The sequence below is a fragment of the Lactuca serriola genome, chromosome 4, assembly GCF_051521515.1.
Source record: "Lactuca serriola cultivar US96UC23 chromosome 4, Lser_US96UC23_V15, whole genome shotgun sequence".
NCBI classification, from domain to species: Eukaryota; Viridiplantae; Streptophyta; class Magnoliopsida; order Asterales; family Asteraceae; genus Lactuca; species Lactuca serriola.
This window is the reverse complement of record NC_136411.1, coordinates 343,331,475-343,403,563: the sequence shown is the minus strand read 5'-3', so window position 1 is coordinate 343,403,563 and position 72,089 is coordinate 343,331,475. Positions and strand designations below refer to the sequence as shown.

Here is a 72,089-nt window from a genome sequence, read left to right as displayed (position 1 = left end):
GATATGTTACCTTGCCTACCCTGGCGATCACCCTGAATGGTCAAATATATCGAGACCCCAACTTACCTCGTTTCATATACCAGATTTCTCTTTTCCATGGGGAAACTTCTAGAAGCACAAAATCTCAGACCTAGAACTCAAGCTCGGATCGTTGTCTATCTGCTTAACTTTTCTGATGACTCTGAGTCGTTTGCAACCTCTATCTGACCTGCTGAATCTGCTCGGTTGCCTTCTGCACTATCTCAATGCCGCCCATAACTCTCTGCCCCATCTCTCCCCAACAGATGGGAGTACGACACCTCCTCCCATAAAGGAGCTCAAAGGGAGGCATATTGATGCTCGAGTGATGGCTGTTGTTATAGGAAAACTCAGCCAAGGGTAGGTATGTGTCTTAACTCACACTGAAATCCATAACGCATGCTCGAAGCGTGTCCTCGAGCGTCTGAAACGTCCGCTCACTCTGTCCATCTATCGGTGGATGGTACGCGGTACTGAAATGCATACGCGTGCCCAACTCCTCATGGAATTTCTTCCAAAATAGGGAAGTAAAACATACGTCTCGATCTGACACAATAGATACCGACACTCCATGCCGAGATACTACCTCTCTCACATAAATCTTGGCCAGCTTTTCTGCAGAAGAGCTCTCACTAATAGCAAGGAAGTAAGCACTCTGCGTCAACCGATCTACAATTACCCAGATCGCGTCAACTCCACGCGCTGTTCTCGGTAATCTGGTGATAAATTCAATCGAGATCTACCCCCACTTCCACTGGGGGGTCTCCAAAAGCTACAATGGACCATGTGGACGCTGGTGCTCAAACTTGACCATGCGGCAGGTCAAACACTTCTCTACTACCCACGCAACGTCCTGTAACACCTTTGTTTCCAGGATAGGCATTAATGATGATGTAATATTCAAGGTCAACCTTTGTAACTCATTTTGAAGAAATGAAAAGGAATTATGTGATTATTATGTGTTTTATGCTTAATTATTAGGAATTAATTAATTAAAAATAAAAATAAGCATCGAGAATAAATATTAAATAAAGCCGATATCTATTAAGAATGTTTGTAGTGGTCGCGACAAGGATTCCAGATATATAAAGAATATCGAAATCCGAGTTATAACGAAGAAGTATGACATGTCGAAGTTCGGCGACAAAACCGACACGACACCGAATGACATAAAAAGTGAGTTTTTGATAAACTACTTTTTAGCCTTACTAATCTAAATGAAAGTCGTAGTGTTCGTTAAACCGAGAGTATGCATAAAAAGAACGCTTAAATGTGACTTTGTATGAGGAAGTTATGATTTTTCTAAGTTTCAGCTTAGCAGTAGACAACTAAAAACTCGAATTTTAGATCGAGTGATTTTTAGCCGACACAACATGAACGAGAATCGAAGGTGTCGTCAATAATAGTAGTACGGTAAAAAGACAGACGAAAACGGATGTCGGATGAAGAAGTTATGAATTTTTAATGGATTTCCTGTCCCGGTCTGTTAAACATAATAATAGTAAAAATTAACTTCAAAATTTACTGTCCCGGTCTGTTGGAGAAACACTTTCGGTTGCAGTTGTAGAGCTTGGCTCCCCCTCGACATGTGAGCTTGGCTCCCCCTCGACTTGTGAGCTTGGCTCCCCCTCGACTGAAGCATCGTTGGATGGAGGTTCATCAGAAGTCGATCCTCCTTCACTCATTCTCCTGGCAGCTTCTTCGACAATTTGCTTCATGTGGTCTACCTTGTTGTCTGCTGCACCTGCTTCTGAGAGAGAAGCTTTCTCTGGTTCGTCAAAGAACTCCAGAAATTTCTCGTATAAATTAGCGATCGAGACTGTGACTTGGCCAGTTTGAGGAAAGATTTCCCCAGCGGTGTCTTCTTTGGCTAGTAGCTTTTTGACATAGCTATCGTCAAAGGTCATGTAATATGTCTCTTCAATTTTTCTCGAACGCTTGTTTAGGACTCTGTATGCTTTGGATGTGAGAGAGTAGCCCAGAAAGATTCCCTCGTCGGCTTTGACATCGAACTTGTTGCGGTGTTCTTTAGAGTTAAAGATTAAACACCGTGAGCCGAACACATGGAAAAATTTCACATTGGGCTTTCTGTTGTTTAGTATCTCATAAGGTGTGAGCGTGAATCGCTTGTTGAGATAGGACCTGTTCTGTGTAAGACAAGCAGCAGAAATAGCATCATCCCAAAAATAAAGAGGTAAGGAAGCGAAACTTAGCATAGTTCGGGCAGCTTCACACAAAGATCGGTTTCGTCTTTCGACTATTCCGTTCTGTTGAGGTGTGTAAGGAGCTGAGAAGTTGTGACTTATTCCCTTTTCTGCTAGAAATTCTTCAAATTCCCTGTTTTTGAATTCCAGACCATTGTCGCTCCTGATGTTGCGAACGACCTTCTTGACCTGTACTTCAATTTGCTTGATAAACATTTTCAGCTTATGAGTCGCTTCAGATTTGAGCTTTCGAAAGAACACCCATGTAAATCGTGAAAAGTCATCAACAATAACAAGAATATACTTGCTACCACCGATGCTTTCGATAGATGAAGGACCACACAAATCAATATGAAGTAATTCGAGTGGTTCAACAACTTTTGTGTTAATTACAGATGGATGACTTTTACGACTCTGCTTCCCCATTTCGCATGCAGCACACAAATGATCTCTATCGAACTTGAGCAATGGAAGACCTCGAACATGACCTCCGGTGACAAGTTTGTTAATATCTTTGAAGTTGAGATGAGAGAGTCTTCGGTGCCACAACCAGCTTTCGTCAGATTGAGCTTTTGACAATAGGCATATAGCTGGATTTCCTTTGAGGGGTTTAAGATTTAGAGGAAACATTTCACCCTTGCGCTCCGACTTGAGAATTACTTTCTTTGTCTTCTTCTCAATAATTTCAGAACCTTCATCGTCGAATGAGACTTTGAGACCTATACCTCCAACAAGCTGAGATACACTGATGAGGTTGTGTTGGAGTCCTTCCACATAAGCCACCTTCCTTATAGTGAAATCACCATTAGTTATCATTCCGTATCCCTTTATGGTGCCAGAAGAATTGTTTCCAAACTTGACATTGCCACCATTTAAAAGAGACCTGTATTCCCGGAGCTCCTATTTCCTCCCTGTCATGTGACGTGAGCAGCCACTATCGATGTACCATTCTTCGTCGAACTGCTCGTCACTTATAACCTGCAAAAATTAAGCAGATTTAGGAACCCAAAGTTTCTTGGGTCCATGTGAGCTTTTCATGGGAACAGGAACAGTAAGAGAGATGTCAACAAGATATGTTCGTTTTATAAGTGTTGTTGCATCTTTCTTTTTGATGGTAAAGACTTTTATTTTATTAGGATTAGGTGCGTTCAGTTTAGACTCTGGTTTGGATGCATCGACCTTCTGTTTGCCTTTTTGTTCAGCTGACGAATGAGATTTTTGGGAATGAACAGAATGAGCTTCAGAGCTAGATGGAGATGATTTGGAAGAATTAGAAGAATTAGATGAATGAGAAGGAGTGGACTTAGATTGAGATGACTTCTTGACTGGAGACTCTAGGTGACCCTTTTGCTTTTGATTATTGATGGGACTGACCTTAGATTTTTGATCTCTTTTAACTTCAGAACCGAACCTTTGCTTTCGGTTGAAGCAGTTCTCTGAACCGAACCTATGCTTTCGGTTGGAGTCATTCTCAGAGCCGAACCTTTGGTTTCGGTTGGTATTCTCTTCTGAACCGAAACTTGGCTTTCGGTTGTTATGGCTCTCATGCTTTTTGACAGGATTGTTCTCAAACTTCAGATTCTTGTCTTGATGTGAGAAATATGCATTCTGGGATTGCCAGAATTGTTTCCTTTCAGAGAGATTTTTCCTGTATCTCTGGTTCCTTTCTCGTTTCAGATTCCTCATCTGCTTCGGTTGATGATGAATATTGGCTTTCCTTTTCGGTTTCTCCTTAGCAGGTTCACTTTGAGCTGTGGGAGTTTCACTTTGAACTGAGGAAGTAGAGGGAACGTCTTCTTTTGCCGAACTTTCATTCTCCTGAGGAATGTCTTTCGTACCACTGTTGCTTGGCTCATCAAAATTGTCTGGCTTATTCAAGGGTTCAGGTATGTATCTACCTTTACTCATCCATGAAGTCCTTTCTGACAGGCCTACCGTTTCATCAGCATTATCGATTAGAGCTGTCCAGAAGAACTCATCACAGCCATCAGCATTGTCTTCGTTTACAATAGCCATGAGTTCAGCGGTTTGATGTTCGGTTACTCCAGTGACCTTGTACACTTGATTTGGAGTGGTCTGGACCTTTTGATATACAACCGCTTTCTCTAATAAGATCGAGGACTTTTGTTGGGACAATCGAGCGAACTCCACTGAATTTTCAGAAATTAGATTCTTGTGGTTTTCAGGTTCGTTTTTTACAAATTCTGAGCAGTCAACCGTGTCTTCTACAGAAATTTCACTCATATTGTCGTCCTCATTAAGCTCAGATGCATTTTCAACATCTATTTTGTTTTCTGAGCTCAAGTTGGCGTTTAAAGAGTCAAATTTTTGTATGGTTTCGGTTCTCAGTTTGAGTCTATCATTTTCATCCAAAAGGTTTTTGAGCATGTCCTTGTGGCCCTTGGATTTAATGAAAGATTCAATTTTGTCCAGTCCATACATATAGGTCGGATTGACGTCATCAGATGATATCACATTCTCACAATTATAAGCTTCGGCATCGATTTCATCCTCCTTAAACTCAAGGAAGGGTAAAATCATGCGATGGATCTTTTGGCCTATTTCACAATCCAAGTAAAGCTGAGTAATATTAGAATAAAGACGTTTAGCAATTAAACAAAAAACATTGCGCTGTTTTAACAACTTTAAATTGTCTCTTTGTAAATAAATGTTTTCGTCTTTTATTTTAACTAATTCAGACTCCTTCAACTCGATCCACATGCGCCGCTCCTCACTCTTCGACGACACCCTGCTTAATTGATCAGTTAGGTTAGAATTGGTGACTCGAGTTTGAGTTAAACTACTATCTAGATGAGAAATTCTTGTATTAACATTTTTTAGTTCTTTCTCATATGAGGATTGTGGTACGTTAAATAAAACAAAAACCGATTGTACCTTCTTGATCAGTTCATCGAGCTCATTGAACTGCTGGCTGAGTGGTTTGGCTGTAAAGCACATGTCCTGCTGCTCTTTCGGTTCCTCACTTCCTCCATCAGTGTTGTATCCCCTCATCTGAGATACATCGGACACCATGAAGCATCTTCCTCCACTGCTCTCCTCCTTTTCCACATAAGCCTTTCCATGAGTAGGCTTCCTCACTTCATCGTCTTCTGAGTCGGTAGACCAAACTTCCACACTACCGAACTCGTCATCAGCAACCGAACCCTACACAATAAGAGCATTCATGGAAGGGTTAGCGGTAGACTTCTTCTTTCTCATCTCATCGAGCCTTTTCTGCAGCACAGCTTCCTCATCCTTTTCATCATCCTTTTCAGCCATCTTTTTAAGGACACAATCTTTAGCATAGTGGTTTTTCCCACCATAGTAGTAACAGCTTACTCCAGAATCACCATCCACCTTCGGTTCGTTCTTGGGCTCTTCAACCTTCGGCTCATTGTTAACCTTTTCTGAACTATAACTCCCCTGCCAGTTTCGGTTTTTATTGCTGGGGAATCTCTTCTTTATGAACCTCTTGGGGTTAGACACCATCATAGCATAATCCTCAGACGTGAGGTCATACTCCTCCAAGTTAAGGTCTTCATCCTCCATCACAGCTTTACTTTTTGACAGGAGGGCCAGCGAACCAAGGCTTGAAACAACGTTCTTTTCCTGCAACACAATCTTTTCCTGGGACTTGAGAATACCCACCAGTTTCGCCAAAGAGTATGATTTGAACTGCTCATGGGCTTTAACTGTTGACACCACAGCTCTCCATTCTGACCTAAGACCATTCAAGAACGTCACCTTCTGCTCGATAAGCTTCCTTTCGATGTCATTCTTGATCATCCTTCTAAGAAGGTGATTAAAGCGATCGAACGTCTGGGTCACAGTTTCTTCGGCTCCTTGCCTGAATTATCCAAACTCAGATAAGAGCAAGGTTTGGATAGAATGTTCGAGATCCTCGTCTGTAGAGTACAGTTCGCGAAGTCTATCCCAAACTTCCTTTGCCGTCGTGCATGAGCTTACCAACCTGAAAGTATCAGACTGAAGGGCGAATCTGATCAATCTTAACGCCTTGATATTGCACTGGAATTTATCCTTTTCATCTTGCGCAATATCTTTAACATCCTTCAGCAGATCATTGTACTCCTTTTGAGTTTTGACGATCCTCGACGTTGCAGAGTGAGAAAACGGTCCATTAATGATTGCTTCCCATATGAGGTATCCATTATCCTCAGATCCTATAACGTAGTCTTCGAAGTGATGCGCCCAGACTTCATAATCATGGGTATATAGGATTGGAATCTTCGTCGTCGAACCGATGCTGTTGGAAATATTGATAGGATTTGATTGCGATTCGTCCATTATGATCGAAAAAACCTGTTAAAAGATCAGACTTGTAATAACTCAGATTAGGGCAAAACAATAAATATCAAGATACGTCAATAATGAGATGACGGCTCAATAAATATTAGTAATTGCGGAAAAACCCTAATTGAAACCTTTTCATAGAAAAGATGTGTATCGATTACACAGCCTCCTGATCTGATACCAATTGATGAGATTAAAACTTAATCTTGAAGATCGATTAGATCTTAAACAGGTGAATAAATATTTAAACAGTAAGAAAGAATGTAAAATAAAGAATAACTCAACGATGAATCAAACAGGTTGAATGATTATAAAATAACCCTCAGAAAAGCTCGATAAAGAACATCAACTGTAGAGGGTTGGTAGGTTTACAAGAACGATTGAAGAAATCTGTAATGCTATCGTAATCTTCTTAATCGTTAAATCATTAACCTAATATGCATGCAAGCATATACTTATATAGTAAACATAATGGGCTCTCGGTTGGACAGGCCCAAACCGGAATACAAATTAAATAAACAAATAGCCGAGCGCAAAGACGCAATCTTCAAACGGATCTTCAACCCAATAGACATATAGCTCATGGGTTAAGGCTCAAGGTTTTGGGCTTAGGGCTCATGCCTTATGGTTTTTTGGTTTATGAATTATAGATTGGTGCTTTAGGATCAAGGCTTATGGTTTATGGCTTAGGGCATAGTGTTTATAGGTCAAGGCTTAGGGCATATTGCTTATGGTTTATGGCTTATATGACTTATGAGTTATGATTCAAGGCTTAGGGTTTAAGGCATATGGCTTTTGGGTTAGGGATTATGTCTTATGACTCGGAGTTTGATTTGTTGGACTAACGGATAAGCACTTCTAGCTCATGACAACACCTGTACCATCACCTTTATATCTACATGCTCCTCCTTACTACACCCCACATTTACCTACCGATGTGTACCTCCACCCTCACTATTATATTTGTACACATACACCTAAACACCCATATCTATACGATTCCCACAAGCCCAAACCTCCAACTAGCAAGCTGATTTCTTGATAACTGGACTTTCTTTTCACAACTCAAGCCACTAGTAGCAAAATAAAAAGATTTATATTGTCATTAAAATTTTATAAATATTAATAAATAAATACGTTTTTAAATTATGATTACATTAAAAAAATATTAATTTTAAGATGATTATAAATAATAATGTTTATTATAATATAAAATAATATAATTAACAAAAAATATTTATTAAAAAATTAAATATTATTAATTCTAAATTTAAGATATCTAAAGTATTTGAATTTTCCACAAATCTAAAATATTTTAATGTCCCACGCCAAAAATTTCAAGTGACTTAGTTTTATTTACCTCACTTCATAGTTCACACGACCTTTCTCAAATCTCTCTAACCCTAATGATGTGTGCAAACTCACTTAGTTTTAAACCTACTTTTAATTATCAAATAACACACAAAAGGAAGTGAACCTATCAATTCTGGTATAGCTAAATAAGCAGGGTATCGAACACAGGGAATGACAAATTAAATTAAAAACTAATTTTATCTAAATTAATTAAGAAGTAGGGGTTTTCTCTAGTTTTATAAGACTAGAAACTTACTAACTATTACTAATTTAAGACTAGAAAATAACGACTTAACTAGATTCAATAATTGGAAAGGAACTTCTGTTTAGTTCAACTTGGTTAACTCTATGGTTGATTTTAAGGTAATGGTGCAATGGATTAATTCTTTCGTTGGTTACCGATTCAAGTGATTAGATTCGTGTCCACTACCCTAATCCTTAGCAAATAAACTAACTTAAACAGTAGCCAATTGTCTAATTTAATTATATTCACTAGATTAATTATTCGGGTTAAGTTAGACTTGCAATAGTTAACTAATTTATTCTTTTAATTAACTTCTTGTTTGATGGTCATCTTACAAGCTTGCACATGAATTTACTCAATTTTCTTATTAATTCTAGTTTCATATTCATTAATCCTAGACATATAGCATAATGATCACATAACATATGAGGTCAATAATCAATAGATGTTCATGCTAATCAATTATCTTCCTATTAACAGAAAATTAATTATTATTCACACACAATGTTCTTTAGCAAGCTAAAATAACAAAAATTCACCAACTTGGATTTAATCCTACCAATCAATCAAACCATATTGTCAACTTTGTATCCCCAAACAGAAGTCTAAAGGTTTTAGCTCATAATTAAAGTAAATAACATTAAACAAACAAAGTCAAGTTGCTTAATCATAATGATAAAACAAAAGAGTAAGTGGAATGATGAAATTTTGCCTCAATTACTCTCCGAAATTGAATTCTAGCTTCCTTCGTCGTCTTCTAGGGTTTTTCTAGCTTCTCAATTGTAGCAAAGTACTTCTGAATCGTCCCAGAACTCCTCTCAATCGATCTGTGGAATTATCTTTAAATATACGAATCGACTCGCCGAGTCAAGTGGTGACTCGTCGAGTCCCTCTCACATTCCCCGTATTGCGATAAATCTCTGGGATCCCAAGTCATTATCTCCTCGATTCTTCGATTCGACTCGCCGAGTAGTCGATCTGACTCGCCGAGTAGGTGCCATTTTTAGTGTTTCTCTTCTTTATTTCATTCTCGATCTTCTAACTGTTTCTCCCGCTTCCTTTCGCTTCCGAGCTTCATCTTTGGACTGAAAAACATAATTTAACACTTTTAAGTACCTTTTGTCCATAATATGCAATAACTTAGCTAATAAATGAATAAAAATGTATACTTAATATGAACTAATTATGCACATATCAAAATACCCCACACTTGTCTTTTGCTTGCCCCCAAGCAAAACTGAATTTTAAACATATTAGAATCATATATAACAACTCCAATTTAACCCAGCCATTATGCCAAGACCGCAACGCATGCATTTGTGTCTAAAATTTTTCCTAAAGACCTCCCATACTCCAAATACTCACAATCCTCATAAACACTTGCCCACTCATCCCGAACTATGCTCATTTTATGCAACCCTCCGAATCCATCCGTAGAAAATCTCTTACCCTCAAGGTGTTTTTAATTGAGCAACCCGAGCATACATAATGTAGAATTACAACTTTTTGATACCACTATGGAGCTCTTTTGAATTCATCTCTTCTTTGATATTTGCTTTGATCTCTTTGAATTCACCACCTTTATTGTTTGATTTTCGGGTATCTTCAACTTTTTTGGATTTCTTGGAATTTTGATCTTTTGATCATCACTTTAATTGCTCCAAAATTATTACAATTTATCTTGTAATTCTCTCTTTTCTTTTTTTTTTTAAACATGTACCTCTCTTTTTTCACTCAAATCCCTACATGCTTAAGCAGGGGCGCTCAATCTCAACCTTTATTGGCTAACGATAACAATCTTCCTGGATACATTTCAAGTTTAGGCTACTAAACATATTGCATCCCTCGGGCTGAGCAGGGTCGTGTTTTTGTCCCATGATTTCACTGGAATAAGGAAGCCACAAATGCACTAGAACGTATATAGGCTCAACTAAACATTTGGGTTATCATGCAATTATCAACACAACTCTAACATGGAGTCCTAATTACTTTTACCAAAATTTTCTAAATTAAATCCTAAGTAATACTTTTGGTATGCAAAATTTTAAAATTAGCCTAAATTAAGATTCTAAATTTTATATTTATGTAACCAACCCCTACCCCACACTTATTTGATGCAATGCCCTCATTGCATATTATGCATAATAAAAACATAAAAAGAAACTAAAGAGGGAATTGGAACAAACTCCCCTGGGATAGCAGTGGATAGGTTGATCATTTTCATTTTAGCTCCAACTTCAATTGATTTTAGACATGGTAACATCTCATTCATGCCTTGGGTGTCTCGTCTCGTGTGGGTCGCTCCAAATACGCGAAAAACAGTGTAAGATCTTCAAGAATCAATATGGAAAGGATAAATAGTCAAGTAGTACTCTAGTTAGCATCAAATCAGCAGCCCCTTCGACATGAAACCAAACGACTCGTCGAGTATATACCAGACTCGTCGAGTTACTTCGGGAAATGTTCGGATTTTTGAGAATTAAGGGCGACTCGTCGAGTCAGTTTAGTGCACTCGACAAGTTGGTCACTGAATGAAAATAATAGAATTCTGCATCTGATCCAGCTTCCAATAAACTCTCTATACTTTCTATTCACTTCTAGACTCCCTTGCCAACATCTCTAAGGACCGGACTCAATACTCTAACGCTCCTTTTTTCTTGACTCTCTTTCTCACTTTGATTCTATAACTCTAAACCCTTTTGAAGCTAGCACTCCTAATTCAATTCTGAAAAATTGTCAAAGCATCAAACATCAATTAAACATCAAAAGAAAGTTTTAAAAACATCAAACAAACCAAATAAAACAAACAAACACAAAATTAAAAATTGTTCAATAAAAATGCATAAAACATCAATCCTCCTCCTCATCATCATCAAGCCCTACTCCACTTCCTCCAGCCCCACTTCTTCTTGCACTTATCACTTCTTCCCATGATGGAATATCTGGAAAGTTACCACCATCGATGTGTGGAATGTTAAAGTGGTCAAAAAGTCGGATATGATATTGGTTGCTAAAATTCAAACCCCGCGCCATTTGATCATGTAGTTGCCTCATCTCCACATTGTACCAATCCATTGGTACTTCGTCATTCTCAACCAGAATCACCGGCGGCTCCTCCTCAATATCCCGCTCTCTCCTCGAACGAACCCTCCTCCCCGGTGCTTCGGGACCAACAACCGGATCATCATTCGGGATGGCATAATGGCCACCACCATAATCTTCAATAATCCTCGCTCTCCAGAAAAGAATTGGATTGAACGGAGGTGTAGGGATCATCGTCATGAAGTTCCACGCACCGCGGTTCATCAACCCGATTGAATTGGCTAACCGGGTGACAAACATCCCACCATTAATTCGGGAAGTTTTGCGATCCTTGACCGCACCCTCCAAGAGATATGAAGCTAGACACCAAGGAATGTTGCAAAAAACACCGGGTGTAATGATGCTCCATAAATAGAAGACGTCAAGGTTGGAAACCTTGTCATCATCCTTTTGTTGATTGATGGTGGATGAAATGAGGCGGTGTATGAGGCGGTGTGTTGGGGATCGAATGTTCCCTTCCTGTGCCGACTTTGGAATATAGACTTTGTTGCTAATTGTATTCCACCAGCCCGTACTCGTAACTCCTTCGGGAAACACCATATGGGTTTGTGCCAAAAAGGCCCGAAAGATGGGTGTTGAGACCAAGGGCTGATCATAAACCCCTAATCGACAGGCAAGATCCACCATAGAGCATTGATGAAACTCTCCCCCAAGACAAAAACTGAAGTTGGACGGGTGATAAGCATCCACTCCCCCGGTGAAAGATACCATGGAGAAAAACTCCAAACAAAGCTCCAAATAAACTGGCTCTTGAATACGGAAGACCCGGCTCCACCCGTCACAAACCATTATTTCGCCTTCATGGTGAAACTCCTTCAAAAGATAAGGAGCTAACTCCTCCTCATAGTGAACATTCTGCAGCCAATCCCAATCTATCCGGTTGGGCACATAGACCTCTTTCTTCTTGATATCAGCCAGCTTCTTCTTCCATTTCCGCAATGTCGAAGCGGACTCGATTTGTGGGAAGTTTAGCCATGGAAAATCCCCTTGGTTGCCACTGGAACTTTTCCCCCTTCTGAACATGATTTCTGGAAAACAAATACACAAAACCCAGAAAACACAGAATATAATTAAAAAACAAACATCTCACATATGTTTCCCAACTCGACTCGTCGAGTCCAGGTACGACTCGGCGAGTCGTGCGAACTGCACGAGTCAGTCGGCGGGTCGCTGAAAATTAGACCATGAAACCTGGAAATTTCGTCAAGGGTTTTGTCTAGGCACTTACTATTAAGGTATTAAGGCCAGAATAGCAGTCAAAACAACATAATTCATGAAAAATCAAAACCCTAGAAATTTTCTACTTTTCAAAAACAGGTTTTTCATGCAATTGCTACCATAGATGGCCTTATAATCACGTTCTTAACAGAAAACAAGAAGAAATTTGTTACCTTTTGAGATTGAACTTGAGAAATTTGAAGAAAACTTGAAGAACCAAAATGAATGCTTGAGAGAAAGTTTAGAGAGAGGCGCCCGGCGAGTGTGTATGTGAAAAACAGATTCTTAGGGTTAAAACCCTAGTTACCGGTTGTAAAAGTAATTTCGAAATTATTTTTTTTCTATAAATAATACCGACTCGTCGAGTCGTGGTCAGACTCGGCGAGTCTAGTCGCGAAGTCAAATTTTTTCTGAAATCCGTATGGACTCGTCGAGTCGTGGTCAGACTCGACGAGTCTCATGCAAAAAATTCATAATTTTCAAAATTTTGTTATTTATTTAAAATCATTTCACCCCACACTTAACCTATGCACACTCTCAAGCAAACATGTCCGATGATTTGGAAGACTAAAATTCTAAAAACAAAGGAAAAAAATTAAAAAAACTAAAAAGTAAAAGAAAGCAAACTCTATATAACAGGTTGCCTCCCGCCAAGCGCTTCTTTTTAAGGAGTCATTAGCTAGACTCCTTCCCATCTACGTTTCGTCATCTCCGAGCATCGGGAACGCATGCCTAACTTTTTGTGATTTGTACTTGGTCTTGTAAGCGTGAATCTTCTTCTTGTAAGCCCTTTTCAATGCATCTCTTTTCCTTTTCACAACTTCATCCTCAGCTGGTTGGGCTTCCCTTTTCCTCTTTTTCTTCTTTACCCCATTCTTTTTCACCTTCTCTTGCACCTCCTTCTTTTTAAATTTAATTACTTCACATTTCATGATGGTTCGTGCTTTAGGTTTAGTAGCGAATGGTTGATCAGCTTCCACCCTCCTTTCCTTTGTCTCTTCATCCTTTCCAGTGCTCAACCCATCTTCAAACGGAAGTGTATCAAGACATGCTACATCGGCGTATTGAACTTTCCTTCCCTTTCCTCCTTCTGCTGTTTGTTCTTCTAAAGAATCATGAATAATATCTAAATCCAAGGTATGTGAAGAACTAGTAACAAACAGATTTAAGTCGGCCAAGTCTTTGTCAAATTCGACTGGACTCGTCGAGTCCATTAAAGTGACTCGGCGAGTCTGATCGGGTTTCATCACTTCTTGGGTGTTTTCTGAGTTGGCTCCTTCCAGTAGCTTTTCTAACTCCTCCAAGTCCTTGTTAACATCAACATCTTCTTCAGAGTGTATCAAAAACTTGCTTGGATCATCTTTTAGCAAAAGTTCAAGCTCTCTTTGTAATATCTCATCATCCAATTGGATAATTGAGATTTCTTCATTCTTTTCCTCTTCTTGCTTGGCTTCTGGAATAGCTTTAAACATTATAGATTCATCACCTATCCTTAATGTCATTGTAGACTCACATATATCAATTAAAGCACACGCGGTGTTCAAGAATGATCTCCCCAAAATAATTGGAATTTCGGGGTCTTCTTTCATATCAACTACCACGAAGTCTACTGGGAAAATAAACTCGTCGACTTTTATTAGGAGATCCTCACAAACGCCTTGTGGATGAATTATCGTCTTGTCCGCCAAGTGGATCTTCATATTCACTGGCCTTGGTTCTGGTAAATTCAACTTCTTAAAGAATGACAAAGGCATCAAATTGATGCTTGCCCCCGAATCAGCTAATGCTTGGGTGAGAACTTCATTACCAAATTGGCACAGAATCACCATATTTCCTGGATCACCCTTCTTTTCAGGTAGCTCACTCATCAATATTTCCGCGATTTCCGCCAAATCTTTCCAAGCAGCAAAAAGGCCCTTAAGCAAGTTGAAGTACTTAGGTGTTTGTAGCATTGTTTCCACAAATGGCACATTAACTTGTAAAGCTTTAACATGTGTCATGAAGGTTCTGTATGCTTCTACTTTTTCTGTAGGCATGGCTTTGATTGGGTATGGCAGAGGAGGATTATAAGGCTTCAAAGAACTGACAGTTTTCTCATTTACGCATGGACTCGTCGAGTCCATTGGAGTGACTCGACGAGTCGGATTGGGTTTTGTTGGGTTTGATTCTTCTACCTTTTCTGCCTGCTTCTTGGAGATTCCCAGTGCTTCTGTAAATGTTTCTTCACTGCTGGAGGTTATTACACTTACATTCTCCATTCTTGGATTGGGTTCAGTGTTACTCGGAAGTTGACCCGGTCTTCTATCATTCACTTGATGCGCAAGCTGCCCCAGCTGTTTCTCAATGTTGAGAATTGATGCTTGCTGATTCCTAATCATGTTTCTGGTCTCGTGTATGGCAGCATCGTGATCATTGTGTCTTTTTTCGGACGCGGCTATGAATCTAGTGAATAACTCTTCTAAATCGGCTTTCTTTTCTACCGGTTTTTCCTTTTGGTATAGTCCCCTCTCCTTCTGCTTGTATTTCTCCTCCTTTTCCTTCTTATACTCCTCGTATGGTAGCCAATCCTTCTTAGGTTTCCGCCAATTTTCATCATATCGATCACCACTTGAATAAAAGACTTGAGCTTTCTTATTTCCATTCTCATCCAAATCACAATCCTTTGTGATATGGGGCCCTCCATAATTTTCGCATCCTACCCTAATAGCATGGATTGCTTGATCCATTTTTGTCATTCTTCGATCTAGACTATTAAACTTTGCTATCACCGCCGCCATGCTATCATTTGCCGCGTTTACTACCCCTCAACTTACATCGTTTCTCAGATTGTGGTATTCTCTAGAGTGCTTAGAGAATTCTTCAATTAATTCTTTAATTACCGGGGGCGCCTTCTTTGTGAGCGGGTCTTGAGAATCAAGTAATTGCCTTGTGGTGACATTGACTCCATCATAGGAAATGGAGACCTCTTGTTGGCTATTAAGGTCATGGTGTGGGCAATTTCTAAGTAGGCTCATGTACCTTTCCCAAGCTTCATAAAGAGATTCCCCGGGTTGTTGCTCGAAGTTGGCAATGGCTTTCTTTAGCTTGGCTATCTTGGAGGGCGGGCATAAATGGTCTATGAACTCTTCTGTCATCTTGGCCCATGTGGTGACCGGTCCGGGAGGAAGTGACTTTAACCAATCTTTTGCAGCTCCTTTAAATGTGACAGGAAGCATGCGAAGAAGCTGGGTCTCGCGTGGAACATTCGGGACGTTGAAGTAATCAGCCACATCATTCACTTCGTCCAAGTGCTTGTAAGCGTCTTCGTGATCCTTCCCGTAAAAAGGAATCTCCTTGAGTTGGGCGAGAATATGGCCTTTTAGTTCGAAAGTGGCGGTCGCGAGAATTGCGGGTTGCACAAGTCCCGGCCCAGTGTCATCACTCATCCTTTTTTTCCATTCCCCCATGGGGACTTCATCAATGTTAGCCATTGTGATAGCTAACTCTTCTTCGGAATCGGTTTCGTGCTCGTAAGTATGCTCTTCTTCTTCCTCGGTCTCGTACTCGATATCTTCTTGAATTGGTTCTTCAACTGTCAACGAGGCACTGGATGCTCCTAATTTGCTGCTCTTCTTCTTGCTGAAAACGGATTTTAAGTTTTTGAGTGGTGAGTTCTTTGAAGATGTGGTTCCTCCAACGGCTTTTCCTTTGGTTCTTCTTAGTGCGGATTCCGGGTCTTCCAAAGGAGGTACCAGAGGTGTATCAGATCCTCGGGTCATGAAACAACTGAAAAAAAAAACGAAAGAAACGAAACGCGTAAAAAGAACAAAAACAGAATAAAAAAAATAAAGCTGAAACAGCGATGTACTCGCCGAGTCGGCACGAATGCACTCGGCGTGTTCAAAGCAAAAACTGAAAAAAAAATTTCTAGTTATCCTAAAAACAGAATTTTATTCAAACTAATTTTACTTACTGAATTGCTTTGTAAATAACTTTGTGTAAGATAAATCCCACACAAAGGATCGATTAAACTAGAATTTAATAATAATTTTAGAACCGTTCCCCGGCAACGGCGCCAAAAACTTGATGTGTGCAAACTCACTTAGTTTTAAACCTAATTTTAATTATCAAATAACACACAAAAGGCAGTGAACCTATCAATTGTGGTATAGCTAAATAAGCAGGGTATCGAACACAGGGAACGACAAATTAAATTAAAAACTAATTTTATCTAAATTAATTAAGAAGTAGGGGTTTTCTCTAGTTTTACAAGACTAGAAACTTACTAACTATTACTAATTTAAGACTAGAAAATAACTACTTAACTAGATTTAATAATTGGAAAGGAACTTCTGTTTAGTTCAACTTGGTTAACTCTATGGTTGATTTCAAGGTAATGGTGCAATGGATTAATTCTTTCGTTGGTTATCGATTCAAGTGATTAGATTCGTGTCCACTACCCTAATCCTTAGCAAATAAACTAACTTAAACAGTGGCCAATTGTCTAATTTAATTATATTCACTAGATTAATTATTCGGGTTAAGTTAGACTTCCAATAGTTAACTAATTTACTCTTTTAATTAACTTCTTGTTTGATGGTCATCTTACAAGCTTGCACATGAATTTACTCAATTTTCTTATTAATTCTAGTTTCATATTCATTAATCCTAGACATATAGCATAGTGATCACATAGCATATGAGGTCAATAATCAATAGATGTTCATGCTAATCAATTATCTTCCTATTAACAGAAAATTAATTATTATTCACGCACAAGGTTCTTTAGCAAGCTAAAATAACAAAAATTCACCAACTTGGAATTAATCCTACCAATCAATCAAACCATATTGTCAACTTTGTATCCCCAAATAGAAGTCTAAAGGTTTTAGCTCATAATTAAAGTAAATAACAGCAAACAAACAAAGTCAAGTTGCTTAATCATAATGATAAAACAAAAGAATAAGTGGAATGATGAAATTTTGCCTCAATTACTCTCTAGAATTGAATTCTAGCTTCCTTCGTCGTTTTCTAGGGTTTTTCTGGCTTCTCAATCGTAGCAAAGTACTTCTGAATCGTCCCACAACTCCTCTCAATCGATCTGTGGAATTATCTTTAAATATACGAATCGACTCGTCGAGTCAAGTGGTGACTCGTCGAGTCCCTCTCACATTCCCCGTATTGCGATAACTCTCTGGGATCCCGAGTCATTATCTTCTCGATTCTTCGATTGGACTCGCCGAGTAGTCGATCTGACTCGCCGAGTAGGTGCCATTTTTATTGTTTCTCTTCTTTATTTCATTCTCGATCTTCTAACTGTTTCTCCCGCTTCCTTTCGCTTCCGTGCTTCATCTTTGGACTCAAAAACATAATTTAACACTTTTAAGTACCTTTTGTCCATAATATGCAATAATTTAGCTAATAAATGAATAAAAATGTATAGTTAATATGAACTAATTATGCACATATCACCTAATGTTCGCCAACCACCCACTATTATTCGTCTTCTGTTTCGGCCGCGACCACCACCACCAATAACATGTGACTCAACCCGAGCTCTCCATTTCTTCTGGTCATTTTTTGTCATCTCTCATCATCCATCTGAATCGCATTCTTAATTTCATGCCCCCCACTATCATCAGTGCTAGGTTGCATCGAACCTCCGACACCTTATGCTCTTCCAAATATACCCTGTTGGCGTTCCTTCTCATCTGACATCCTCTGATCCTCGGGAATCCTCCAACGTCAAACCTCGTCATCTACGAGGTTAGTTCTTGTCAATTCAAAAATAATTTGATAATGTGTCAATCCACAAATATACCCCGTTGGTGTTCCTTCTCATCCGACATCTTATAATCAGGTTAGTCTGCCCCTCTTTCCTCTCCTACCTAATTTGTGATTTCGTCTCTCCAGAACCTTGCCTCTCTTCTACCCATCTCTTTTCCCCTTCCAATCTCAGGTAACTGGTTCACCCTTACCTCTCATAAATTAAAGCACTCTCTCTCTCTCTCTCTCTCTCTATATATATATATATATATATATATATATATATATATATATATATATATATGATGTGAATGTGATATCTTTTTACTTGTTGAATTTCATGTTAAAAATGGTAAATATTTGTACACATGCCATTTACTTTCTGTGTAGGGTAACAAAGGCCTTGTCCTTGTTTTTCAGTTTTCGGCTCCTATCTCTCTAGTAACCTGATAATTCTACATGGAAAAGAAGGTGAGAAAAAAGGGATGGTGTGGTCAATGCATAAAGATTACATTCAGTGTCTTCCATTATTTCTTGAATAGATGCAGTCATTTGATAAGCTACTAGAATTGGATGGTAACTATTTAATATTGTTAGATTTAAAATCAGAAATCAAATAATTCGAGTCTCTAATGTAATGTTGTATCTTGAAATGCAGTTTCCAGATACCACAAATTTTATGCTCGCCAATACAGTTCAAAAAGGAAAGTTGAGATTACAACAAAGACTAAATGTAAAACTGAGAGTGTTGCTGTTGTTTTCATCAAACACTTCAAAATGATGTCAGATATATTGGCTTAATGGGATGAATAGTTGATGTTGTAGCACTTCTTGGAATAGCTCCAACCGTAAAGCTTAGTAGGTGATTTCAAATCCATCTTTTTCTATTTAGCATTTAAATGTGATAAATGCAACTAATAGCAATGTATTGTCATTTAGTTGTTTATACGAGCATACTACTTTCATTTGTATCTATTCTAGCATTTCACTTTCAGTTTTTTTTGTAAGTCATTGTCCTTTGAAAAATCACCAAATGCTAGCAATGTATTTTTGTCTTCTTACGACATTATACTTTGAAAAAATCTACTCACTTGCATCAGTTGGATTGTTTGTGTATGAGATTGCTACACTTGGGTAGCTTTCTCATAGTACATAACACCGATGTAATATATGAATGAAAGTATGACATTGCTATAACTGGGTTTTTTTATTTATTAATTATTATTATGTTTTAAGAGTATATCAATTTCATAATAAGAAATGATAGTGTAGGATGTTGGATTAAACAAATCAATAAAATTATGTTTTGTATTGAACACTACATGATATATTATTATTACTCGAGACATGAAAAGATTGGGAAAGTGAATTGATATCTACAAGTTTTGTTGCAACAGGTACCAAATCTAATACCGAATCAAAACATCGAACATCACATTCCTAAGAAGCAAAAGAAATGTTTTACAATGCTAGATGGAATGATTAAGCAGACAGCGAGCTAAATGAACAAGTGAAAACTATAGAAGATATGGTTCTTAATTTAGGTTATATTAATTCCATTTGTAAGGTGTATACATACTACTAAAAACCATATGTCTCCATTTGTAAGGTGTATACATATGGCTGGAGTACGAGCCATGATTCAGACCATGATGGATGAACAAAGGGAGGAAATGAGGCAAATATTACTGAAGAACCGGAATGAACCTTCAATTTTTGTTGAACAACATGAATTAAATTACGATCAATCCGAAGAAGGAAACAACAGTAGATCTGTTGGTCATAGTGAACCGCTTGTGGTTGGGAGAAATAACCACGAGGATAGAGTGGAGTGAAATGGGTGCAAGTATAAAGACTTTATGACTTGCAAGTCATCAACCTCCACTGGAAAAGAAGATCCCATTGGAGGATTGGATTGGATCTCATAAATGGAGTTGGCTTTCATTACATGTGGTTGCCAAGGCAAGTTACAAACCATATTTGCAGTGCGACAGTTCCTAGGTAGCGCTGCTCGATGGTGGAGCACTCTGGGGAAAACCCTAAGCCCTAATGAGCCACTACAACTAACTTAGGCAGAGTTCTTGATGCACTTCAAGTGCAAGTAATGCTCGGCCAAAAATGTGCTTGAGCTAGAAAACCAATTTCTAACGTTGAAGAAGGGAAGTATGACTGTTGATGAATATACAAATAGCTTCACAGACAAAATGGAGTTTGCGTTGCGTATTGTCCCAGATGAGCTGACAAAAATTGATAGATAGGAAAAGGGACTTCCATGGGTGTATGTGGTGCCAGTACGTTAGACACTTACTTTGGAGGCAGCTATCTCGGCCGCCAAGTCTGTTGAAGATGCGATAAAGGGGAGAGCTGCCAGCAAGGTTGAAGTTGGCGAAAAGAGAAAGTTCGAAGGAACTTCAGGTTCCAATAAAAAGAAAAATTCTCAAAGACTGGTTCGAGGAAATTCGGAAGAGGAGCCGAAGCCAAGTGTTGTGACAAGTGTAAGAAGAAACATGCTGGGAAATGCAGCGAGGAAGTCATTTGTTACAAATGTGGAAAGCCTGGGCATTATGCCAATGAATGCACCTTTGTTAATAAAAATTTTTTTGGCTACAATGAAGAGGGGCGCATTTTGAAGGATTGCCCAAATAAGAAGGATGCAACAATGCCTAATCTTCCACCAAACCTGAAGGCGAGAGCCTTTCAGATGAAACTTGGAGCTGTAAAAGATGAAGTCGATGTTGCTTCAGGTACCTTTCTCGTAAACGAATTGTCTGCCCAAATTTTGTTTGATTCTGGAGCGAATTACTCCTTTATTTCGCATGAATTTGGTAGAAAACTAGCTTTGTCTGTAGATAGACTAGTTAATGCTTTAATAGTCGAGGTTACTACTGGCAAGTTTATACCTGTTAGCCATTGTATGAAAAACATCTTCATTGACTTGAATGGGAATAAGTTCCACGAGGAATTATTACCTATCGAGTTAAATGGTTTTGACATTGTTCTAGGAATGGATTGGCTTAGTACCATTGATGCCGAAATATTGTGTAGGAAGAAGATAGTAAAAATAAAATCGCCAGGGAAAGAGTCGTTTATGGTGTATGGAGACGAACGCAGAGTAAACTCTGGAATCATTTCCCTAATGAAAGCCAGAAAGTGTTTGGCCAAGGGATGTACATCATATTTAGCTTTGGTGATCGATGCTTAGATGGAAAAGAAGGAGGTGCAGAATATTCTGGTGGTGTGTGACTATACGGAAGTCTTTCCCGAAGATCTTCCCGGATTGCGCCCTATTCAACAAGTAGAATTCTGTATCAACTTGTTACCAGGAACGACGCCAATAGCAAAAGCACCGTATTGATTAGCATCAACAGAGATGAAAGAGCTTATGACACAACTTCAGGAATTATTGGACAAAGGTTTTATTTGACCTAGTTCATCACCCTGGGGAGCTCCGGTGTTATTCGTAAAGAAGAAAGACGGGAGCATGAGAATGTACATCGATTATAGAGAGCTGAATAAGGAAACAATAAAGACCAAGTACCCATTGCCAAGGATTGATGACCTGTTCGATCTGTTTCAAGGTTCGAGCTATTTCTCGAAGATCGATCTGAGGTCAGGATATCATCAGATGAAGCTAAGAGAACAGGATATTGAGAAGACTACGTTCAGAACAAGATATGGACACTATGAGTTTTTGGTTATGTCATTTGGACTAACCAATGCTCCAGCAGCCGTCATCGATTTAATGAACAAGGTTTGTAAACCATTCGTAGATAAATATGTGATAGTGTTCATAGATGACATTCTTATTTACTCAAAAAGCCAGGAGGAGCATGGCAGACACTTGCGAGAAGTGTTATAGGTATTAAAGAAGGAGAAGCTATATGAAAAGTTCTCCAAATGTGAATTTTGGATTCAAGAAGTCCAATTTTTGGGTAATGTGGTTAACCAATAAGGGATAATGGTTGACCCAACAAATATTAAAGTGGTGATAAAGTGGGAACAACCAAAAATTCCTACGGAGATCCGAAGCTTTATAGGATTAGCTGGATATTACCAAAGGTTTATCCAAGGCTTTTCTTCGATCGCTACTCCATTAACAACTTTGACCCACAAAGGAGCTACTTATACTTGGAACAAGAAGCATAAGGAAGCTTTTGATAAGTTAAAGAAGGAATTGTGTGCAGCACCGATTCTATCCTTCCCTCAAGGAGTTGATGACTTCGTAGTTTATAGTGATGCATCTGGAGTCAGGTGCGAGTCGGTCCTTTGTATCATTAGCGTTTAGTCGTCACATTAGTATCCAAAGAGAGGCGTTGAGTCGACCTCTAAGGGTTTCCATAGCCGATGAGCATGTTGTGTTTGTGACTGATGTGATCCGGGGATGTGTGCTCGAGATTTTCGGAGTTGAGTTCCCGATAGATCTGGTATCAATTGCGACGGGCGATGTTTGTGTTATTGTGGGCATGGACTGGTTGAGTCGATTCGGAGCTATGATCGACTGCGAGCGTCTGTTGGTGACCATACGAGACCCTAGTGGGGGAGTGTTTACAGTGTATGGTGAGGGTACCCGATTTGGTTCAGCATTATGCTCGGATGCCAGAGCAAGGCAGAGTCCACAGCAGGGTTGTAGGGGTTATTAGTGTATGTGATGGATACACGAGTTGCTGCTGAGAGACCGAGTTCTATCCATGAGGTTCTGATAGTGAGTGAGTTTCAGATGTTTTTCCTGAGGAGTTACCGAGTGTGCCTTCCGAGAGGCAGGTGGATTTCCGGATTGATTTGGTTTGAGAGTGGCGCCTATCGCCAAGGCACCTTATCGCCTTGCATCGCCTGAGATGCAGGAGGTATCCTCACAGCTCCAGGAGCTGTTGGAGAAGGGCTTTAACCGACCGAGTAGCTCGCTGTGGGGAGCACTGATCCTTTTTGTCAAGAAAAAGGATGGTTCACACCGGATGTGCGTTGATTAAAGAGAGTTGAAAAAGACGACGGTCAAGAACCGTTATCCACTTACGAAGATCGACGATATGTTCAACCAGTTGCAGGGTGCGTCTTGGTTGTGCAAGATCAATTTGAGGTCTGTATATCATCAGATGAGAGTTTGTGAGGAGGATATCCAGAAGATGACCTTTAGGACTCATTATGAGCATTACGAGTTCGTGGTGATGCCTTTTGGACTCACCAACGCACCGGTAGCATTCAAGGATCACATGAGCCGGGTGTGTAGGCCTATGTTCGATCGATTGGTGATCGTTTTCATCAACGATATTTTGGTGTATTCGAGATCCAGAGAGCAACATGAGGAGCATTTGAGAGAGATTCTTGGATTATTGATATCGGAGAGGCTTTATGCCAAATTTTCCATGTGCGATTTCTGGTTACGAGAGGTCTAGTTCCTGGGACACCTCCTTAATCAGAATGGGATTTTTTTCGATCCGATCAAAATTGAGGCAGTTATGAGACGGGAGGTGCCGAGATCCCCCACCGAGATCAGGAGTTTTCTGGGATTGGCTGGCTATTATCGGAGATTTATTAGAGATTTCTCCAAGATTGTCATCCCCCTCACCAGATTGACCCAGAAGGGCGCTACTTTTACTTGGGGTCCCGAGCAGTAGACCTTATTTGAGACTCTTCGCCAGAGATTGTGCGAAGCTCCAGTGTTAGGCCTTTCCAAGGGAGTGGAGGAATTTGTGGTTTTTTATGATGCATCCGTATCCGGGTTGGGTGTGGTGCTGATGCAGAGAGGGCATGTGATAGCATACACATCGAGGCAGTTGAAGCCTCTCATGAGACGAGATATCCCACCCATGATCTAGAGTTGGGGGCGATGGTGTTCGCCCTCAAGATCTGGCGCCATTATTTGTACGGTGTTCGAGGTACATATATACACGGACCACAAGAGCATGAAGTATCTAATGGAGCAGCTCAACCTAAATATGTGACATAGGGGATGGATGGATGTGGTGAAAGACTATGAGTGTGAAATCCAATATCATCCGGGCAAGGCTAACGTGGTAGCCAATGCCCTGAGCCGCAGAGTAGAGAGTGCCCCAATCTGAGATGTGTGTATGAGGATGACGGTGATGACTCCAGTCCTAGATACAATTCGAGAGGCCCAGGCGGAGGCCATGAGACCGGAGAACTACAATAGGGAGCCGGTGGTTGGGCAGGTGTCCGAGTTCGTGACGGACCGCCGAGGGCTCATGAATTTCCGAGGGCAGGTTTGGGTGCCCTATACGGGTGGAGCTTGGCGTATACTAATGGAGGAGGTGTTGGATTAGTGTCTAAGTCCATAACTATGATTGGTGTGTACTTGACTCGACTTGGTATGGTCCATTTGGGTTGCACTTTCACCGAGACAATTTATATGGATAGTCTTTTGAGAATAGTATGTTTGTGATTTATATTAATATATTATAAGTTCTAATATATTAATATGGAATCATGTTATTTAATTAGTATTGATCAAGAATTAATTTAGAATTAATTTAGTGATCAAAAGGAGCTAATTAAATATGGAATCATATATATAGTATGGGCCAAGTTCATTTAGGTTGGGCTAAGCTTGAATGGATAGTCCATGGAGTTTTTAACCCATGGATCCTATGGAAATGAAAGGTCATGGCAATTAGGGTTTACATGGATCAAACCCTAATCCTCCATACTGTATAAAGAGGTCCTTGGCACATGAAATGGCACTAGTGTGTGTGTAAACAAGAGTGGGCCAATTTCTAGTGTGCTTACTATTCTCTCAAGTTTTCCAAGGTGTTTTTGGTGATTTGTGATTCCACTTCAGGCTTCCACACTATTGGGGCTAAGCTCTTAAAGTTCAAGACTTCAAGCTTCATCCAAAGGTATGTTATCTAACTAGACTTTTGTAGTATAGTTGCTTCATATTATGCTAGTTAGGATGAAACCTTGGAATATTGAATATTTGCATGTATAATACAGAAAGCATAGATCCAAGGTTTGTAGGGTTGCATGTACACCATAGGAGTGTTAGAATGCCCATAACCCATCAGTGGTACCAGAGCCTAGGCTTTTTTTCAATTATACTTAATGCTATTTGCAAGAAAATTCGTTTTTTTTTTGGAATCCGCGAGTTCACCACGAGGTGGTTAAATTTAACACGATGTGGTGACTATTTACTGAAAAAAAAATTAGTTTTTTTCCCTGTTTTGGATTGTAATCATTACCACAATGCGTTTTTGTTCTTAAAACTTGATTTTGATGTTATGGTAATGTTTATTCTCATCCAAATAAATGATAATTGTCAAAGTTTCAATACTTGTTTTAGTTTATGTGATTAGCTAAGTTCTTGAAAATTGTTGATATGAAATATCTTTACTTATGAGTTTGATCTTGTTTATAGAAAAATTACTTGATTATTGTGTTAATTGGTAATTTCATCTTGATGGTTTTTATGAACTCCATAAATTGTCCTCAAGTTATGGAAAATGAAGAGTTTTTCTTTTAAGGTGTCATTAAAAGTCATAGGTTATGAAATTCGAAGAGTCTCTAATTTTAATGTCATCATAAAATGTTTTTTATGTCTTCCATAACTTCTCCTCAAGTTATGGAAGTTGAAAAGCTTTTCATAAAAAACATATTAAACTCATAAGTTATGGAAACCAAATGTTTCTGAATTGTTCAAAACTTGCCCTCGAGTTTTGAAATTTCTAAAGTCTCATACACACTTAATTCCAAACCCTAGAGTTTTAAAAGTTAAAATACAACCCTTATACTTTATAGTATTATATGTTAATAATATATATATATATATATATATATATATATATATATATATATATATATATATATATAAGAACAAAGTCAGTCTTACCATTAGTAGGCCTCATTCACGAAGTCAATCTATGGGGGGGGGGGGGTATTAGGTTACTACCTATAAAATGACAGTTTAATGGGTGTCCACTCTCACCCACCGCTTCCTTGGTTGGTGGAGGGTCGTTAGCTGAACGGATAGGACAAGGACTATAATTTTCATTATACGTATAATGATAAATATAAAGTAACTAAACCTTTTATAAATTCCCTATCTTAGCTACTTTAGGAAAATGTGAATTTGGTTCTAACCCATGAAATTACACTTTTCACTTTGCTTAAGTCGTTAGTGGAGCGTGTCTGGTTCACCGGCACACTAACCTGGATTTAGCAAGGTAGGCAAAGAGTAACTTAATGTTTATCATAGGATCGGTGGAGCGTGTGTGGTTAACCGACACATCGATTAAGTGATAAATATTAAAGGTACCAAGTATATTTGCATGGTTATTCACACCTTGTTTTGTGATCCTCGGCATCTCAGTTAGAAAACTAGAGAGGGAACAATCGAGATTGAAACATGTCATTGAAAAGTTCAATAAATCTCAAAAAATCTAGGAGTTACAAATCCAATTAAAACCTAATAAATTATTTCGTTTTTCATGGTGGAAATTGGTGAATTTCTCCCATAGTAGATGTCTGGTTCAGACAACTATGATCTTCCCAAATCTCTTGGAACAAGCTTTCCTAACGAAGATGATGTCCCAGAAATCATACTTCACTTCCTCCTCCTCCTAAAATTACTCTCCCTAACCCACAAGTTCAAGGTCACTCAAGCCCTATTGGCAAGCAAGGTCTATGTGTGCTCACATCTTGGAGATGAAGTCACATATTGACAAGCTGGGAGAGTTGGGTATCAAATTCTTGAGGAAGTTGGATGTTGACTAATCACTTCCTAAGTCACATAGTGAGTTCTTTAAGGACTACTATGTAACAGACTATGACATGACCCTTAATGATCTTATCTATTTGCTTGGTGCTGTTGAATCAACAATGATTTTGAGCACGGGTAAAGCAAATTTGATTAGAAGATCAACTTATCAAAATACCATAGACATTGAAAATAGTAACATTGGATAACCAGAAAAGCTTGCTCTTCCCAATGGAAAGGGATTGGCCATAGTCAACTCGGTTGAGCAAATGGTAAAGAGAAACTCTAAGTCTGAGATAGTCCTGTACCATTACCAAAGGGTCCATATGTTTCTATTGCCAAAGGAAGGGGCATTGGTTGCGAAGCTTCCCTAACTACCTGAAAGATCTGAGAGAAGGTCAAGTCAAAAAGTTTGACTCTGCTTCAGGTAAGTCCACTATCTAACTCTCTTAAGTTCCTATTTAAAGATTCTTAATACATTTTGATGTATGGCAGGATCAAGCAAAGGGAATGAAACATAAAGGAAGAGTATGTTGAATATGATCGCGAAGATGGATTTCAACTGCATGGTTCGAAGATTGGATTCTTGAGCTACTACTTAGGAGTTATGATAGATTGCTAGAAGATATGTAATACCATAGTTTTCATTTAAAGTTTCATTGTAAGGAAAACATTTTTCCGCATTTTATAAATAAATAAAATTTAGTTTTATTTTATTATATCTCCTTGTAATGGCACTAAAGAAAAATTGATGTTTGTATGTTTTTAACAATAAATGAAATATGAATTTGATTCTTTCATTTGTGGTAATGTCTAAATTTACCAAATAAGGAAAGATTCTCATCACCCAAGTTTTTAATTGGACCGAAACTTGGAATCATGCAGGTTGTATAGTATGATGAATGAGAATTTTCATCTTTGGAAAATTAAGACTAACTCCTTGTTCACATGTATATGTGAGTCAAGTGAAGGGTTAAGGAATCAAGTACACATTGTTGTGCACTGGTTAAGTCCACCACAAAAGATCGATAAGACTATTCCTCATGATTTACTAAAGTTTAGTAAATATGCTTATACTTAAAAGTTGAAGTATAATTCTGAAACATTGGAAAAGTTTCGATGTATGGAAGAACGAATGGGGAGAATCAAATTAGGCAGAAAGATAAAAGTTTCTCAAATCTGAAAAGGTGGGAGAGTACTTTAGTATCGTGTTTCATGATCATTTTAATGATTAAGAAACCATAACACAATTGGTCCTCTAAGGACATCATAGTGCATTCCTATGACTAAGAAGAGGAATCGTAAATTGTTTAAATGGATAAATCAAGAAGATGAGTCATACTTCGTGCTAAAACAAGTCTTAAAGTCATACTCCAACATTGTAATTTGAGTGACACGTCTTAAAGAAGGTTTATTAACACATTTCAAATGTAAGAGTAAAACGTATCCTACTCTTGAGCATTTGAAATTGGTAAGTTGTAATGTTTTTGATAAAACAGAGATCAACTTAGGCTAATTGTGTGAAGTGTTTGTCTTGATAAGAATCTGCACTATCTCTTGAATATTTATTTGTCATGAAATGGATCTTCGCAAGAGAGTCTTATATGTCAAGAAAACAGATAGTAGATTTGTTTCTGTCTTTTGTTGAATCTTTTTCACGGCTCGATCAAATTGATCGGGTCATGTAGGAACAAGGTTCAAGTCTACCGGTCTGTTAGGATGCCTTAGCTACAGGACAGTGGGAGTCTAAAAGATATTGAAAGAGTCTAATCATGAGTAAAACCTATAGTTTATCACTAGCACACGACTAGAGGTTTATAACCTGTCATGTTGACATATTCCTATTTGTATGCCCATTCCAGTTATATAGTTAGCTTTGCATATGAGTTCTGAGAGCTCTCAATTGGTTGCATAACAAATTGGTAGCAATGACAGGCCCTTGTGCTCCCAAGTGGCAAGAAGTTAAGACTACACAAGTTTAATCCAAATGAGTTTGGATTTGTCACTAACGTTTTCTTCTGATTATGGTTTTGACAAATTCACATGGATAGGAACACATGCACCGTAAAATCTAAGTGTCATAAGGTTTCTCTCCGATTCATGAAAATGATGGTGAAGAAACACTTTCACTAAGTAGATTTGAAGTAGATAGCAATTGTGATATTTGCATTCTAAAATTCGTTAGTGGAGCGCGTGTGGTTAACCGGCACACTAACAAAGACTTGTGAGAAATGGCAAAGGTCTAAACAATTGATACTATGATTACAACATTCCTTTTCATAGTTCTATAATTGTTTAGACACACATGTGATCTATCTAAGGAAAGGTGTATGATTTTGATGAATTTTTATCAAAGCATCTCGTATCAGAAGTCTGAACTTTGGTAAGAAAGTCAATAAAGTATTGATTTCTAGAAGTCCAGCTGATTTCTGAGCACATGTCAAAGCTAGTAGGAGCATAAGTGTTATGCCGATAATTATCATGTTAGTGGGAGCATGATAATTATAATAAGTGTTGCAAGTTAGCAATGTTAATTTTAGAAAACAAAAGTTTCAATTGGGAAAAGTTGTTTTGCTATAATTAAGGGAGAGGAAATTATACATCATTTTAAATCTAAAAGCATAGATCGTGAGATTTTAATCAAATTTAGTCAAGTATATATATGAATGTTATGTTGGAATGGTTCAACATAAGGAAATTCTATATATTGGAACATTATTTGCGTTCTAAAATTCGATTTTGATTACGGCATCCCTTTTTCATAATCTGAATTATGAGAACATGGCAAATATAAATAGAAATATTATAGCAAAAGACTGGTCTACTATCATGTCTTTATGTGAGACATCATGATATGCGTCCCATATGCTTCAGATATAGGATCGATTGCATGTGCTATAATATTCATATGTTCTAAATTTTTCCAAATCCCTAGAGCATTAAAAGGGAAAAGTACTAGAACTATATATGACTAATTTGATTAAGCAATTGTCGAGGACAATTTAAGGTTTACCAAAGATTGGTTACTCAGGGACAGTTGGACGTATAGTGTAAATTTATGGAGAGGACTATTTTGACATATTTTGAAAAGAGGAAACTCTTGTTTAGAAGTGATATTCAGAATGGAAATATGGAAATGTTTCATAGGTAAGAGTTATCCATTAAATATGTGTAAGATTAGGAAACTTAATGCAAGAAGGATGTTCAAAGTAATGTACTTTGAATTTGAGACTTCGTTTAGAATACTATGTAATGTCTATTGACAAGACTTCGTGACTTTGTGCATAATCATTATAGAGGATCAGTGCATATAAGTTTAGAATCTAACTATTATCGGTAAATGGCAGGAATTTGGAAATCTTACATTTGCGGTAAGGATTTGGGATTGTGAAATGAGAATCATTGAAATTATGTTCAATCGATCTATTTCACAAAGTAAAGATCATAGACAAACTTAGTGTGCATACTTCGTGTATGGGATAACTAATGTTTGGAAGAACATAGTGTGCATACTTGGTGTATGACATGACTCGTGTTTAGAAAACATAGTGTACATGTTTGGAGCATGGGACAACTATTGTTTTAATTCAAGTATAAAGTTGATAATTTGAAACAATATGCAATGAATGATGTTTAATCAATATGGTGATAAATAAAAGGTGTTATATTTAAATTCATAAGTTCTGAGACCATATTGGATTCAATTATTCTTGTGTTTCACTTTGCATGTTTTGACTTCCAGAATAACTAGGTCGTTCTTCCTAAATGACTAAGTTGTCCAAACCATCCACGGTCGATAATACGTTGGAATTAGGTATTAAGGCAAGACTGTCATGAAGTTGGTTTGTAGATGTCCAAGGTATTGGACATAGAAAGAGTTGTTGCAACATTCATGAGTGCTCATAAGTTCTGAGTATTGGATTAAACCCTCGCTCATTTAACTCACTTCATGGATTTTATCACGAGTGATCATGAGACAATAATATCTTATATTCTTCAAACCTAGAGATATGAGTTGTTGACTATGAGTTGGTTATACATTGATTGCACAAAAATGCATTTGGTAACTCGATGTTATAAAACGTGCCTTTGTGTATGATTCAACAAGTAGTAGAACAAGCATATGAGTTGAAGTTTATCCATTCCTTTTACCTTTAAAGGGATAAAAGTGATATATGTGGGCCCCTCAATGATTTCTTGATGACACCCTGAACTGCTTGGCCAAACCTGGACTGATTTGATTTGTTCAATTAGCCGGTCGTCATAAATCGGAAATCGGGAAACAACAAATGGACAGTGAGAATGATTATATTCCATGTCTCAGTCCATATGATATATAGAATGGAGGAATAGCTGATGTCTTATCTAATAGACAAGTTATTGACTAGATCAGAGTTCGACAGCGGCTTTAAGAGCCACGATTGCTAGTCGGGTTTTGGAGTCATACGCAATAATAGCTTTAGACTTATCCAAGTAAGAGACTGTTGCATTAGTGTCTAAGTCCATAACTATGATTGATATGTACTTGACCCGATTTGGCATGGTCCATTTGGGTTGTACTTCACTGGAACAATTTATATGGATAGTCTTTTGACAACAGTATGTTGATGATTTATATTAATATATTGTAATTTCTAATGTATTAATATGGAATCATATTATTTAATTACTATTGATCAACAATTAATTTAGAATTAATTTAGTGATCAAAAGGAAGTAATTAAATATGGACTCTTATATATAGTATGGTCCAAGTTCATTTAGGTTGGGGTAAGCTTGACTGGATAGTCCGTGGAGTTTTTAACCCATGGATCCTATGGAAATAAAAGGTCATGGGTATTAGGGTTTACATAGATGAAACCCTAATCCTCCATACTATATAAAGAGGTCCTTGGCACATGAAATGGCACTAGTGTGTGTGTAAGCAAGAGTGGGCCAATTTCTAGTGTGCTCACTATTCTCTCAAGTTTTCCAAGGTGTTTTTGGTGATTTGTGATTCCACTTGAGGCTTCCACACTATTGGGGCTAAGCTCTTAAACTTCAAGACTTCAAGCTTCATCAAAAGGTATGTTATCTAAATAGACTTTTGTAGTATAGTTGCTTCATATTATGCTAGTTAGGATGAAACCTTGGAATATTGAATATTTGCATGTATAATAGAGAAAACATAGATCCAAGGTTTATCGGGTTGCATGTACACCATAGGAGTGTTAGAGTGCCCATAACCCATCGGGAGGCACATGGATTGAGATTCTCGATCCATCCCGAGGCCACTAAGATGTATTTGTACATGAAGAGAGATTATTGGTGGCCCTGTATGAAGAGGGACGTTGCTTGGGTAGTTGAGAGGTGCTTGACATGTCGTCGGGTCAAGGAAGAGCACCAGCGCCTACATGGTCCATTGCGGCCTCTGGAGATTCTCCGGTGGAAATGGGAACAAATCTCGATGGACTTTATCACCAAGTTACCGAGGACTGCGCGTGGAATTGACGTGATTTGGGTGATTGTGAATCGACTGACAAAGAGTGCTCACTTCCTTACTATTAGTGAGAGCTCCTATGTAGAGAGATTGGTCGAGATCTATGTGAGAGAGGTGGTAGCTCGACATGGAGTGCCGATATCGATACTGTCAGATCGATACGTGCGTTTCACTTCCATGTTTTGGAAGATTTTTCATGTGGAGTTGGGCACGCGCTTGCATTTCAGCACTGCATATCACCTACAGACGAATGGGCAGAGCAAGCGGATAATTCACAGGCTCGAGGACATGCTGCGTACATGTGTCATGGACTTTGGAGGAAGTTGGGACACCTACATACCACTGGATGGGTTCTCATACAACAATAACTATCATTCGAGTATTGGTATGCCTCCCTTTGAGCTTCTATATGGGAGGAGGTTTCGGACTACCATTTGTTGGGGAGAAGTGGGACAGATAGTGATGAGTGGCACGTAGATAGTGCTGAAAACGGCCGAGCAAATTCAGTAGGTCAGACAGAGGTTACTCACGGTACAAATCACCAGAAGAGCTATGCAAACAGGCGACAATCCGAATTAGAATTTCATGTCAGAGATTTTGTGCTTCTGAAGTTAACTCGACGGAAAGGGGTGATCCGATTCAAAAAGAGGGGTAAGCTGGGACCCCGATACATCGGTCCTTTTAGAGTGACCACCAGAGTGAGTAGAGTAGCATACCAGATTGAGCTACCTGTGGAGTTAAGTTAGATCCATAACACCTTCCACGTGTCCCAGTCGAGGAAGTGTGTAGCCGATGAGATGGCAGTGGTAGCACTGGAGGACATTCAGGTAGATGCGATCCTGAATTATATTGAGAGGTCGATCGCAATTTTCGATCAAAAGGTGAAGGTTTAGAAGAACATGGAAGGGCCCCTGGTTCAGATCCAGCGACATCATCAGAGAGGGTCCGATTTGACTTGGGAGTAGGAGTTAGAGATGCAGGAGTAGCATCCAGAATTATTTGCGGAGCATGACTTCGAGGACGAAGTCTGATTCTCGTGGGGGAGAATTTTAACATTCGGATTCCCAGGAATATTATTTTACTTATTTATTATTGAGGTTTATATATGTACTCGACGAGTTGGTTCTACAACTCACTGAGTAGAGGTGGGTGTGGCCACGTGGGTTTAATGATCTACTCAACGAGTCCGAGAGTCGACTCGTCGAGTAGGTGCTGTGATTGGAAACCTTAAATCCTCGGGATTGGGGAATATATAAGGACACTTATAGCCTCATCTGTGGCTCCCCATCTGCTTCCCTTCACTGAGAGAAACCTTAATCGCCCCCTTGAGCTTTTGAGAGAGTATTGAGCTATTATTTGAGAAATTTGGTGCACTTTTGGTAGAGAAGAGGAGCATTTCAAGCAAGGATCGTGAAGAGGCTGTTAGATCTGCTACTAAACATCAAGTAACTTTTATTTAAGGTATAAATTTTGTATCTTTTTCATTAGTATAGGTACATCTCATGATGTTAGAGTTTAGGGTTTATTTTCCATCTTAATTTGGGACCTTCAAGGTTTTAAGCACCTTTTGTGATATGGACATGAAATCTGGACATTGTGAGGTCCCTTGAGTCAAAAGTTCTCTGCTTTATTCAGCCACATTAGCTCCTTGAATGAGCAACTTCTTCTCAAGCATGTTCTTGGAATTTCTAGCCCAAATTACCATGCATGAACATAAACCTCGTGGCTTTAAGTGATATTCAAGACTTGAGAGCCTAGATCTAGAGTGTGGGAGGGTCTTCTGCCTTGAAATCCTCTGAATGCAATTAGATTCTGAATGGACTTGCCGAGTTGATGAGCCGACTAGACGATTCGGTTAGGGTTTGTCCCGATGAGTTGGACTACGCGATAGCTTGGCAAGTTAGGGGTTAACTCGATGAGCTGGAATTTCATGACACTACTGAGGAACGTTAGGAATCGACGAGTCACACGAGTGCACTCGGCAAGTCAGGTCAACTAGGGCTGTTGACTCGAGTTTGACTTCTGACTGACTTTATGGTTTGGTCAAAATGAACAATGGAGATCAAGGAGGGGTAAAATGGTTTTTACCCATTCCTAAGGCTAGAGTGAAAGAGATAACAACTTTTAGTGTATTTGAGTTCGAGTAGGGTATTAATTATAGAATATTATCCTATGTGGTATGTGGAGGCTAGATCGAGGATTCAGAGTATGAGACTCTTACTTGTTAGCTTACAAGGTCAGTCTTCTCACTATACTTTACCTAGAGAGGTAATTATGTTTTGCTAGAGGGTCTTATGTGCTTACTTTAGTTGTTCATTTATCTGTGATATATATATATATATATATATATATATATATATATATATATATATATATATATATATATATATATGCTATATTATGTGATACTGAGACCGGACCGAAGGGTCCAACGAGCTGTGAGACCGGAGGGTCCTCACTGAGACCAGAACAGAGGGTCCATTGAGCTATGGGACTGGAGGGTCCCATTGAGACACATACACCGGAGGGTCTTACAAAGTTATGGCCTCGAGTGGCGAAAGCGTTATAGCCTCGACTGGAGGGAACTCACTAAGCTTCGTGCTTACCGTGTTATGTGTTATGTGTTTCAGGTACTTCCAAGGATCGCGGTAAGGCACCAGCTTCACATGTGATTTTTTAAATATGTACTTATATTTGATACTTGAGGTTTTTGTAGAAAATGTAACATTTGTTTTATTGTGTTTCGAAAATGACAAAAAAACTTGGTTTGAAAATTTACATCGTTACATGTGTCACTTTCTTTTATTATTTGCTATTACACAATCTTAACATCACAACCTCTCATTCAATTTGGTTGATTAGTACTCGTGTAATTTTTTACCAAAACGATAATCAGGATCTTTGGATATGTCTAAGGATCCTAAGTCTTCAAGATTATTAAGCATCATGAATATGATTCTGAGATCATGCCCCTAGCACCTATACCGTATTATACCTATACCTTCAAGATTACTAAGGATCATAAACCAAAGAATCACTGTTTCATGCATGAATACTCGCACAAAGCATACTCACGAACCCTCAAAACCACAAACAAAGTTCAAACCTTAATCTAAAATTCCAAAACCACAAAGTTTGACCCAAAGTCAAAGTTGGTCAAAAGACAAAGAGTCAACAAAAATGGCGAAGGGCACTTCGCACCCCATCACAGACACCTATTTCCCACTATATAGACAATTTAGTTGCGAAATCTAGAAAAACTCAGAGGTGCTCCATGTCTAAGCCCAAAACAACTTATTAGATAAATTAATCGATTAAGTCAGAAACCCCATTCTCAAATCTGAAACTTCTTGATGTCTTAATGGATAAATTTTCCAACTTTCTCCATTCAGATGGCCCAATCAAACAAGATTGAAAACCGTAATTCACGAAAGTGACCAAAATGTACTTATTTTAATGCATGCAGCAACGAGAGCTCTTGCATGCACTCTTTACTCCATCCAAAGACCAAATCTCATCCACAACTTGTGGAGTTCCTCAAACTCCAAGTAACAAAATTCAAAGAAACCAAAACTAAAAAGGACGAAAAACCCAACCAACTTATATATCTATGAGGAAAACAAAGTAAAGCTTCAATGTTTAGAGCTTATTAAGGTCCATAGGTGTAGAGAATGATGACTTCTTGAAGATCAATGTTTCCTTGCCTAAGCTTGCATGCTCCCATCACTCATGATCACCATAAGAGTTCAAATGAGCAGTAAAATGAGCACCAAAATAAGTTTATGAGAGAGGATGAGCTCGACGTTCTAGGGGTGATTGAGGCTAAAAATGCGAAAACGCTACACGTTAATGCTCTTAAATAGGTCCAAATCCTAAAGCCTATGGCAAGAGCCTAATTTACTGGGACTAGTGAAAGAGATAACAACTTTTAGTGTATTTGAGTTCGAGTAGGTTATTAATTAGAGAATATTATCCTATGTGGTAGGCGGAGGCTAGATCGAGGATTCCGAGTATGAGACTTTTACTTGTTAGCTTACGATGTCAGTCTTCTCACTATACTTTACCTAGAGTGGTAATTATGTGTTGCTAGAGGGTCTTATGTGCATGCTTTATTTGTGCATTTATATGTGATATATATATATATATATATATATATATATATATATATATATATATATATATATCTATATATATATATATATATATATACTATATTATGTGATACTGAGACCGGACCGGAGGGTCCAACGAGCTGTGAGACCGGAGGGTCCTCATTGAGACCAAAACAGAGGGTCCATTAAGCTATGGGACTGGAGGGTTCCACTGAGACACATAGACCGGAGGGTCTTACAGAGTTATAGCCTCGAGTGGCTAAAGTGTTATAGCCCCGACTGGAGGGAACTCACTAAGCTTCGTGCTTACCGTGTTATGTGTTATGTGTTTCAGGTACTTCCAAGGATTGCTGGAAGGCACCAGCTTCATTATACACACACATCTGAGCTGGAGTTATATTTATTTTGAATCTTGGATTCGTGATAAACGATTTTTTAAATATGTACTTATATTTGATACTTGAGGTTTTTGTAGAAAATGTGACATGTGTTTTATTGTGTTTCGAAAATGAAAAAAAAAAAACTTGGTTTGAAAATTTACATCGTTACATGTGTAACTTTCTTTTATTATTTGCTATTACACAATGTTAACATCACAATCTCTCATTCAATTTCGTTGATTAGTACTTGTGAAATTTTTTACCAAAACAATAATCAGGATCTTGGGATATGTCTAAGGATCCTATGTCTTCAAGATTATTAAGCATTATGAATATGATTCTGAGATCTTGCCCCTAACACCTATACCGTATTGTACCTATACCTTCAAGATTATTAAGGATCAGAAACCAAAGAATCACTGTTTCATGCATGAATACTCGCACAAAGCATATTCACGAACCCTCAAAACCACAAACAAAGTTCAAACCTTAATCTAAAATTCCAAAACCGCAAAGTTTGACCCAAAGTCAAACTTGGTCAAAAGACAAGGAGTCAACAGAAAGGGCGAAGGGCACTTCGCGCCCCATCACAGACACCTATTGTCACACCCCGAAAACCGAAGGCGGAAACATTTCCGAGGCGGACTCCACGTTGAGTATCAAATCCAATGCACATAGTAATCAAAGTAAACAACCATTACATTACATATAGAAATTTACATTTGTTCAAAAGTAAAGTTGTACATTTGTATTACATAGTATATATGAACAAAAACAAGACGTGTCTTCTATGCACACCGTCTTCTCCAAAATGGATCATCGGGTACCTGTCTAATGTGGACCTGAGAATACAAGCATTTTAAAAATCAGCATAAAGCTGGTAAGTTCATAAGAGTTTTGTTTTTCTGAAAATGTACAAGTTTCCTTAAGTTTTTCCGAAAAAGTTACGAATCCAAGAAAATCCCATATTTTCTTACAAGTGATGCTTAGTTAGTTGTTTTGTTATACGATTCTGGTTATGTACAATTGTTGACACAGGAAAATCCTATATTTTCCTATAAGTAAGGTTTTAGTTAAGAACCACATTGTAAAATTTTATACATAGAACTATTTATTGAAACTCATGGGATTACTATCCCGCACTAGATATAAGATAGCCTTAATACATGAAAGCTATAGTTAGATATAGATTGAAAACCATGGGACTATCGTCCCCTACTAGATATAAGATAGTTTGATATACACAGAACTGTAGATAGATATAGATTGAAAACCATGGGACTTTCATCCCGTACTAGATATAGATTGAAAACCATGGAGTTATCATTCCGTACTAGATAAATAAGATACAAAATCATGGGATTACCATCCCGTACTAGATATACTTGAAAACCATGGGATTACTATCCCATACTAGATATAGGTTGAAAATCATGGGATTATCATCTCGTAATAGATATAGGAACTATAGATAGAAAATAGATATAAAATCAAATCCGAAAACCAACACCAAACCATGAATATACTTATATTAATACGTATTGTGAGTCAGGTAACCATGCTGATGTGACACCGAGACCTCCTTGACGTTCGTCAGATGTCAGACGATATCCAAAATTTGTCACCCCAGGCGTGCCCGCCTAACTGTAGCTAGCAGTTTAGGTGTGGGATTGTCAGTCCCGAATAGATCTATTGACAAATTCCACGCTCTCCCTCCAGGAGACTCTGGTTACACTTCCGGGGAGGATTTACTGACAACCCAAAAGGGTAATGATGAATCTCACAAGATAGTATTTAATTATTCACGGTGTTCTCAGATGTTATCAAACATACTAATCGTTTAGAAACAATATATAGTGAAAATAGTTAAATACAATGGAATTATCTGGCAAAATACTCTAGATTATACAGAGATAAATTGAATCAGACATAGTTTATCTAAAAGCTTTACATAAATCTGTGCTGGTTAAATAAGAACTAAAGACCCCAAATTATGCCCATAATAATTTGATTGATTTGATTGTTTCCTTTATTGAAATCCATGTAGTTATAATCGATAAAACATCCCTTATGCTCAGGATAATACATAAGGGGTAAAGATATCTAAAAGTTAGCCAGATATTTATAGAAATATATCAGTTTTAGGCTTTGAAAACATTTATTGTTTTCTTGTATCCCCCCCCCCCCTGAAAACATTGGAAATCACTAAAAAAGGCGTAGGGGTATGAACTCATCGGACGAGGAACGTGTCTGCTTGGATCCTAAACGTCAGTTCTGGGTTTGCAAACGCACGAGGTTCCTATGAATCATGAAAAGATACACATTTGTATCTAATTAGGAATTGAATTATCTATTAGTTAGGGACAAACACTTCTAGTTGCAGAAACACTTCATTACAAGTGTTTGGGAGGACCCGGGTGGCATTTAAGGACACATGAAGCTTGGATATGTAGTTTACTCTTCAAGAGTAAACTTACAAGAGGGTTTACGGCTCTAAAGACCATTCCCCATGAGTTTATGGCCATAAACTCATGGGTGGTGTGTTCTTGGATGGCACAAAGTCTTACAATGCACACGGGAAAGTTCTAGGGTTGATTCCATGGCTTAGGAAGTGATCGGGACTTGAAATGGCCTTGGGATTGGAGTTTACGGTCTATGAAGGTGTTCTTGGGGAGTTTACTACCTTAAACACATGAGTTTACAACCTTAAACTCATGTTTGTCCAAGATCCACAGGTGTTGGTGTTTGTAGGTTAATCACATGTGATTCTAGTCCAACTTACAAGTCATTCAAGGTGATAAGGGCACTTAAACACCCATTTGAAGAGTTGATGGTCTAAGAAGATGATTTTACGGTCTAAGAATGTTCTTGGACCGTAAACTCTAGTTTACCCCATTTATGAATGTTTTGGTGCATTTCTAAAAGGGTTATAAGGTTATAAGCACTCATGGAAGTTCATTAAAGGTGTTTAGGGGCAAACTAACATCCTAAAAGGTGTTTAAGGTCTAAGAATGAGGGTTTATGGTCCAAGCATGTTCTTGGACCGTAAACTCATGTTTGGTCCCTTCTTGTATGATTTTGTGCTTCAAATGATGGAGTAGAGGGTCCTAGACACGTTTGGAAGCTTGTGGTGGTGTTTAAGGGCATCTTTAACACCTTAAAAGGAGTTTATGGTTCATGCATGGGGGTTTACGGTCCAAGAAGGTTCTTGGGCCGTAAACTCATGTTCATACATCAAATGTCAAGATTTTGGGGTCCTTGGTTCATGCATGCAAGTTTCTAAGTCGAATCTAAGCCCTATAAGTGTTTTGGAAGGGTTTTATGGCACAAAAACCCCACTTTTATGAGTTCACGGCCTAGGGATGTTCTAGGACCGTAAACTCATGCTAATGGTCCTAATCCTCATAAAAATGTCGAATTTGAAGGCCAAAGATGTTAAACTAGAAGCTGGATAATTACCTTGATGTTTTGAATCTTGTTTTGGATGATTTTGGCACAATTTTGGATTTTAGAGAGAGAGAGTAGAGAGAGAAAGTTGTGAGATGGGCAAAAGTCTTCAAATGTTGCCCATACAACCTTTATATAGTGGTTGGGTTTGGGACCCGGTGGAATTCTACCCGATACTGACGATATACGATGTTTTTGGTCGCACCCGATAAAATTGTTGCAATTACGATTTAAACGAAACTAAATATTTTCTAAATGAAAATAGAAAATATTTTAATGAATTAAAATATATCCCGACACTTATGAAAGTTAAACAGAAGTCGCAAATAAATTAAATTAAATCAAAGTTAACGAAAAAATTGGGACGAAACGGCTTTATTAACAGAACCGGGTTAAAGTGACGGAATAAACTACGGGGTGTCACACCTATTTCCCACTATCTAGACAATTTAATTGCAAAATCTGGAAAAACTCAGAGGTGCTCCATGTCTAAGCCCAAAACAACTTATTAGACAAATTAATCGATTAAGTCAGAAACCCCATTATCAAATCTGAAACTTCTTGATGTTTTAATGGATAAATTTTCCAACTTTCTCCATTCGGTTGACCCAAACAAACAAGATCGAAAACCGTAATTCACAAAAGTTACCAAAATGTACTTATTTTAATGCATGGAGCAACGAGAGCTCTTGCATGCACTATTTACTCCATCCAAAGACCAAATCTCATCCACAACTTGCAGAGTTCCTCAAACTCCAAGTAACAAAATTCAAAGAAACCTAAACTAAAAAGGACGAAAAACCCAACCAACTTATAGATCTATGAAGAAAAAAAAGTAAAGCTTCAATGTTTAGAGCTTATTAAGGTCTAGAGGTGTAGAGAATGATGACTTCTTGAATATCAATGTTTCCTTGCCCAAGCATGCATGCTCCCATCACTCATGATCACCATAAGAGTTCAAATGAGCAGTAAAATGAGCACCAAAATAAGTTTATGAGAGAGGATGAGCTCGACGTTCTAGGGGTGATTGAGGCTAAAAATGAGAAAATGCTACACATTAATGCTCTTAAATAGGTCCAAATCCTAAGGCCTATGGCAGAAGCCTAATTTACTGGGACTCACCATGCCTCAGACGAATTTTTACGATTAATTCCATTTTACGTATCTCGCGTCACTCCTTATTTCTACATTTCCTTGGAGTTTAAAACCACCAATCATGGAATAAAAACACAATTGACAATCACATGTCACATGTAAACAACATTCGTCATCAAGATTGGGTTGATGGTGTTTGAGTATATTTCAACAAATAGGGTACATAGATTGTATTCTTTGATATTTGTGTTGCCTTCTTTAATGTACAATAACTATTCAACGGTTGTTTATATAAAGTTCATATTTATATGTTTAGTAATTTGTTGATTTTAATCTCACTTGTATGTATATGTATGTGGTAGATCTATTCCGTAGTTCAATGTCATCGGAACGTGTTCACACAAACCTATCACCTAATTGACTTAAGATGTGATATTAACCGCTCTTTTTCCTTCTCCACTATAGTCCACCCAACACTAAATTTTCCGGAGAAACCTGTAGCACCTTTCGTCTCCGCTTGAGTGTAATTCCGGTTTATAATCATTTAGAAGACTCCATGTAATTACTAGATGAAGATCTTGAAATACACTAATAAGACACATGACATATCATCCAAATGATGCCGGTCAAACGCTAAAAGAGAAATTAAATTGCTTCCCACCTTTTATACCTACAAATATTTCTACCCACTAATATTATTACAAGTGTCACAATTCCATTTTTTTAACTATCTCATTAAGAGTATACTAGAAATATATCAAATCAAATTAAATTGATTGATGAAATGATGACAAGTTTCATAATATTATTGAGTATAAATATTTGTAGGCATGAAAAGTAGGAGACAATTTAATTTCTCTTATAGCGTTTGATTTTTTTGTATTAGATAGATTATATTAGGGAGTGGGTCCACACTAGAAACAACCCGAAGTTACCCATTCTTGTGTAGGATTTGATAAGGCAATGATATTAACGTGAATGATTCAATGATCATAATGCTCAATGTCCACGTATGTTATCTAACCTTATTATGCACTATCATTTGATGTTGAAAATTTTGCAAATATTGTTAATATCGTGAATACTCAGATGATAATTTTCTCAATACAAAATAATCACAATTTTTTTTTCAAAGTTCCAAAAATCAATCACATCAAACCAAACGACTTCAGGCCAAGTTTATAAAAAATCTAGTTGTATGTCATTATTTGTTACAGTGAAAAAGAAGATATGCAATGAGGTTGTAGGGTTCCCACCCAGATTTGGAGTCGGTCCTTTTGCTGATAGGGTAGATTTGAACTCCCCTTTTTTGTTTGGATGTATTAATGGCTTTTGGTCAAGAATCACTGCTCCACTAGATCAGTTACACAGTTAAAAATCCAAAACACTCCAAAATCCCATTCTCAGTCACCACTACACAGTCGTAAATCCCACCTCTTTCTTGTAATTACCATCGTTTAATACCAACATTAAAAATATTACTGTTTTCTCCGTGGTGTTCCCTCCTTCTTGGCCAAATGCTAATACCCATCGTGGGTAATTCTTTAAAACTGTGGATAGTTTGATATGGTATATATAACGCTAGATAGATAACAATGGTGTAGAATAAAAGAAACAACTCATTCATCACTTCGTAAAGCCAAGTGAAATGTGTGTACTTTCGTAAAGGTTTTTTTTATCTTAAGGAGTATGTGGTGAAATACAGCACAGGATTCTTGTAATGATTAGTCAATTATTGATACAGTAGATGTTCACAGCCGTTAAAATGCCTGCCAAGACGCTAGAGTCACCAAAATATGGCCATTTCCATGAAGAAAACTAGTGATTGGTTTGCTTTAGTCTGAATTTTTATTCCATACTTGTAACTTTGAATATTTAAAGAGACATTTTTTTTTCAAATGTTAACAGGATTTTCTTCCATGAAATCCCAAGTGATGTTACAGTTCACATCGGAGGCGCTTCTTTTTCATTACACAAGGTATGACTTGTGATTGTATGTATCCTCTTGTTATTATCCATCTTATTTCTGTAATTTTATGCAGTTTCCTTTGGTGTCAAAGTGTGGTTACATAAGAAAAATAGTATCAAATCCCACGGATTCTGATCCTTTAGTGATTGAAATCCATGATGTCCCTGGAGGCCCTGAAGGATTTGAACTCGCAGCAAAGTTTTGTTATGGAATAAACTTTGAATTATCAACAGAAAATATTTCCATTGTGAGATGTGTTTCAGAGTTTCTTGAAATGACAGAAGATTATGCAATTGGAAACCTTGTAACAAGATCTGAAGCCTATTTAGATGAAGTTGCACTTAAGACATTAGCTGGTGCTGTCATCATTTTGCAATCATCAGTAAATTTGTTACCGATGGCTGAAAAAGTAAAGTTGATTACTCGGTGTATTGATACTATTGCATATATCGTTACCAAAGAAAGTGAGTTTTGTTCTTCAAGAAGCACGGATGATTTGGTTTCTTCTTCATCACATCTGAAAGGTATAGTTGATTGGTGGGTTGAAGATTTAATTGTGCTTAGAATCGATATATTTCAAAGGGTTCTTCTTGCAATGATTTCAAGGGGATTTAAACAAAATGAACTTGGTCCAATTCTAATGCTTTATGCCGAGAAGTGTCTTCAAGGTTTGGTAAGATTTCTTTTTGTTTTAGGTGTATTGAAAGATGGGTAAAGTGCAAGAAATGTTAACATGCTTTCATCATAGCGTCCAACTTTCATTTTTTTTTTCTATTACATAGTAGTCCTTTCAAAATTCTACCCAATTATAGATCTATCATCCAAATATAAAGCAATTTTCACTGCTACAATTGATAGATTTTTCAAAGTACAATATCCTGAAAAGAAAACTATAGTACTATAAGTAGGTAGATTTTAGAAGTAGAATGCTTTAATTGTAAAAAAAATGAAATTACAATGTCGTAATAAAAGAAATGAAGTAAGATGTTATGTTGAACAAATAAATAAAACTATATTGCTCTTTCTTGCATTACTTCTTTACTAAATGACATCATTTTTAGCTGGAGTTCCTATACACTTTCTACATGAATCACTTCATTCTATAATGAGAATTTTTCAATATAACTCCCATAAGAATCAAATAATTTTCCATTAACTCATATGTATAATTTAACATCAAACAGGAGATACACAGAACGAACAAGAAAAAAATTGACTCGAAACAAGAACACGAAAAGAGGATAGTTCTAGAAACAATAGTAAGCCTCCTACCAAGAGAAAGAAACACAATGTCGGTCAGTTTTCTTTCAATGTTACTTCGGGCAGCCATATACCTTGAAACAACAACGGCATGTAAGCTAGACTTGGAAAAACGAATGGGCTTACAACTCGGGCAGGCAGTGCTGGATGACATACTAATTCCATCTTTTCATTTTGATGGTGACATATTGTTTGATGTTGACACTGTCCAAAGAGTCATCATGAATTACCTTGAACACGTATTAGAAATCAATAATAATCAAGAAAACGACATGGAAAAAGTTGGAAAATTATTGGAAAGTTATCTTGCTGAAATAGCTTCGGATAGGAATTTATTACTATCAAAATTTATCAATTTTGTTGAACATATTCCAGAACAAGCTAAGGTATCAGATGATGCAATTTATAGAGCCATTGATATTTTCTTGAAGGTATGTATTTGTATCTTCTTCTTCTTACCATTTGATTTATTGGGTTTATGTCATAGTTTTGGCATGTTCGCCTTTAGTCACTTTAGTCATTTTAATAGTTTTGGAGCGTAACCAACTAATGATGTTGTTCTATGTGCGATTTATTATAACCTGTTATCACAGGTTTTACCGGTTTTCAGTGCTGATTTGGTTCACTTTTACATTGTCCACGTGGCAGTTGACTAGTTTTAGTCATTTTAAATGCATGGAAGGAGAACTAATCATATTTTGTGTATTCTTACTGGTTCATCTTCACTGAAAGGGTCTGTTTTATTTTATTTTATTAAAATGATATATAATAAATATTATTAATAATGACTAAAGAAGAATATATGTGAAATAGTTAGTTACCCTCCCCGTCAGTAAAAATGACTAAACTGCCACTTACTAGATCCACTTGCTCCAAATCCGCACCCAAAACTGGTAAATCCTGCTATAGCATTTCATAAAGGTTAATATCATAATTAGTAACATAGTTTGTTACTAAATTATGACATAAACAACTGTTTATATAACATTTTACAGGTTCATCCAACATTAAGTGATATGGAAAGAAAGAAAGTTTGCAGCTTGATGGACTGTGAAAAGCTTTCACGTGAAGCATGTGCGCATGCTGCCCAAAATGACAGGCTTCCTGTGCAAACTGTGGGTCAAGCTCTTTCCTATGAACAAAAGCGGTTAAGAGACACAATGAGTGGTGATGGTCTAATAGAGGTTGAACCCACCACTACCTCCACCTCCACCACCATCACCGCTACCACCGCCACCAACAAGCCATCATCCCATGAGCTTTCATGGCTGAAAAAAGAAAACCAGGACCTGAAACTTGAGGTTTTAAAAATGAAAATGAAGTTGAAAGAAGTGGAAAGATTGTCTAGTGAGAAATCTGTAGTCCGCAGCCCGCGTGTTCCTATTCGTTATTCAGCTGATCATAAACCACTGTTTCCTCAGAAATCGTTTTTGAATTCTTTATCGAAAAAGTTGGGGAAGCTTATGCCGCTTCTACGTGTTGATGGGGTTGTACCTTCGAGTACAAGAGGCAGGAATAAACCAAGTAAAGACCGAAGACATTCAATGTCTTGATTCGTTTGGGAATAGGATTCTGGATTCCATACGTTTGATATATTTGTGTGTGATGTTTTTTTGTAAAGTTTGTGTTTATATTAAAAATCGTTAGACGGTAGCTCGATGGTCAACTCACTACAACATTCGGACCCTATCCAGACAACATGTCGTCGGTATAGGCTATGCCGACGACATGTTGTCGGCAAAGAGTCATCGGTATAAACGTGTCGGCATAGGTCCATTATGTCGTCAGCATAGATATCGTCGACATAGCTCCACCTATTGTGACAACTCGTTGTCAGTACAACTTTTGTGAACGATATTTTCGGAAAAAAAAAAGTTTTATTAATAACCTGTGGTAACGACTTGTCGTCGCAAAAGGTCTAAGCTATTGCGATGATGGGTCGTCAGTATAGGTTTTTCACAATTTTCGATTACAGACCTATAGCAACGACTTGTTGTCGGGATAGCTAGTGGCTGTTTTTTTTAGATTTACCGATTTTGTACATTACCATTCCTGCATTTTTAACAAATCCAAAAAACATTGTAACATATATCAATTGAAATATATTAACTAGTTACCATTGTCTAAATTCAAAACAAAAAATTCAAGTTTAATATTACCATAAGTAGTTAACTAACATTGTTCAAAATACTAAGAAAACATCAACCATCATTGCCATAATCATCTTCTCCTTCTTCTTCTTCTTCCATCCTTTTGGCAAATTGTTGAGAGGTACTTGATTGTGTGTTATAGTTGAATACAAAGTTAGGAAATAGTGGTGGTTGGAAGTTCGGAATACATGCCGCCAATGATGCATTATATTGTTGCAAATATTCTTGCATTTGTTGTGCATCAAATTGGGATTGAGATTGGGGTTGAGATTGGGACGATTTGGAAGTGGAAAGGCATTCCTTTGGAATTCAAACCGAAGTTGGTGGTTGGTCTCCTACCCACCCTGCGAGCATGTCCACGTCTCGTCCCATGGGCACGTTCTAAACATTGTTCCTCATTTACTTCTCCGCCTTCCCCGACCTCGTTTTGTATTTTCTCATATTCCTCTTGAATTTTCTCCTAAAATAAAGAAATCAATTAACATACGTTAATTCAAACAAACAACTAAACTTAAACATTAAAATAATAATAATATTCCTTAAACAAGAAATTATAATTAATAATAATATATTTAAACAACACATTCATTTTGTTTATCACTTACCCAATATTCTTCCGCTTGACTTATACACCAACCCGAACCTTCTTTGTAGCGCATTTATCTTCAACCCTCAATATGTTGGGCGTGATTCCTATTTTATCATATAATAAGTGAAAAAAACAATAAATATATTTGTACAAATGTTAATAACAATTTTAAATAATATTAATCTATTTTATTACCTCTAAATAACGTCGGTGAGCATAGGATCCACATTCATGAGCACTTGTGTGAGGAAGTTTCGACCTAGTAACTTTATTTTTGACCCACGTGCATCTGTATTCCTTGGTTAAAAACAAAAAATCAATCATATCGTTCCAAGCTTCGACGATACATCAGGCGGTGGATATCTTCTTGACCTTTCCACATTATGATATCCACCAACTCTATCAAAAAAAATTTATATAATACTTGCTCTCTCGATAAGCTCTTTGCATATCTGTGTGGATACTCGCTCGAAGGGGTTCCCACAAGTTTTTGCCCCGATACCTATTAATATCAAAATAAGTTTGCAAAAGGAAAAACGTATTTGATTAGTAAAAAATATTTAATAAGTGTAAAATTCAATACATATAAAATATATTGTATACTTACCTCTAGCTTGGGATATAAATCATTTTTGTACTTGGTATGAACACGACGCCAAGTATGATACTGCAACGGTACATGTGATCCTACCAGATTTGAGATCAGTCTGACAAACACTTGCCCGTTGTCCCCTATAAATCGATATGTCCGCCCAGAGATATCAATTCTCAAATCCAAAGTCCTACACTTGTTTTTTTCATACTCGTCGTACAAATTTAGGTTTCTCCCTTTCCACGCACATTCACATTCACATTCTTCACTTGTGCTATATTTACATATACAATTGGAAATTTAGAAATTTAAAGCTTTAATATATCTAATACTTAAAAATTTCATATAAATTACAAGATTGGCAACCCGATGGTACACGGCGTGTGACCCCGTGTGGAGATCTGTCCCTACCGTCTCCTCTGTGTCCCCTCGCAACTTCTGCCATCTGTTTAACAAATATTATAAATGTTCAGAATATATAATAAAGCTACAAATAAGCAACATTTCAAAAATTAACAAATATTATAAGCAATCAGGATATATAATAACAATAGCATACTGTTAATCAGATTCATCACTAAAGCAATATACATGTACAACATCATCATCACTGTCATAGTTTTCATTATTTATTTCTTCATCTGAAGAGTATGTATCATCATCATCATTGTCGTAGTTAATGAAATCGTCATCGTGTATAGTAGGAGCAACATTCCTCCTAGCAACCACACTTTATTCACCAACTTAACCTAAAGCCGTCTGCATAGGCAAGGTGCCTAAGTCGACAACCAAGGTAAAATCAGTTGATTGAGTTTTGTTCACGACATCTATATCATTCCCAACACCGATACTTGGATGATTCCAATGTTTTCGATGATAAACCTCTTCTACAACTCTGTTGTTATTGTTATGTGTGGGATCTTGGAGATAAAATACTTGTTTAGCTTGTGTAGCTAAGATGTATTGTTGATCATCATGCCACGTTTTACCGACATACCATTCATGACTGGTATCGATAAGAGTCATATAATTTATAGTCTTTAAATGCCATTACGTAGTGACGCATGAAAACATTTACCACGAAAGAGTACAACTGATTTATCATATAAATAATGCAACTCTATGATATCATCTAATTGACCATAGAATGGTGTATAGTCTTCTTCGAATGTAACAACACCACTATTATGAGTAGTACGTCGGAGATCACGGCTATTCACGACAAATCGGACACCATTTACTATGCACGCAGTGTAAGAATATGCACGCAACAGACCATATTCCAATGCCTGAAGACATATCTTTTTGGAGACAATAAATCTGTAAGGAAATAGAAGATTGTATGTTTAAGTAATAAATTAGTTTTACATTATAAATATATAACATACTTACCTTTTCTTTGAACCATGAAGGAAATTCCTTTTTGAAATCACTTTTAGGCAATTTTGATTTGAATTCACTAAATATGGGACAAAGTAATTAGAATAGTAAAAAAACTATCGAAAAGGTAGTTAATAGATCATAAACATACGATTTGTAGCTTCTCATCTCATCGTCATTGTAATTGCTTAGTACAAACCAATGCAATGATTTTTTGGCCTCTTTACAAAGTTCAACGATTTCTTAACCGATATTGTTCGACATTGTGATGAGAACACAAAAAAATTCCTTTTTGGAAGTCCGGGATCATCATTTCTATCAGCACGGTTGAATTAGTTTGCATACCCTCAAGATACATAGAGTAGAATGTCAAAGCTTCATCTGCATCATAACCCTTTGCTATTGAACCTTCTGGGTTGGCTTTGTTTCTGACATAATTTTTAAGTTTTTTCATATATCTTTCAAAAGGATACATCCTTCTCATGTTTATAGGCCCTCCAAGAATGGCTTCATCAGGTAAATGAAGAATAAGATGAATCATTATGTCAAAAAATGTTGTAGGACATATCAACTCAAGATTGAATAAGATCTTCACCACTTCTGTTCTAGCATTTCTCATGTCGTTAACATCCAATGACCGTGCACAAATTTTTTTAAAGAATGTACACAAGTCAATGATTGTTCTTGAAACATTTGGTGGGAGACATGCTCGAAAACCTATAGGTAGCAATCATTGCATGAGGACGTGATAATCGTGAGACTTCAGCCCAACCAAATTTGATTAAGTATCATTAACCTTGTTCTTAAAGTTCGATCCAAAACTATCAGGTAGTCTAACTCCTTTAGTGAATTGACAGAAATGTTGTCGATCAATTGGTTTGAAAGACTAAGAAGCATGTGGGAGTATTTCTTTCTTCTTGCTTTCATGCTTGTTGTGTTTCTTCATCTTCTTGAATTTCTCTTGTGGCCATTGGTCTGGTCTAATGCCCATATTTTTCAAGTCAATTCTTGCTTCTTTTTTGTCTTTGCTTTTATCATTCATCAGTGTAGTATTCAGCACACTCTCATTCACATTCTTTGAAACATGCATAACATCGAAATTGTGTTTTAGGTCGATGGAAGACCAATAATCAAGCTCAAAGAAGATACTTTGTTTCGCCCAATTTAACTCTCTCCCTTTTCTTTCATCGCCGTGATTTTTTTTTTGCCCCCATAATCAGGACGTTTCCCTGGAATTTGATCAGAGAGACAATTTACTTGTTTTAATATAGTTGCATTAATGATTCGTCTAGGACGGAATCTTGTCTCAGGTTGACCATCAAACAATAGACTCTCCCTCCAACTACGGTTTATATTCAAGAATCGTTTGTGGCCAACATACGACATCTTGTTGGTCACATAAATGGAAGATGTGTCTTCGTTACAAGTACGACATGCTAAATAACCTTGACCACTCCATCGAGACAGACTACTATGTGTTGGGAAATCATTGATAGTCCATAACAACATTGCACGCATATTGAATACAATGTTGGTTGATGCATCTCTCGTTTAGACTCCTTTAGCCCACAACATTTTCAACTCATCCACCAAAGGCCTCAAGTAAACATCAATGTCCTTTGCGGGTGATCTAGGGCCAGGAATCAGAAAAGTTAGCATGAAAGAAGACTCTTTCATACATATCCATGGAGGTGTATTGTAGGTAATTAATATAACCGACCAAATACTATAATTGTTATTAAAGTTGCCAAATGGATTAAAGCCATCAACAGCTAAACCTAAACGAACATTTCTAGGTTCTTTGGCAAACTCTGGATATCTCTTATCAAATTCATGCCATGACTTCCCATCTACCAGATGAGACATCATACCGTCCGTTGATCTTCTAGTATTATGCTAAATCATATCTTTAGCTGTGAATTTGGAACTATACATCCGTCGAAGTCTTAGAGTCAAAGGAAAGTACCGCAACACTTTTTTTGGTACTCACTTCCCCTTTGTGGTTGTGTACACCCATCTACTCTCATTACAAATTGGGCAATTATGCATGGAATCGTTCTCCTTCCAAAACAAAACACAATCATATTTGCAAGAATGGATGGACTCATATCCTAACCCTATCTTTCTCAAGTTTTTCTTAGCTTCATAGTGTGAAGTTGGAATCTTGCTCTTCGGGAAAGCAACTCTTAGCAACTCTACAAGTTGGTAAAATGAACTATTTGTCCATTTATTAATCATTTTAATAAGCAACAACTTTGCCAAAAAGTTTATAGAAGACATCTCACAATCAGGGTATAACTCAGTATTGAGCTCCTCAAACAAAGCATCAAATTCTAGGTCCATCCCTCGTCCTTCATCATCTGTATTTTCTTCATTTGTATTTTGTTCTGCCATAACATCAGCAATTACATCAAACATCTCCTTTGTTGTGTAACGTTTATTGGAGTCGAATTGTAGCCCAAATACGAAACAGGGCACTTCTCACCGTGATAAATCCATATAGTATACGATTTTAGAAACCCACGATCATGTATGTGGGCATAAACCCTACTCAACAACTGTTGATACATATTCACAAACTTTACATATAGACAACGCACTTTGTGTTCAGAGTTAATGTGGTTTCTAGCAATCTCTATAAAGTTTTTAAGACCTTCCAAGAATTTTGGTGACGTTCAGTTTTCACAAATCCAACTCTTATCGATCGCCATTACAGTTTCATTATTAAAAATTACATTGTATACATAGTTAAATTGTATTTTGGCTATATGTGAATGTGTATTGCATGACTTTTTGTTTAAGAAAAAACGGACGGAATGGATAGATTATTCACAAGTATATAAAGAAATATATACCCTAGATGTAGAAATTGGACAGAATTGATAGAGTATTCATTTGGATAGGCTTCTAAAACCACAATGAGTCAATGTAATTTTATAGCAATGTACTTTTATTAGTTTGTTTAAAGTATATATACATCTTATTTTTTTCAATTACATCACTGTACTTTGAATATTTTTTTTTTGTTTTATTATAGCACCATACGTTTAATAGCAACGTAGTTTTATTATTTTGTTTTATGTTATAACTATCAAATAGAAATGAAAATAAAATACTTCAATAAACAAGCCAAAAAAAGTATGTTGCTATTAATAACCTTTGTAGTTTAAATATTTTTTATTTAGTAAACTTTATTCTCAATAAACATACTTTTATTTGTTTAAATATATTTATATTTTGTTTTATGTTTCTATTAGTAACGTTTGTTCTTAATGACAAACATTTTAACTTAAAAATTAAAGACTTTATCATTTCATTCACTCAAGCTAATAAACTAAACAAGTAGCACAACCATACATATTTTACATTTTATACATAAAATTTCATATCAATAAAACGAAGAGCAGAATCACACATATTTCACAATCATACAAAATTTCGATTTCGTATAAACCTAAACAAGTAAATTAACATTGTATACATACAATTTCAATTTCATATGTACCTAAACAAATTTGAATTTCATATAATATTTTAACCACAATTTCAATTTCATATAACATTAATCAACTAAATTAACATTTTATACATACAGCTTCAATTTCATATAAACTTAAACAAACAAACAACATACATGTACCAAACAAACAACACAATCATACACATACCAAACAAACAACATAATTCTCTAATCGTAGGAGGATTAATTTCAATTTCAATTTCATATAAACTTATACATATATACAATTTCAATTCAATACAAATTAGAAAAAAATGCTAACCTTTTTCGTTTTTCTTGCTGTGATAGCAGGAATCTGATTGTCAAAATTGATAATGATCCTCCAACGGTGGCTGGTGGTCACCCGAAGAACACAAAATAAGAAAACACACACACACACACCAAACCCACCAGATTACTTACTTACCTACTGTGGTAGTGAAAGAGAAGCTAGAAAGAGGTTGGATTCATCGGTGGGAGGCTGAGGGTGGTGGAAGACGGTTGTCAATGACGGTGGTGAAGCAAAGCCTCTTCACCACTAGTGGACAGCTATAACACCAAAAAAAACCCACAATTTTTGGGTAAAAATCTTTACAACAAAACAATAAACAACAAATTATGAGTAGAAAACATGTTACCTGGAGCAAATCGTCGGTTGTGGAAGGCAGAATACGATTTTCTTCGGAGAGAAGACATAGAGTTGTGTCTGTGCGAATGAATGGACTGACTGCGTCTTTCTTAGGGTAGACCCCTATGTCGATGACTTGTCGTTAGGATAGGGTCCATACAAACGATGTCATTTCAATTATGCTTAAACAAAAAAAATTAAAAAATAAAACCCTGTGCAGACGACTTTGTCGTCGGGATAGATGTTTCACACGGATCGCCACGTGGCTTGCGACGACATGTCGTCGACATAGCTTACATAAAACGACGACGTACTATATTTCTGGAAGATGTATTTAAAATAAATGGAAAATCTATTTTTCGATACGTATCCCGACGAGAAGTCGTCGGTATAGAGTTTCAATATACCGCGAAAAATTTTGTCATTCCCGCCAGACCTGTAGCGACGACTTGTCGTCGGCACAAATGTCATGGTCCAAGAAATTTAGTCAAAGTTTGCAAAGGGTGTGCAGACGAATTGTCGTCGGCATAGATTTACTTTTAGCGACGATAACCGTCGTTAGGTGTCGTCAGCATAGATTCGTATTCTTGTAGTGACTGGTGTTAAAGGATTAATTTGTCTTGGAGGGGTTAATCCGGCACCATAGATTGTTAATGAAATATTAAAATTAATCAAATATTAATATATTTAAAAAAAAAACAAATAATTCAAAATTAGAAATAAGAAAATTTGTAATTAGAAAATTTGAAAATACGAAAATACGAACATTTTGATATAATATTCGAAATTTTGAAAATTTTGAAATAACAAAAAGAAGTTGATTTTTTGAATTTTCTTTTTATATTTGTAAATTTTTTTTTACTTTTATTGACTTTTTTTAATAAACTATTAATGTTGAACATGCTCCAAAAACAAACATTGCATGCATGGGTTTTTTTGTTGGCAACACTTTCTGGTATCCGTCACTAAAACGCGTCGCTATATTTTCTCTCAAATTCCTTGTTTCCCAAGCTGCATTTATTGTTTTGGATTCTTATTCCTAAGTTTTAGACTTATATCAGAGCTTTTAAGATCAATACCTACCTCTTGTTTCTGCAAGACCGTGTTCTTCATCCCTTGATGATTGTAATCTTTTGGGTTCGTTTGTTGGCCGATCTTCACTGCACTCACATAATATTCACCCGTTTTCACACGTACACAAGTCATTTAATAGTATAAGTGGTTATTATTTTTTCAAGCGGCCCCTTCGATACCGTCTTATTAAATATGTACAACATCAAAAAAATCAAAGAATCAAACCATAAAATAGTTTTGTTAGTGCGGTTTCCCAAAATCGTACCGTTAAAGCATTTTCTAATGCGGTTTCTGGAAACTGCACCAAAAATCATGTAGAAATCGCCCAAAAAACAATTACAGCCGCACAAAAAAACAATTCGCACTAAAAAATATTGAACCGCACCATTAATCTTTCCTCTAAAAATTTCATTCGAATTTTTTATTTCGCGTTAGATCCCTCCAAATTTCGTTCAAAACTTTCATGTTTTTCAAAATTTTCATTCAGTCTTCCCTCTTTTATATAATGTCGGAGATGCAAGCTCTTCTCATAATTATAGATTTGTCGTTTCTGTTATTAATTGTGAATGGATGTCCTATTTTAAGTTTTAACGATGTTTTCTTTTTCTAATCTTTGCATATGCCTTTTCTTCCGTGATATATGTCCAAAAAACGATCCAAAGACTTATGATGTTTGCTTCAATGACTTTTAATCAATGAGTATGGAGCTAGTTTTTACAGAGTGAGTTTTAAGATGTCAAAAAAGAAATTGAAACAACTTCGATGAAATGTGATTTCCCAAGAACAAAATTTTAATTTGTAGAGAAAAAGAAATTGTAGAAATTAAAACCACCCTTTTTGGAAGAAAAGAAATTAGGATTGAGCATTTGAATGAAAAAACTCACCAAACATACCTAAATGCATTAAAACGAAGCTTCATAAGTAGATTGGTGTGCATCAATGGCTAACCTATTAATTGGTCTGGTTTTAGGTAGCTATTTCTTGAGGCGGTTTTAGTAGTTTTTTGGTGCAATTTTGGCAATTTTTAGGCAGTTTTGGCTAGTTTTTGGTGCGATTTTGTATATTTTTTAGGCGGTTTTGTCAATTTTTTTGTACAATTTTAGCTATTTTTGTGGTGCGGTTTTGTATATTTTTTGGCACGGTTTTGGAACTGCACCATTAAATAAGGATAGTTTTTGTTGCATTATTTTTTAAAGGCCTAGTATGCTCAAGAGTCATATTAAATTGATATTACTAAATAACATATGATATTAATAGGTCACACTAACAACAACTTGATACAATTGATTAATTATTAGAAATTGATTTTAATAAATATGCAATAAAACCCTTATAATTAAATTGGAGATTATTTATTTTATGGAAAAAATAAATTCCATTAGCAAGTAACTTAAAATACATCATATGGTATGATGTATAAGTCATGTACAAACTTTTGGACTAGTTGAATCCTTTTTTCTTTTTCTTAAAAGATAAGGTGTATATCTTATAAAAGAGTTTATAAAAGTTTGACTTTCTTTCTTTTTCTTTATGCAAATTTTGAGATATCTCCCTATCTAATAAACAAAACCAGATGTCCACGTGTCCGTTCAAAACATTAGTATTCTACCAATGTAAAATACCGGTTTTACCTCTTCTTTGTTTCACGTAGAATTCGATATGGAATATGGAATATGGAAAATATGTAATATGGATATGGAATGGAATATGGAATCCATATAACACCCTGTTTTGGAACATATGATATCAATCTTTCTTTACAGCATCCCGTTTCCAAGGTTTTGCATCATCGACACTTGACTTATCGGATATTCAATCACAGGCTTCAATTCTTTTGGTAAGTTTCTGCTTATGAATTCTGCTTCTCAATGTGTATATGTACGCCCCTATTTCCCACAGAAGAACAAAACATGGCGAGGTTTATTTGGCGTATTGGACTTTGACTGGAATGTTTGATTCACCGTATATACACCTACCCCTGCCTGGATTTATACGAATTTAAGGTTTATTTGGTGTATTGGACTTTGACTGGAATGTTTGATTCATCGTATATACCCCTACCCCTGCCTGGATTTTTACGAATTTAAATATGAAAAAGATTGGATATTTACATAGTACTACTTAAGATAGCATTCACTAATATTTTTTGGGATTTTGTCATTATTTTACACCATTCACCCAAGTGAAACGATCAACTGTGCATCCCAACCAAACCCCATGTTTGCCATCTTCTTAATCTCTAGTTCTCTGTTATATTATTTAGGTTAGAGTTCTTCTTGTGTAGCCTTCATTCAGTAATATTTTGTTGTATTTTGTATAAGAATTAAGAAAATCAATTTGTTGTTATTCATATACTTTTCTTGGGGTATGAAACCGGTGCATGCATTCTCTAAAATCTGTTTTTCTGTGTATTGAATGTGTAACAGGAGGAAACAATGTGAAATGTCATTTTTGCACCAGTCAAAGTGTTTTTAAATTACCAATTAAGGCATTGTACCTTTCTTTTTCTAAAACCTTAGAAGTTGCATATTTCTTGTCAGTTGCATATTTCACACCTAATCATTAAAAATAAGAGTATAAATTATAATTCAATCTATTATCCACTGTTATAAGGTATCATGAGGTTTGTTAATTGTTATAAGGTATCATCCAACTTCACCTCCAAATTATCCATATAAAACTGTTTAGCAAATCATTTTAATAAAGAAAGAAACGATAGACAAGATAAGAAGATGCCTAGAAGTTGAATAGTAAATGGGTGACAATAAATCTAAACATTTAGATCTTTAACTTCTGTGTTGTTTCCTTCTTTCCCATTATTATTTTTAATTATGAATATTTGATTTTATATTTCATTATTATGTTTAATTATTAATGATGTATAGGGGTATATAGTTTCTGTTAGCATGTTTCTTTCAGTTTTTCTATTCTCTGTTTGAATGTGTGAATATAACTATATTGCATTATTGAGTTTTCTCTTATATTATTAGTACTCCATGGACATAATGGTAATTTTATTTGTGTTTATAATTTATGTGTGTACTTTTCTTCTATTGTTTTTCTTATTATTGTATATCTGTCTTTCTGTTATAGTGACAATGGCAAATAGAAACATCACTTTGATTAAAGACTTGGACAATATGAAGGATGATTACACACTAAAAGTTTCTATCATCCGGCTATGGAGATCACTTTCAGATGTTAACCCCACTATTGTCAAATCAATTGAAATGAAATTCACGGATGAAATAGTAAAATCTACTATTCCAATTGCATTATTCAAAATCATTGTTTTATTTATTTGCTCATTCCAATTTATATTTATTAAAATATCACTTTTTAACAATATATAATATTCTTACCCTATGTGAATAGTGTACTAAAATCCAAGCAAGTGTCTATCCAAGAGATTTTCAAAGGTTTGAGTCCAAACTGAAAGAAGATCAAGTTGATTACATACGATCCCCCACTATCGTTCCTAACAGATACAATTTTAAAAGAAGTGATGTAACCTCCAAGTTAAACTTGCATGGAAGAACAACTATGAATGAGTGTCTACACTTTCAATCCAAAACAACATATTGGTTTACTTGTGTTTCTTTTGAAAGAACTATCTCTGCCACAACTACCTCTAATGACTCAATTGTTAATTTCCCCCCCCCCCCCCTTCTTGATTGTATATTATATTTAATTCTTTGATCTTACCTCATTTTGACATGTTGTATTATCATTTTATAGATGTTATTGGTGAAGTGGTTTCAATAGGAAGGCTTGATTCCCGTGATGTCAGCAAATCTCGACATAGATGTAACAACCCGAAATTTCATATCACTTCTTGTAATCCAATTTGATCAACCAAACGTCGTTTCCAATTTCGTTTTCGATTTCACCATTTTAATTAAGTCATTAACTTGCACGTATCTAAAATGACTTAATGGGTGTCTTAATACATTTAGAAATCATTTTAACACCCCACTTTAGTGATCGGAATATTCCTAGAATTTACCGTATCGGGTTACGACAACCTAATCGGGTGCGACCAAAAGCCTCGCCTAACGCCGGTATCGGGTAGAATTCCACTGTATCCAAAACTTAGACACTATATAAAGTGTTTTAAGACTCCATTTGAAGCCTTTGGCCATTTTCTCATAAAACTCTCCCAACCTCTCTCCTCATCCATAATCAAAGGTCCAAAAACAAAGATTTAGGGCTTCAAATCAAAGAGGTATCATCTCTAACTTGTTATTCAACCTCTTTAGCCTTCAAAATGATGATTAAATTAAGTTTTGGGACCAAGAACATGAGTTTACGGCCAAGGAGCAAGCTTGGGCCATAAACTCCTCAAAATGGGGTTTTTAAGCCAAATTTACCCTTCCAAATCATAGTTGGGACATAGATATGACCTTGAGGCTTGAAAATCTAGACTTGGAACACATTAAACATGAATTATAGGGGACAAAAGAGAGTTTACGGCCAAGGCTCCTTCTTGGGCCGTAAACTCCTCTAAAATGGGGATTAAGTGCCTTTAAACATGTCCAAATGCCTTGAAACTCAACCAATAGCCTTGTGGTAAATCCTAGAACCATCTAAAAATAGTTTGGGGACCTTAAACACACCAAATGCCCTACATAAGTGAGTTTACGGCCATAGAACACCTCCTTGGCCGTAAACTCCTATAAGTGTGTCAAATGATGCCTTAAACCACTCCAAAGGTTTGGATAAATTCCTAGAATCACATGTAATTGTTTTAAGCATCAAAAACTAAATTTTCTTACCCATATTAGAGTTTACGGCCAGAGAGTATGCATCTGGGCCGTAAACTCATACAAAGGTGTTAATTGAAGTCAAAAATTGATACCAAGCCTTAGAAAATTAGTTAGAATCACATGTGATTGTCCTTTGTAGCTCAAATTAATCATTCTTGGCCATGGGTGAGTTTACGGACGTAAACTCCAAGTGTGTGGCCGTAAACTCCCTTGTAAATGGTATAATTACATTTAATCCATTCCAAGGCATTTTAGAAATCCATTCCAACAATCCCCATGTCCAATCAAGCCATTAAACACCCAAATTCACACCAACATGAGTTTACGGCCGTAAACTCATGTGTGGGTGTGTTTTGTGGTTGTAAAATCAGCTAAATGTTTACTCTTGGGGAGTAAACTCAAGTCCCAAGTCCCTAGTGCCAATACATGTCCGTAGATGTCACCGGGTCACTCCAAACGCTCGTTTTGAGGTGTTTAATCTCGTCGGAGTGTAATATTCCATTTAATTAGTGAATGTATCCCTAATTAAATATATATGGACATTATTTCATTTTACATAGGGACATCGCGAGTAATCAAGCCCCGAAACCACATTTAGTATCCAAAACAGTTGCGATTCTGAGTCTGGTGAGTTCATACCCCTACCCTTTTTCACTGCTTTTCACTGTTTTCAGGGGGGGAACACAAGCAAAGTACAAGGGTTTTCTTGTACTTAAAACTTATTTTCGTTTGTGTGTGTTTCACATTTCATATGTTTTTAATACTGATATACATAATTGATAATCAGTAGAACATGCAAATCACGTAAACATTTATTTGTGAAATGAGTATTATAAACTGTTATGTTTTATATATTTCACAAATGGTTTCCACATTTTATCAGTTAAAAGAATGACATTAGAACACATGAACAATATAATTTGTACACTGTCTTGTCCTCGATAACATTCCACAGAGATACGCGAATGGAGGATTATCCTATTATTACTAGTAAATTTGTTATTCCTGTATGATTGGAGACACGTCCTCGGCGAACACTCCACAGAGATACGCGAGTGGAGGACTACACCCGTAACTAGAATCTCTGGGATTTAGAGAGCGTGACTTGAGTGTATAGATCTATACGGGGCTGACTACCCCACACCTGGCTGCTAGCTACAGTCGAACCGAAATGGTTCAAGGGTGACGAAAGTCATAAGGTTGTGGACTACTTATTGCCACAGGTTCAGTCTTTAGTATGGTTATGGAACTCGCAACTAGGATAACAGAGATTTACTTATAGTAATAATGAATCACTTATTACATTTTACAGATAACTAGGTTTCGGATTGCATCTTTCACATCATTTACATCTTTTACATCTTTTACATCTTTTACATAAGGTAACCAACATTCAGGAAAGTATGGGACTTTCCTGGGGGAAAAACAATGAACATAACACGAATACATCTTTTACAATGATAACCAACATTCAGGAAGGTATGGGATCTTCCTGGGAAACCTTGTACATAACTAGGTCAAATAGAATACATCTTTCACATTAAAAATCAACATATAGGAAAGCATGGGGCATTCCTGGGTAACATATACATAACCAGAAAAGTGTAACAAACTGAATAACATTACATCTTTTACAATAACTAATATTCAGGAAAGTATGGGACTTTCCTGGTAATACACTGGTACGTAAACAGAATAGTTTAACAAATTGGATAACCAAACTATACTTTACTTTTGTGAAACAATAATCAACTTTTAAGAAAATGTGGGATTTTCTTGGTGTGTGTTACATTTTCAAAAACAGATAGGAAACATGAACATTTTCACAAAACAAAACTACTTATGAACTCACCAGCATTATGCTGATTTTCAAATTGCTTGTGTTCTCAGGTCAACGATAGTACAGGTACCCGAAGACTTACTTGATACAGGACGGTGTGCATGCAAGGCTCGTTCGTTTTGTTCATATCTATATTATGTATCACAACTGTATAAATTGTGTCTTTTGAAACAAATTGTAAAACTTTTAATATGTAATGTAATGTTTGTATCACTTTACTTACTATGTACATTGGATTTGATACTCAACGTGGAGTCAACCCCGAAAATGTTTCCGCCTTCGGTTTTCGGGGTGTGATAGATTGGTATCAGAGCCCTTGTTTATAGTGAATAAAGTATACCAAACCTTACATGGTATAAAACTATAAACACTAAAGGGCCTCAGTGCTCTGAATTAAAAGTATTTTCAAACTACAAGTATTTTCAAAAGTATACAAGTATACCGAACCGTCGAGATCCGTAACTATAAGTAGAACAAAACATAAGTAAATGGATGTTGTGTACTGCGGTTAAACCTGAGCAGTTATGTAGTCGTGTCTAGGATCAATATAGCCTGGCCAACTATATTCATTCGAGAATATTTGTATATCTGTGATATCTCTCGATTCGATTCAGAAGACTTACCATCCTCTCTTTCTTGATCTTATTAGATCAAGATGCCTCCCAGAAGAAGATCCAACTCCAACAACCCTCCTCCACCTCCTCCTGAAATCGATCCCGTGTTATTTCAAACAGCTGTTACCGTCGCGGTGGCAGCTGCCATGTCCCAGCTAAACACCGGTGGTTCAGGAGGCAGTAATCAAAATCAAGATAGTAACTAGGAACGCCGTAAGGAGGGTTCCTACAAGGACTTCATAAATGCGAAGCCTTCTTTCTTCAATGGCACTGGTGGTGTCATTTCCTTATCCCGATGGTTCGAGAGAATCGAATCCATCTTCGAAATCTGTGCCTGTGCTGAGTCCGATAAGGTCAAGTTCGTAGCTTGTACCTTCCTTGATAAAGCATTGACTTGGTGGAATGGCCGAGTCAAATCCTTGACCTTACCCATAGCCAATGCCATGAGCTGGGAAGCTATGAAAGAACTCCTCCTTGCTGAATATTGTCCCTGAGGTGAAATGCAGAAGCTAGAGCACGAGCTCTGGAACCTGAAGATGAAAGGTTCCGACATTGCTGCATACGCTTCCCGATTTGATGATCTTGCCCTTCTTTGCCCTGGTCTAGTCACTCCTGAAAGCAAAAAGATTGAGCGGTTTATTTGGGGGCTAACCAATCCAACAAAGGGTCATGTCTTAGCTGCTTGCCCGGATACTTATGATAGTGCTAAAACTTTAGCCCAAACCATAATTCACCACAGTGATGATGTTGAGGAAGCCACCACTGCTACCCCTGAGTCGACTAAAAGTAGTGGTGAGAAAAGGAAATTCTGGAAGAAGAAGAAGGGTCAATCTTCCCAAGGCTCCTCCAAAAGACAACAAACAGTAGCAGTCAATGCTGCTACTACCCCCGTTGCTGTTGCTTCTGTTGTGGGATCCACAGCTCCAACTCCTACCAGCCGGTATGTTGGTAATCTCCCTCTCTGTGAAAAGTGCAAGTATCACCACAACCCTGGTCCCTGTCGAGAACTATCCTGTACCAATTGTGGTAAGAAGGGGCACACCGTTCGATTCTGCAAAGCTCCGGCCCAATCGGCCAATCAATCCTCTAGATCAGGCATCGGTCAAGCCTGTTATAACTGTGGTGAAGCCGGGAACTTTAAAAGGAACTGCCCCAAGAAGACTACTGCTGACAACACCGGAAGGGTCCTCGCTATGGGACGGGAAGAAGCGGTCGCCGATCCCACTGTTGTCTCGGGTATGTTCCTTCTCGACAACTCGTATGCTAATATTCTTTTCGATTCGGGTGCTGAGAGGAGTTTTATTAGTCATGCATTCAAACATAACCTAAAACATAATTCCCAACCTTTAACCAAAACGTTTACCGTCGAGATGGCGAACGGTGAGAAAGAAAGCGCGAGTGAGGTATTCGTAGATTGCACTCTTACCCTAAATGACCATTCGTTTCCTATCGATCTTATGCCGGTATTCATAAAGAGCTTTGATGTCATCATTGGCATGGATTGGTTGAGTCCCAATCATACAGATATCCTTTGTTTCGAAAAAGCCATCCGTCTCAACCTTCCTTCGGGTCAAACCCTAGTGATCTATGGTGATAAACTCGGTTCCAACCTTCGTATCATTTCCTGCATCAAAGCTCAGAAACTCCTGCGAAAGGAGTGTATTGCATTCTTGGTCCATGTAATCAACGAGAAACAGGAAGTTAAAGACCTCGCGAGCATCCCCGAGGTCTGTAATTTTCTTGATGTGTTTCCCGAAGAGCTTCCAAGAATCCCTCCTGAGCGTCAGGTCGAGTTCCGTATTGACCTAATTCCTGGAGCTACTCCCGTAGGAAAATCTCCGTATCGCTTAGCTCCAGCAGAGATGCAGGAGTTATCCAGTCAACTCAATGAGTTGCTCAGTAAAGGATTCATTAGACCGAGTTCCTCGCCCTGGGGAGCTCCGATTCTATTTGTCAAGAAGAAAGATGGATCCTTTCGTATGTGCATCGATTATCGCGAACTGAACAAGTTGACTGTCAAAAATCGATATCGTCTTCCGCGAATAGATGACCTCTTCGATCAATTTCAGGGAGCCAGTTACTTCTCCAAGATAGACCTTCGATCAGGGTACCATCAGTATGAGTTCATGAAAGTGATGTGTCCAAAACAGCTTTCAGGACTTCATATGGACACTACGAGTTCGTAGTGATGCCCTTTGGTCTAACCAACGCACCGGCAGTGTTCATGGACCTGATGAACCGGGTGTGTCGTCCTTATCTGGATAAGTTTGTCATTGTGTTCATTGATGACATACTCGTCTATTCCCGAAGCGAAGAAGACCACAAACAACACTTGAGGCTAGTGTTGGAGACCTTGCGATCGGAGAAGTTGTACGCGAAGTTTTCCAAGTGTGAGTTCTGGATTCGGAAGGTAACTTTCCTCGGTCATGTAGTAAGCGAGGAGGGTATTCATGTAGATCCTTCCAAGATAAAGGCAATAGAGAATTGGTCAACACCGAAGACACCCACAAAAATCCGACAATTCTTGGGTCTCGCTGGCTATTATCGAAGATTCATCCAAAACTTTTCCAGAATTGCCAAACCTCTAACCACTCTAACACAGAAAGGTGTACCCTTTTTTGGGGTGATAAACAAGAAACCGCATTCCAGACACTGAAGAAAGCTTTGTGCAGCGCGCCTGTTCTGTCCCTACCCGAAGGGACAGAGGATTTCGTTGTCTACTGCGATGTGTCTAATCAAGGCTTAGGCTGTGTGCTTATGCAAAGGGGAAAAGTAATTGCCTATGCTTCTAGACAGTTGAAAGCACACGAGGTCAACTATACTACGCACGACTTGGAGCTAGGAGCCGTAATCTTTGCATTGAAGATTTGGAGACATTACCTCTACAGAACCAAGTGCACAATTTTCACTGACCACAAGAGCCTGCAACACATCTTTGACCAAAAAGACTTGAACATGAGACAACGGCGATGGGTAGAACTACTCAGTGATTATGAGTGCGAAATTCGTTACCATCCCGGCAAGGCCAATGTGGTAGCAGATGCCCTTAGCCGAAAGGAGAGTGCAGGCCGTAAAGTGAAGAACCAGACAATGAGCATCCATTCCAACCTACCCATACAAATCCGAGAAGCCCAATTAGAAGCCCTCAAACCCGAGAACATACCGACCAAAGCCTTAAGAGGAATGGAAAAGAAACTTGAGATCAGAGGTGACGGAGTCCATTGTTTCATGAATCGGATTTGGATTCCTAAGATCGGAGGATTCAGAGAGATAGTCATGGAGGAAGCACATAGAACCAGATACTCTGTTCACCCGGGCTCTAACAAGATGTACTTAGATCTCAAGAAACAATATTGGTGGCCAAATATGAAGGCTGAGATAGCTACATTTGTGGGCAAGTGTTTGACTTGCGCCAAGGTAAAAGTTGAGCACCAGAAACCCTCGGGTCTGCTCCAGCAACCCGAGATACCTGAATGGAAATGGGAGATGATCACCATGGATTTCATCACCAAACTACCCAAGTGCTCGAGTGGGTATGATACCATTTGGCTGATTGTCGATCGTTTGACAAAGTCAGCTCACTTCGTTCCAATCAAAGAGTCATACAAGATGGAAAGACTCGCTCGGATTTATATCGAGGAGGTAGTCCGACTGCACGGTGTACCTGCGTCCATTATCTTTGATCGAGATAGCAGGTTTACCTCCCGATTTTGGCAGTCTCTTCAGAAAGCTCTTGGAACCAAATTAGATATGAGCACAGCGTATCATCCTCAAACAGATGGACGGAGTGAGAGAACAATCCAAACTCTGGAAGAAATGCTTAGGGCATGTGTCATTGACTTTGGAAAGTCGTGGGACGCACATCTACCTTTGATCGAATTCTCGTACAACAACAGTTATCACACCAGCATTAGGGCTGCCCCGTTCGAAGCCCTATACGGTCGTAAGTGCAGATCCCCTCTGTGTTGGGCCGAGGTGGGAGATACACAGCTAGCCAAGAGTCGAGTCCCCGATAGTGCTCTCACTGGTCCTGAGATCATCCGTGAAACCACCGAGAAGATAATCCAAATACGAGAACGACTGAAAGCTTCACGTGATCGCCAGAAGAGTTACGCTGATAACCGTCGGAAACCACTGGAATTTCAGGTAGGAGACCGTGTCCTGTTGAAGGTCTCGCCCTGGAAAGGCACTGCACGCTTTGGTAAATGTGGGAAACTTAATCCGAGGTACATTGGACCTTTCGAGATCCTCGCCAGGGTCGGTCTGGTAGCCTATAAGCTTCGCTTACCTCATGAACTCAGTAACATCCATCCCGTCTTTCATGTTTCAAACCTCAAGAAGTGCCTATCCGATGAAACCCTAGTGATTCCGTTAGACGAGATTGAGATTGATGAAAACCTTAACTTCATGGAGGAACCGATCGAAATCATGGATCGAGAAATCAAGCGTACGAAACAAAGTCGCATCCCGTTAGTGAAGGTTTGCTGGAATGCCAAGCGGGGACCGGAGTTCACTTCGGAGCGAGAAGACTCGATGAAACAGAAGTATCCACAACTCTTTCCAAATCCATGATTTGTATTAGTCTTGTATCTTGTCTTGAATTTCGGGACGAAATTCCTTCTAACGGGGGGATAATGTAACAACCCGAAATTTCATATCACTTCTTGTAATCCAATTTGATCAACCAAACGTCGTTTCCAATTTCGTTTCCGATTTCACCATTTTAATTAAGTCATTAACTTGCACGTATCTAAAATGACTTAATGGGTGTCTTAATACATTTAGAAATCATTTTAACACCCCACTTTAGTGATCGGAATATTCCTAGAATTTACTGTATCGGGTTACGACAACCTAATCGGGTGCGACCAAAAGCCTCGCCTAACGTCGGTATCGGGTAGAATTCCACTGTATCCAAAACTTAGACACTATATAAAGTGTTTTAAGACTCCATTTGAAGCCTTTGGCCATTTTCTCATAAAACTCTCCCAAACTCTCTCCTCATCCATAATCAAAGGTCCAAAAACAAAGATTTAGGGCTTCAAATCAAAGAGGTATCATCTCTAACTTGTTATTCAACCTATTTAGCCTTCAAAATGATGATTAAATTAAGTTTTGGGACCAAGAACATGAGTTTACGGCCAAGGAGCAAGCTTGGGCCGTAAACTCCTCAAAATGGGGTTTTTAAGCCAAATTTACCCTTCCAAATCATAGTTGGGACTTAGATATGACCTTGAGGCTTGCAAATCTAGACTTGGAACACATTAAACATAAATTATAGGGGACAAAAGAGAGTTTACGGCCAAGGCTCCTTCTTGGGCCTTAAACTCCTCTAAAATGGGGATTAAGTGCCTTTAAACATGTCCAAATGCCTTGAAACTCAACCAATAGCCTTGTGGTAAATCCTAGAACCATCTAAAAATAGTTTGGGGACCTTAAACACACCAAATGCCCTACATAAGTGAGTTTACGGCCATAGAACACCTCCTGGGCCGTAAACTCCTATAAGTGTGTCAAATGATGCCTTAAACCACCCCAAAGGTTTGGATAAATTCCTAGAATCACATGTAATTGTTTTAAGCATCAAAAACTAAATTTTCTTACCCATATTAGAGTTTACAGCCAGAGAGTATGCATATGGGCCGTAAACTCATACAAAGGTGTTAATTGAAGTCAAAAATTGATACCAAGCCTTGGAAAATTAGTTAGAATCACATGTGATTGTCCTTTGTAGCTCAAATTAATCATTCTTGGCCATGGGTGAGTTTACGGCCGTAAACTCCAAGTGTGTGGCCGTAAACTCCCTTGTAAATGGTATAATTACATTTAATCCATTCCAAGGCATTTTAGAAATCCATTCCAACAATCCCCATGTCCAATCAAGCCATTAAACACCCAAATTCACACCAACATGAGTTTATGGCCGTAAACTCATGTGTGGGTGTGTTTTGTGGTTGTAAACTCAGTTAAATGTTTACTCTTGGGGAGTAAACTCAAGTCCCAAGTCCCTAGTGCCAATACATGTCCATAGATGTCACCGGGTCACTCTAAACGCTCGTTTTGAGGTGTTTAATCTCGTCGGAGTGTAATATTCCATTTAATTAGTGAATGTATCCCTAATTAAATATATATGGACATTATTTCATTTTACATAGGGACATCGCGAGTAATCAAGCCCCGAAACCACATTTAGTATCCGAAACAGTTGCGATTCTGAGTCTGGTGAGTTCATACCCCTACCCTTTTTCACTGCTTTTCACTGTTTTCAGGGGGGAACACAAGCAAAGTTCAAGGGTTTTCTTGTACTCAAAACTTATTTTCGTTTGTGTGTGTTTCACATTTCATATGCTTTTAATACTGATATACATAATTGATAATCAGTAGAACATGCAGATCACGTAAACATTTATTTGTGAAATGAGTATTATAAACTGTTATGTTTTATATATTTCACAAATGGTTTCCACATTTTATCAGTTAAAAGCATGACATTAGAACACATGAACAATATAATTTGTACACTGTCTTGTCCTCGGTAACATTCCACAGAGATACGCGAATGGAGGATTATCCTATTATTACTAGTAAATTTGTTATTCCTGTATGATTGGAGACACGTCCTTGGCGAACACTCCACCGAGATACGCGAGTGGAGGACTACACCCGTAACTAGAATCTCTGGGATTTAGAGAGCGTGACTTGAGTGTATAGATCTATACGGGGCTGACTACCCCACACCTGGCTGCTAGCTACAGTCGAACCGAAATGGTTCAAGGGTGACGAAAGTCATAAGGTTGTGGACTACTTATTGCCACAGGTTCAGTCTTTAGTATGGTTATGGAACTCGCAACTAGGATAACAGAGATTTACTTATAGTAATAATGAATCACTTATTACATTTTACAGATAACCAGGTTTCGGATTACATCTTTCACATCATTTACATCTTTTACATCTTTTACATAAGGTAACCAACATTCAGGAAAGTATGGGACTTTCCTGGGGGAAAAACAATGAACATAACACGAATACATCTTTTACAATGATAACCAACATTCAGGAAGGTATGGGATCTTCCTGGGAAACCTTGTACATAACTAGGTCAAACAGAATACATCTTTCACATTGAAAATCAACATACAGGAAAGCATGGGGCATTCCTGGGTAACATATACATATCCAGAAAATTGTAACAAACTGAATAACATTACACCTTTTACAATAACTAATATTCAGGAAAGTATGGGACTTTCCTGGGAATACACTGGTACGTAAACAGAATAGTTTAACGAATTGGATAACCAAACTATACTTTACTTTTGTGAAACAATAATCAACTTTTAAGAAAATGTGGGATTTTCTTGGTGTGTGTTACATTTTCAGAAACAGAAAGGAAACATGAACATTTTCACAAAACAAAACTACTTATGAACTCACCAGCATTATGCTGATTTTCAAATCGCTTGTGTTCTCAGGTCAACGATAGTACAGGTACCCGAAGACTTACTTGATACAGGATGGTGTGCATGCAAGGCTCGTTCGTTTTGTTCATATCTATATTATGTATCACAACTGTATAACCTGTGTCTTTTGAAACAAATTGTAAAAACTTTTAATATGTAATGTAATGTTTGCATCACTTTACTTACTATGTACATTGGATTTGATACTGAACGTGGAGTCAACCCCGGAAATGTTTCCGCCTTCGGTTTTCGGGGTGTGACAATAAACTACCTTTACAAATAAGAAACTAAGAGTAACCATACATTTTGTTATATTATATCTTATATTATATTCATTACTGTACAACTTGCATGTATTATTTTAGTATTATATGTTCATTTAACAATTATTATTTTTGCAGAGGTTTGCAGGTTAACGTCGCATTGTTTGGAGATATTGCATACCAATTGATTTCTTATCTTGAAGCTCATAAACAAGTTAGTCGTGTTATTGTTCTTTTGCAGTTTTCAAGATTTAATGTCTATAACGGTACATTTTTTTTTATACAAAGCAACCTTATTTTATGCTTTTATATTACTCATTCTTTTGACTCTTTTATTTTGTTTCATCGGGAATACCTTCCGTTAACAGTTATTTTGAACAAACACGGATGTTCATAAATGCTGATCTTCCCGATATTGTTACTTTCACAAATAGGTAACAAACTATTTTAATAATTCATTGTTTTTTTGATTCTTTTTAATAATTTTACTAATTTTATAATTAATCTCATTAATTAAAAACAGCTTGGTTGGATTACGAGGACTTCAAAACCCTTCTTCTTCTTTGACTGTTGATAGCTCTCAATCATATTCTGAATATGATGACTTTTTGAATAGTCACAATGTTAAAAATGTTGTCAATTTTCTAGAACCACAAGAGGTATTTGAATAATTTAATCGTCTTGATGTGATTTTGTTTTCTATTTGATAAATATTCTAATTATATTGTTTTTTATGATCATTTTGTATTTTATACTCTTTTAGGTTGGGAAACTTATCATTGTCGGGACCATTTATTGTATTCGCCAAGATATTGATTGATATTATGATGCGTGTACAATCTGTGGAAAGAAAATTGATCCAAGAAATGTGTTCAGTGGTCCAGATAGTGGTGATGCAAGTGTGGTTGTTGAATGCTATAATGATAAGTGTATAAATAAGGAGATATCTTCTGTTCCAAGGTTTTTTAAATTTAAGAAGCTTTCAATAGTACAACTTAAATATATTATTAAACATTAAACATATTTAATATTTATTTTGGTTGGAAATTTTTATAGGTATAAAATACCTATTCGTGTCCAAGATGATTCTGGAACAATCACACTAACTCTCTTTGATAGAGATGCTTATAAACTCATCAAAAATGGCGCAAGTGATCTCATAGAGAAAATCAAACATATATAACATAATTATAATATTTGTTTTATTAGTTGCTATTATTTGTTGGAATTTGTTTATATTAATGTGCTCTTAACCATAACTATATTATATAACATATTTTTTCTAGGCTGGGGTTAATCCAAGATTGTATCCTTTTGACGTAGAGCATAAAAAGATGGCTTTCAAAGTAGATGTTAATAGTTTTAACGTTTCTAATAACTACAATCGGTTTGGGATACTTGGCTATACGCTTGATAGTAACGTAATTGATGCATTGGAAAAAAGGTTAGTTGTTGTGGTATTTAAATATATTTTTTTATTTGTTTTTTAATATTACTTTTTATGATGCATACTTTTATTTAATGATCTTCACTAATTAATTGTAAATCTCTATTAAACAAAAACTTAATCCCACAAATTATATAAATATTTAAACTTCTGAAGCAGGCAGGTAATTCTGCAAATGTTGATGATACAGAAATCGCATCTCACGAAGCATCTCACGAAACGAAGTTGTTAAAGGTTAAGTTATAAATCTACATTATTTAATTTTATATAAATCTCTTTTAAATAGTATTTTTTGTTAATATTTTAATACTAAATCCATTTTCATGTTTTTGCTTTAAGGATGCAATCTCACAAACAGGTGATAATTTGACCCCTTCCATGCCTGACAAATTTGAAGTTGCAAGTTCGTTCAAGTTTAATTCGCCACCTATGGTAAAAGAACGAAATGATGGAGATACCAATGATGTTGATGAGTATGATAATGTGAATTCGTCCACTAAGGCAGCTCAATTGAATTCGACGGTGGGTGGCCACACAGGTCTATTAATACCAAAGCTCGAAAAGTAATTTCAGATTGTTATTTTTGAATCAATAATATTCTTGAATTATCCTTTTTTTTGGGATTCGTTGGCAGTATTGCTCATCATGGTGTTCACTATTCCAACATTGATAGTCATTGGTTTATTTTCACTGCCATTCTCTATCTTAAGTAAAGACTACTTTTTGGGTTATGATTGTAATTAGAATAATCTTCTTTTAATATATGTGTGGCATATTTGTGTTCTTTTCTTTTTCCTTTTATAAGTATATCTTCTCGATATGAAAAAAGATATATCAAATATGAGGAAATTAAATAAAATGGTAAATTCTTGGGGTATGAAACTGGTGCATCCATTCTTCAAAATCTATTTTTCTGTGTATTGAATGTGTAACAGGAGGAAACAATGTGAAATGTCATTTTTGCACCAGTCAAAGTGTTTTTAACTTACCAATTAAGACATTGTACTTTTCTTTCTCTTGTTAGAATTACGTTCAAAGGAAGAAAATGTGTAACAGGAGGAAACAAATATGTTTTTAAATATTTTTATTAGCAATATATATATATATATATATATATATGCAATAAAATTCAAAAAAATT

At 37.1% G+C, this 72,089-nt stretch overlaps 1 pseudogene across 1 annotated transcript; it reads left to right on the top strand.

The window, feature by feature from the left end:
- The first annotated feature begins 42,864 nt into the window (after positions 1–42,864).
- Positions 42,865–46,297, top strand: LOC145097522 (BTB/POZ domain-containing protein SR1IP1-like; annotated as a pseudogene). Its single transcript, XR_013704389.1, has 5 exons — positions 42,865–43,243; positions 43,324–43,393; positions 43,458–44,057; positions 44,569–45,075; positions 45,640–46,297. The product of XR_013704389.1 is annotated as a BTB/POZ domain-containing protein SR1IP1-like (transcript).
- The last annotated feature ends 25,792 nt before the right edge of the window (positions 46,298–72,089 follow it).